Source organism: Rutidosis leptorrhynchoides, chromosome 4, assembly GCF_046630445.1.
Source record: "Rutidosis leptorrhynchoides isolate AG116_Rl617_1_P2 chromosome 4, CSIRO_AGI_Rlap_v1, whole genome shotgun sequence".
NCBI lineage: Eukaryota > Viridiplantae > Streptophyta > Magnoliopsida > Asterales > Asteraceae > Rutidosis > Rutidosis leptorrhynchoides.
The window spans coordinates 164,544,662-164,616,750 of record NC_092336.1 but is presented as its reverse complement, the minus strand read 5'-3'; the positions used below and the strand labels follow the sequence as shown (position 1 = coordinate 164,616,750).

At 34.5% G+C, this 72,089-nt stretch overlaps 2 protein-coding genes, 1 non-coding gene and 1 pseudogene across 4 annotated transcripts; 3 read left to right on the top strand and 1 right to left on the bottom strand.

Annotated features, from left to right (window-relative positions):
- The first annotated feature begins 30,499 nt into the window (after nt 1–30,499).
- On the top strand, nt 30,500–30,606 carry LOC139846012 (small nucleolar RNA R71). The gene has a single exon (XR_011758760.1). It is a non-coding gene; the product is annotated as a small nucleolar RNA R71 (small nucleolar RNA).
- Nucleotides 30,607–41,625: 11,019 nt separating this feature from the next.
- Nucleotides 41,626–51,384, top strand: LOC139841181 (putative disease resistance RPP13-like protein 1; annotated as a pseudogene).
- Nucleotides 51,385–54,834: 3,450 nt separating this feature from the next.
- Nucleotides 54,835–65,415, top strand: LOC139840350 (uncharacterized). Of its 2 annotated transcripts, none has more exons than XM_071830617.1 (2): nt 54,835–56,996; nt 65,323–65,415. In XM_071830617.1, exon 1 carries the CDS (start codon nt 55,309–55,311, stop codon nt 56,767–56,769), a length of 1,461 nt encoding a protein of 486 aa, XP_071686718.1. In that variant the 5' UTR covers nt 54,835–55,308; the 3' UTR covers nt 56,770–56,996; nt 65,323–65,415. The 2 variants fall into 2 exon arrangements, with proteins under 2 accessions (XP_071686718.1, XP_071686717.1); XM_071830616.1 differs by lacking the exon at nt 65,323–65,415 and adding an exon at nt 58,845–59,146.
- On the bottom strand, nt 57,386–66,225 carry LOC139840349 (beta-fructofuranosidase, insoluble isoenzyme 3-like). Its single transcript, XM_071830614.1, has 6 exons — nt 66,039–66,225; nt 65,123–65,131; nt 64,149–65,011; nt 63,891–64,049; nt 58,135–58,400; nt 57,386–57,656 (listed from the first exon to the last, which is right to left on the bottom strand). Exons 1-6 carry the CDS (start codon nt 66,223–66,225, stop codon nt 57,386–57,388), a joined length of 1,755 nt encoding a protein of 584 aa, XP_071686715.1.
- Nucleotides 66,226–72,089: the final 5,864 nt, after the last annotated feature.

Here is a 72,089-nt window from a genome sequence, read left to right as displayed (position 1 = left end):
ATATTAATTGCAGATTCAAAAGCAATTCCAATTAACGTCAATCATAATTCAGTTGACTATATCTTTTAATTCGTTCATCGAAATTACGCGATTTCTAAATGAAAAGTTATTGATTTTTCGCTAGGTTTCCAAAAACATGTATATCATATACCTTTTACCAGTAATATATGTATTTAATTTGTGATTCATTATAAACTGTTTAACGACAAAATTTAGCATACAAGCATGCATAAATATATATACTCGAGCACTAGACATGGATACACAATTAATATATAAAAGATAAGAGATGAATGCTCACGTATCAATATTGTGATACAATATTGTAGGAAAGTACGTAGACGCAACAAAGATGATAAACACTAGGTTTGACCTTTGACTCTAGTCATAACCCCCAAGCAATACCCATAACCTTCATAGCTATAACCCATAGTTTTCTTAGCTCTATCCCGCTCGAAAACCCATTTCAAAAGTGACCCGCTCATGGTCTCGTTGTAGTATTTTATGTATAATACTACTAATAATAATAAGATTTATAATAATAATAATAATAATAATAATAATAATAATAATAATAATAATAATAATAATAATAATAATAATAATAATAATAATAATAATAATAATAATAATAATAATAATAATAATAATAAACTAAATACAGAGGAAGTAATATAGATTGAGAGAGATATGTGTTTTACAAAACAGAATTCGATCAAATTTATAGATGTGGTCAGACCAGGTCTGCCATGCGATCGCATGGCTCCCAAGGCCTTTTCCCATGCGATCGCATGGGGATGTTTTACAGCTCACATTTGTTTAACGTGTACCTTATCGACATATTATTATATAATATATTTCATTTATATAATTATTTATATATTATATTAAATTCTCATGCATAGTTAACCTGTAATTTTTGTTCCGATAAGTCGTACGTATCACTCGACTTATGTCCCGTTCCGGTTTTTCGAATGTCCATTCGTACGCTGAGAAAACTGGCTCTTTACATTTCGTGACTCGTACCTTTGTTAAAATATAGTCTTAAATTATCAATAAACTATATCTCTCAAAGTGTATCTTAAACTTTCGAGTGTTTTGGTCATTTACTTATATAAATCATCGTCTCGTAGTATATATATATACACACATATACATTTTTATTTTGAAATAGTTTTTACTGTAGCAAAGTTACTGTAGCAAAGTTTTTTTCTGTAGCAAATAGTGATTTTCAAAAACACTGTAGCTTTTCGGGTACTGTAGAAATTCGAAAATACTGTAGCAAATTAGTGTTTTACTGGTTCATCTTAAACGTTTTAGTTAACTTATCTAAATATCAATCGAATCAATAATCGAATGTTACTATCGTTTACTAAATAACTTGAAATCATATATATATATATATATATATATATATATATATATATATATATATATATATATATATATATATATATATATATATATATATATATATATATATGCACATTAAGTTATATATATATTGTTCGTGAATCTTCGAGAATAGTCAAAGAGAATAATTGATTACATGAATATAGTTCCAAAACTTTCGTGACTCAACATTACAGGCTTTGCTTATCGTATCGAAAACATTAAATCATTTAAAGATAAAGTTTAAATTTGGTCAAAAATTTCCGGGTTGTCACAGTACCTACCCGTTAAAGAAATTTCGTCCCGAAATTTGGTTGGGATGGTCATGGATGACAATAAGTATGTTTTCATGACTCATACGAGTTGAAAATTAGAGTTTTATCATCATTGAGTAATATGAATAAAACAATTTGTTTATGTGAAGTGTACGAGTGAAGTAATCACAAAAGAGTGAAATGAGAAAAAGTATGTTTTGTCATATCTTTTGACGTAGATGGGTTGATTTTCGGAGTTCAAGAGATTTGGAGAAAATCTTCATAATAAGATTTGATTCTTCGGTAATTAAGGAAATTATGATTGTTTTCGATTTAATGCGATGATCTGTCTCGATTTTCCTGTCTGACATTATACTATAAATCTACCCCCTTCGTTTCCTTATTTTCCACAGCTCATACCTTTTATTCTTTCTCCCTCAATTCTTATTTTAAAGCATTCATCAATATGCTCTATCCAGTTCTGATTCTTGATATACTTCTAACCTTCATATCCGTCATTCTTCTTTTCCATCTGTCGCCAGAAGAATCTATTCACTTCTACTATACTCTTGGTTTTATAGTGTTTTTGTCCTCCCTTGTCTCTATATTGCTATACTCATCTATATATACGGTTTATAATTTCTGGGTGATTGTTGGGTTTTATATCTTCCCTTATATTTCGATGTCTCTGCTTCTGTCTTTCCATAATCATTGACATCCACAGTTAATACTCTCTCCAATTTACTGTGATTTATATATACTCCCATTGATATTTTGAAGCTTCATGCTTTTGTTTTATCTTCTCGACTTTAAATCAAGTGTATAATGGTCCATAATTCGTAGGTATGAATTTCAGAATGAACATAATTAATGTTCTAAGAAAGAAATGGTAATAGCACAATCTGACTTGTCAAATTACCAGAATACCTCGAAAAAAGACCGAATCATTAAGAAAATATTTTCTTGATAGTTTAGAGGTTAAATAGAATGAAAGATTTATGTAACATAGTTCATAATGAGGGTATGATCTGTGAACCTTTATCACGTTCCATTAGAAACTCAGCATGACTTACTGTAATATAATCACGTTAATCAAGTGTCATTATATTATACTAACTCATGCTTCAGTTCCCAACACTGCTTCAAAATATTCATAATTTAAACTCGAAGGTTTACAGAATATAGAAATTAAACAGTTTCCTTTATGATGTAATATAGATAACGCGAGGAGATAAATGATTTAAGATAAGGATAGTTATGAAAATATCTTCAGAAATATCGAGGATATTTATAATGAAATATACGATGATATCTTAAAATTTCTAATATCGAAAGATGATGAAGAAGACTTGTCCGTAAAAGTTTAGAGTCAGGAGCAAGGTATTCGTTAATATCTTCAGCAGATACTGAATCATTTGGATTCTTTGAAGGCAGGTTTAGTCTTTGTGATTTTTCCACAGCCTCCTTCATGTTTTGCTCAATCCGTTTTTCAGTTCCAAACCTTCTCTTTTTCTGAGCTTTGCCAACACACAATTCTTTATCATCAAACTTTTGGCTGTTAAAGTCGTTTACAGTTTTTGCTGCTTCATCAGCTTTTTCAACATTCAGGGTATTGATTCGTAGACTGGTTGCTTTTTAGAATTTTAGAATGAATGCTCATAATTCTAAGAGATGAATGTTATATGTATACATATGATGTTCTAGTACAGTTTTGAATTCAAAGTATGGCATTTGAAAGATGTAAGAATCTAAGAGTGATGTTTTCTGTTAAATCTTGACTTGGATTCTGATTTTTTTCAAAATCAGAATATGTAATCAAATTTGAATACGAATGGTTGTTTTGATTTCTAGGAAAGAATGTATATCGTTGTGAAAGTAGTGAGTATAGTTGATGATTTGTTGAATCATAATCGAAGAATGTAACATATTATTTGTGAATTTATATATCTTTTGGGTATTACTTACCAGTTAAAAGTTTCACAAATAATATTTTGTACAAGAGAATTTTATTACAATTTTTATGAAAATATTAGTATGTATATTTTCTTCAAATGTAATACAGATTTAATGAGTTAATATCATATTAAGCTCATTTGATTTTCAGCTGGAACTAGAAATGAATAATCTCTAAAACTTTAGAAATTTCGTAATCTTCGTGGATTATCTCTTCAACGTAAATGAAATTATGAATCAATACTTCGTTATTCATTTTTATGGATATTTCCTCGGCGAATGATATTAGTGCTCGTGGAATTCTTATGAACTTCATAAGATAAATGATGTTTTCTAGAAAGTTTCGAGTACATCGAAGATAAAAGTGTAAAATCAAACATGTAGTTGATTATTACACTAAGTTTATTATGAAATAGAATTCATTGAGTTGAAACAGAGATTGTAGTTAACGATGGTTAACTCGTTAACGAAGGATGTACATCATAGCATATTAGTAATATGAATTAACCGAGTAGTATCTACTAGTTAAGATTCACACGTAATAGCTTAGTACGAAAAGATTTATTTTGATTTCAAATTTCACATATATATATATATAAAATATACATATAATTTCTTCAGAGGAAATGAGTTAATACTTCATAACTCGTTGATACAATATATGCGTTGTTGATTTGTGATGATGTTGGTAATTATGGAACTGGTGGAAATCGTGATGTTATAGGTGCTGCTAGTGCTGAAGATACTGATAGTACTGACGTGCTGGTGATGCTGACGGTATTGTTGATGCTTCTTGTATAACAAGTCTAGCTTGTAAATCGCGCACTATTCCTGTCAGAGTTTCACTTTATTATTTCTATCCGTCCACTACTAATTTACAATATATAACCTCTAAAACTTTTAGAAATTACATATTCTCTGCAGAATATTTCTTCGATGAAGTTATGAATCAATACTTCATCGTTTGTTGTTGTTGATATTCCTTTGTATCTATAGGGCGTATGACGTTGATGCTCGTGGGACAGATTGTGAAGTTGAGGTTTGCGGTGCGGTTGTTGTTGGTGGTGGTAATGGTATTGTTGGTGTTGTTGTCGGTGGTATTGATGATGCCGGTGATGCTGCTGGTGCTTGTAACCTTTGTACCATATTCTCCAAAGCCACTACCCGAGTGCGAAGCTCGTTGACTTCTTCTATTACACCGGGATGATTGTTAGTTCGGACGAGTGGATGAATAAGATTCAGAATTTGAGATAGTATATTATCGTGACGAGATACTCTGGAAATGAGAGAGAAAATGGTGTCTCGAACAGGTTCGCCGGTAAGTGCTTCAGGTTCTTCGCCAAGAGGGGAATGTGGTGGATGGAAGGGATCACCTTCTTCTTGTCTCCAATGACTAAGCAGGCTACCAACCCATCCCCAATTCATCTAGAATAGGTGATGGCTGATTGGTTGATCCATTTCGGTTACACTGTCTTCGGAGTTCAGGTGAATATCCATATCGGAATAGCTGTCGGAGTTTAAGGAATTTGAACTAGATACGGGATCCATCTTGTATAATTAGAGAGATGATTTTTAATATGAAATAGATTATATAATTTAGATTGGTACTCTTCAATACATAATTTACATATGTATATATAATACCAAAATTCTATAAATCACTGAGGAATTTTCGGAAGATGTCAGGAAAAGTTTACAGTAACAGATACGCTAAGATATGAATTTTTGTTTATACACTATTTATGCAATAAATACAGGAAAATGTGTCTAGACTTAAGAATGATAAGCATGTAATTTCCGACAAGAAATGATAAGCAAAACTTTTAACATGCAGACACGGTCGAAGTCCAGACTTACTAATGCATCTTAACAACTATCAGTTAGACACACTCATGCAAGACCTGGTTCACTAGGACCAATGCTCTGATACCAACTGTGACGATCGCTCCAAATCCATATGGACGAACACGTCATTCATCTATTTCATTGCGAGGTATTTGACCTCTATATGATACATTTTGTAAATATTGCATTCTTTTAAAAAGGCACACCATAAATGAATATTTAAATCAAAGGTTTTCGACATCTGATGATTTCTACATATAGACAATCACCGTAATATAATAGTTTACAATAGTACTTCCACTAACAATGCAGTCAAAATAAGATACATGGTGATGATTTGGTGAATGCAATGTTTCCTTGAAAAATATGCCATGTAAGACTCCATGCACATAGCTTGTCTAACATATAAGCAAACAGCGGAAGACTTCTAGGGAACCTGAGAATAAACATGCTAACAAGTGTCAACACAAAGGTTGGTGAGTTCATAGTTTTAATGTTTTGCATAATCTGTACATAAAGGTGGATCACAAGATTTCAGTTGTTTCATCCAGAAACGTTTATCAAAATATTCTACAAGATTGAGCACCCTGGTAACTAAGCTTTAACGTTATAATAAGTACCCATGTTTTAACATACATACAACCAACATGTACAATACACGCAAACCAACATGTACTAAACTTCAAATAGCATACGTCTGTTTTATAGTTCAGGCTAGGGTTTCTATACCTGAAACCGACGGGGATGTCAAGCCCTATGGATCCATATATAACTACTCGCGCCTACCAGTTCTTATAACCGGCAGTTACTAGTTACCAAAGCTAAGGGATTTTTTGTTCAAACTCGGTGTAGAATTTAGTATGTACTTTTATCCATTGCGTTTAAAATAAAGTGCATGTATTTTCAGCCCAAAATATAGATTGCAAAAGCAATTAAAAAGGGAGCAAATGAAACTCACCTTAGCAGCATATAAAGTCGTTCACCAAAATTTAACCGAAACTCGGATTACCAAATAACCGTAGATCTCAACCTAGAGAACATATGTTGGTCAATAAATGTCTATCAAACTAGGTCTGGTCATAGTGTATCACAATCCTAATGCTCGAGATCGACATACAAAAGTTATCCATAGTCGTTTCAAAAAATCAATTTTGACAATAGTTCAACAAAACGAGACGTGCCTTATATAAGGATTCATTTACTCGGTTGGTAATATTCAAAAATCCAATTTATCAATCTTACAAACAAGTTATTTAAATATTAATTGCAGATTCAAAAGTAATTCCAATTAACGTCAATCATAATTCAGTTGACCATATCTTTTAATTCGTTCATCGAAATTACGCGATTTCTAGATGAAAAGTTATTGATTTTTCGCCAGCTTTCCAAAAACATGTATATCATATACCTTTTACCAGTAATATATGTATTTAATTCGTGATTCATTATAAACTATTTAACTACGAAATTTTGCATACAAGCATGCATAAATATATATACTCGAGCACTAGACATGGATACACAATTAATATATAAAAGATAAGATATGAATGCTCACGTATAAATATTGTGATTCAATATTGTAGGAAAGTACGTAGACGCAATAGAGTTGATAAACACTAGGTTTGACCTTTGACTCTAGTCATAACCCCCAAGCAATACCCATAACCTTCATAGCTATCACCTATAGTTTTCTTAGCTCTATCCCGCTCGAAAACCCATTTCAAAAGTGACCCGCTCATGGCCTCGTTGTAGTATTTTATGTATAATACTACTAATAATAATAAGATTTATAATAATAATTATAATAATAATAATAATAATAATAATAATAATAATAATAATAATAATAATAATAATAATAATAATAATAATAATAATATAATAATAATAATAATAATATAAATAAAATAAATACAGAGGAAGTAATATAGATTGAGAGAGATATGTGTTTTACAAAACAGAATTCGATCAAATTTATAGATGTGGTCAGGCCAGGTCTGCCATGCAATCGCATGGCTCCCAAGGCCTTTTCCCATGCGATCGAATGGGGATGTTTTACAGCTCACATTTGTTTAACGTGTACCTTGTCGACATATTATTATATAATATATATAATATATTTAATTTATATAATTATTTATATATTATATTAAATTCTCATGCATAGTTAACCTGTAATTTTTGTTCCGATAAGTCGTACGTCATCACTCGACTTATGTCCCGGTTACGGTTTTTCGAATGTCCATTCGTACGCTGAGAAAACTGGCTCTTTACGTTTCGTGACTCGTACCTTTGTTAAAATATAGTCTTAAATTATCAATAAACTATATCACTCAAAGTGTATCTTAAACTTTCGAGTGTTTTGGTCATTTACTTATATAAATCATCGTCTCGTAGTATATATACATACACATATATGCATTTTTATTTTGAAATAGTGTTTTACTGTAGCAAAGTTACTGTAGCAAAGTTTTTTACTGTAGCAAATAGTGATTTTCAAAAATACTGTAGCTTTTCGGGTACTGTAGCAATTCGAAAAAACTGTAGCAAATTAGTGTTTTACTGGTTCATCTTAAACGTTTTAGTTAACTTATCTAAATATCAATCGAATCAATAATCGAATGTTACTATCATTTACTAAATAACTTGAAATCATATATATATATATATATATATATATATATATATATATATATATATATATATATATATATATATATATATATATATATATATATATATATATATATATATATATATATATATATATATGCACATTAAGTTATATATATATATATATATATATATTGTTCGTGAATCTTCGAGAACAGTTAAAGAATAATTGATTACATGAATATAGTTCCAAAACTTTCGTGACTCAACATTACAGACTTTACTTATCGTGTCGAAAACATTAAATCATTTAAAGATAAAGTTTAAATTTGGTCAAAAATTTCCGGGTTGTCACAGAAAGGAGAAAGGTTGAGGTGGTGGATGATGCTCATGAAAGTTGGTGATTTTTATGTAAAATATGACAGACAATTTGAGTAGTAATATAATCACAAGTGGGTTTCTATATCCATCATGTATATGAATGAGTACATATATATGATATAGATTAGTTAGTTAGAATAAAATAAAAACACTAATCATCCGTGAATCGCTTGCCAACAGTAATAATATAATATAATTTAGAATTTAAAACGTGTGAAATGATTACACAATTAACCAGCCTGAATTTTGTATGCACTCTACCGACAGTTTCCACAGACTGTGCTATATCGCGAAATCAGTGGCGGATAAAAGTGTTCAGAAAAATCCCATATTTTTAAATTAACTATATTTATTTATTTTGGTCATTATGATATAAAATTTAATCATTAATTTAATAAATAAAAATTACCTCACTTGTCCCTCTCATTTAAAGGTAAAATATAAAAAGTGTTAAAATTAATTAATTAGATCCTAAATATACTTTTAATAAGCCTATAACTTATATATCTCATTTTCGGATCACCTTTTATTTTAAAATTACATAAATTTGAATTTAACTTGCTTAATATCAATCGAAACATCAAAAGAGTATTATAATCATTTAATATTTATTTTTAATATATTTTATTTATATTTAGAGATATATTTTAAATAATAATAATTATAATATCCTATTTTTTATTTTATTTATTTTTAATAACAACAACATATAATACTTCAATTTATATTTCGAATTATTATTTATATACATACACACATATCTATTTACACTTAATTGTTCGTGAACCGCCGAGAGCAGTCGAAGGTCAATTGAATATATGAAACAGTTCAAATTTTTTTGAAACTCATCATTACAGACTTTGCTTATCATGTCGAAATCATATAAAGATTAAGTTTAAATTTGGTCAGAAATTCCCGGGTCGTCACAGTACCTACCCGTTAAAGAAATTTCGTCCCGAAATTTGAGTGAGGTGGTCATGGCTAACAATAAAAATGTTTTCATGACGAATATGAGTTGATAAGTAGAGTTTTATCATTATTGAGTAATATGGATAAAACAATTCGATTATTCGAAGAGTACGAGTGAAGCTATCACTAAAGAGTGAAATGAGTATTTGTATGTTCGTCTTACCCGGTGATGTAGTCACGGTTGATTTTCGGAATTCAATGGATTTAAAGGAAATCTTTGAAATCTAAAAGATTTGATTCTTCGGCGAATAAGGAAGTTAAAATCTGTATAATTAAATACGGTGATCTGCCTCGATTTCTCTGTCTGATATTTCCATTATAAATTAAACTTTTTTCGTCCCATTATTTTCCACCACTCCTATACTTTCTTTCTTAGTTCATACATTCAAAAGATTGTGAAATACTTAATCCAGTTCTATTCCTTGATATTTTTCTAATTATCACTTCTGTCATCCTTCTTTTCAATCTTCCACCAGAAAAATCTGTTTACTTCTACTATTACCTTGGGGTGATATTATTCTTAATTCTACCATGTCTTTATATTGCTATTCGTATTAATATCCACGGTTTGTAACCTCTGTGTTGTTATTGGGCTTTATATTTTCTCTTATATTTTGGAGCTCTTTGCTTTTTTATTATCCTCCCGACCTCTAGTAAAGCGAGTAACGGTCCAGAATTTGTAAGTATGGAATTTCGGATAAACATCAAGTTCTAAACAAAAAAGAATGTATTAGCACGATCTTGATAGGTTATATTACCAGAATTAAGGAGAAAAGATATAACTATCAAGAAAATATGTTCTTGATATGTTTATAGATTAGGTAGAATGTAAGAGTTGTGTAACATGGCACATGATGACGTTATGATCTGTGAATCATCACGTTCCATTAGAAACTCAGCATGACTTACTGTAATATAATCACGTTGATCAAGTATCATTATATTATACTAACTCATCCATCAGTTCCCAACACTACTTCAAAAGCATTCAGAGTATTCTCAGAAATATCGAAGATATTTATGATGATACTTTGGAATTTCTAAGATCAAAGGTTGATGATGAAAAATTTTCCGCAAAGATTTTAACATGACTTTGGAGCAAGATATTCTCTAAAGATTTCAACGGATCCAGAATTACCTGGATTCTTTGATTATAGGGTTTGGTCCTTGTATTTGTCATCAGTCTCCTTCATGGTTAGCTCAATCCGTTTTCCAGTTTCAATTTTTCTGAGCTTTTCCAACATACTATTTTTTATCATCAAACTTCCGACAATTAAGGTCGTTTACAGTTGTCTACAGTTTCTGCTGCTTCATTCAGTTTTTTTTCAAAGTTCAATGCTTTGATTCGTAGGCTGGGTGCTTTTTAAAATTTCATAATGGAATATCATAATTCTAAGAGATAAATGTTATATGTATACATATGACTGTTGATGTAGAAATGCTGCGAAATTCAAAATAGTGATTGCTAATTCTCGATCATTGGTATGGCAATTATCGTTACAAGATGCGGATAAGGTTTCGATAATTATAATGATTTTTTGGAAAGTTAAAGTTCAATGAAGTTGTTGGTAAGTTTACTACTAATGTGGTGGAATATAAACGGTCCCCCGGTAATGATAAAAGAGCACGCATATATATCAAGGTTATAATAAGGTTGTTTCGAACAAAAAGTCGAAGTTGACTTGCTAGAGCTGTGACAAAATTGACTAATTTTGGACAGGAATTGCAAAGTTATTTTCGGTAATAACAATGCCAAAAGAATTAACACATATACGTTTTTAACGTTTACTCAGGTTCTGAGTGTTTTCAGGTGCATAACTATATGCATTAATCTTTTCTTTCGTAGTTGAAGTGCGGTTGATTCATTCTCTGGATTGAGGTGTTTTCAAGAATCATAAAAGGTTTGTACGCAGATTGTAATCGTCAAGATACAATTGAGGTTTAAGATGAAATCAAGTGGCAAACTTGAAGAATTGTTTAGTTTCATATGTTATAATCAATATTTTAATTCATTTTAATTGTCCAATATTGGTAGTCCACAGTTAGCAATTCAATAATTCATATATAATATTCGAATTAATTAATACGTATCGTGACCCGTGTACATGTCTCAGACTCGATCACAACTCAAAGTATATATATTATTTAATAATCAACCTCAACCCTGTATAGTGAACTCGATCATTACAGCATATAGAGTGTCTATGGTTATTCCAAATAATATATATAGATGCGTCGATATGATATGTCAAAACCTTGTATACGTGTCCCGATATTTAAAGTGCGTAAAATAAATAACAGAAATTAAACGACGATAAATAAAATTGCGAGAATATAAATTACGATAAATAAATTGCACTAAATAAAATTTAATCAGTTAGCTAGGAACAGTTAGCGTGGATTCTTAACAAAATTTTTCTCATAGTTAATTTGTTTGTTTCTAAAAAATTTTATTTTGTCCAATGTTTTCTTCATTATGCCACTTGTTGGATTCTGATAGGTCAAAATCCAAATATGAAATTTGAATGAAAATGGTTATTCTGTGGTGAATGAATACGTATGTCTGTGGATGTAAGTAGGATAGTAAATGATCATTGAATCAGATTCAAAGAATGTACATTGTAACTTATTAATGTGGAATCTAAATATTCCTCGGGTATTACCTACCCGTTAAAATATTTTCACCATTAACAGTTTATACAATAAAACTTTTAATTACAATCTTTATGAAAACATATATACATATATATTTTCTTCAGACGTAATTATGGATTTAATGAGTCAATGTGATATTAAACTCATCAGATTTACGGCTAGAACTAGAGTACATAATCTCTAAAACATTAGAGATTACATAATCGCCATGAAGGACGAAGATAGTTTATGTAGAACGATTCGTAGAATGATGATTAGGCTTGAGGTATAGATTGCGAGGTTGAGACGTGTCATGATGTTTTTGTTGTTGTTGTTGGTACTGGTTATGCTGTTGGTGCTGCTGATGGTGGTACTGTTGCTGTCGGTGCTACAAGTGTTGTTGGTGCTGAGGTTGGTGATGATGTTAGTGTAGTAAGTATAGCTTGTAGATCACGCACCATTCTTGTCAGGGTTTCTATCCTACCCTCTATCATTTCTATCCATCTACTCATCTGATTCGATAGACCTTTATTATCAATTCGAAGTTCCCTAACTTCTTCTAATATTCCCCTTCGATTGGTATTCGGAAGTAGAGGTTGAATATTTTCTGAGATTGCAGTAATGCGACCTTCGAGGAGGAAAACTTTAGCAAGAAGGGTGAATACAGTGTTGCGCATAGGTTCACCGGTGAGTACATCATTTTCTTCGATGTTAGGAGGTAAGTTTGGTTCGCGGTAGGGCTCGCCTTCTTCATTTCTCCATCGAGTGAGTAAGTCTTGGACCCACCCCCATCTCCTCCAGAAATAAAAATAGCTAAACGGTGGAGACACTTCGGGTTCATTGACTTCGGAGTCTACTTCAATACGCATCTCGAAATTGTTTCCGGAACTAATGGAATCCAAGGTAGGTGTAGGATCCATCTCTTATGATCAGTTAGAGGATTTTCGATATGAAATGATTTTCGGTTATCGGATAATATTCTAATTATATAGAATATCTAATATAGTACAGAAGATCCCGTCGATTACTGAGGAAATTAAGGAAACGTGTCAGATAAAGTCTACAGTAATAGATACGCTAAGATATGGATTTGTCTATACACTATTCATGCAATCAATGTAGTAAGATGTGTCTAGACTAGGAATGATAAGCAGGTAATTTCCTAAGGATGATAAGTAGGTAATTTTCGACACGAAATGATAAGCAAAACTTTTGACATGCAGACACGGTCGAAGTCCAGACTCATTAATGCATCCTAACAACTAATAGTTAGACACACTAATGCAAGACCTGGTTCACTAAGACCACCGCTCTGATACCACATGTAAATACCCGTCCTAATCCATAAGAACGAATACAATAACATTTGGTTACATCGCGAGGTACTTGACCTCTATATGATACATTTTACAAACATTGCATTCGTTTTTAAAAGACAAACTTTCATTTACATCGAATGTTGACGGCATGCATACCATTTCATAATATATTCAACTATAATTGACTTAATAATAATCTTGATGAACTCAACGACTCGAATGCAACGTCTTTCAAAATATGTCATGAATGACTCCAAGTAATATCTCTAAAATGAGTAAATGCACAGCGGAAGATTTCTTTCATACCTGAGAATAAACATGCTTTAAAGTGTCAACCAAAAGGTTGGTGAGTTCATTAGTTTAACATAAATAATCATTTCCATCATTTTAATAGACCACAAGAATTTCATTTCCAGTTCTCATAAATATACGTCCCATGCATAGAGACAAAAATCATTCATATGGATTGAACACCTGGTAACCGACATTAACAAGATGCATATAAGAATATCCCCTATCATTCCGGGACATCCATCGGACATGATAAAACAACATCAAAGCATCCGCTACAACGGATGGGGTTCGTTAGGCCCAATAGATCTATCTTTAGGATTCGCGTCAATTAGTAGACTGGTTTACTAATTCTTAGGTTACCAAGCAAAAGGGGCATATTCGGCTTCGATCATTCAACCATATAATGTAGTTTTGATTACTTGTGTCTATTTCGTAAAATAGTTATAAAAGCGCATGTATTCTCAGTCCCAAAAAATATATATTGCAAAAACATTTAAAAATGGAGTAATGAAACTCACAATACTGTATTTTGTAGTAAAAATACATATGACGACATTGAACAATGCAAGGTTGACCTCGGATTCACGAACCTATATCATTTGTATATATATTAATACATTATAATATAAATCAATTAAGTTTATATAGGTTGTTATGTATTAATTAATATCTTTATGTATAATTATTTTAATACCTATAATAGGTTGTATTATATAAGGTATATAATTTAATTAATGTTATAATAATAATATATTAGTTACGATATAAGAGCATAGTAACTTTTAGTATTAGTTATGCTATTATAAATAATATCTATTGTAATGAACATAATAATACTATTAGTAACTCTAGTAATAACCAATAATGACAATAATAATATTAGTGTTAAATTTAATAATAATAATAATTAATAATAATAATAATAATAATAATAATAATAATAATAATAATAATAATAATAATAATAATAATAATAATAATAATAATAATGTTAATAGATATAATGATAATAAAAATATATGTACATCATGTTAATGATAATAATAATAATAATGTTAAAAATAAAAGTAATATTAATACTAATAATAATAATAATAATAATGATACTTTTAATAATAATTTTTAAAATAACAGATAAGTTTAATAATAATAATACTATTAGTAATAATGATAATAATAATAATAAAAAAAATTAGAATACAACCTTTGAAGAAACAAGCTTCTAAAAATAAAACGCCACTGCCCGGACTCGAACCCGCGACCTCTCGGTTTAACACAACCTCCCTAACCAACTGCTCTGCTATGCTTTTGTGATTTAATACCCAACCTAAATCTATATATTCATAAACTGATTCGGTTATCATCATCCATCATTTAACATCTAAACCATCGATCCTTATCATTCTTATAATCTCATCGTCTTAATCATCTATATTATCATCTTTTTATTTTACCATCATAAACATGTACCATATCATCATCATCTTTATTCTTATCAATGCCATCACCATCCATTCGTTTTTAGCAGCAAGAACAAACTGGGTCTCGGCCCACTAACAGATTTAACGAGCCCCACCTGGAAAATAGTCCATAAGCCCACTAAACAATCCCTATATTATTTAAAGCCTAGTTGAAATGGGAAGCCCAAAAAGAATTATGAGATTATCGTTGCTAAAAAATGGGAATTCGAATAGCAGTAAAAGAATATAACCCGTTTATCTTGTATCAAAAGTTTACGGCACTATGTCTATTCACAGCAAATATCACGGCTCCTTTTAAATAACCATGCATTCAATAGACCCTACTCTTAATCATATATCCCACTAAATCATAATTATTATATGCTCCACTTAAATAAAAAAAAATATTACGTCCCAAATGTCCATTTTGGTCGGCTACTTGCAACTAGTCCACTTGGATACTTTTCTCAAGAATCGAATAATAATGTATATTAATATAGCAGTTTATTCTCCCTCTTCGAACAGAAGCGTAAATAAAAAAAAACAATTGTGGCAGTGGTGTTGGTTGTTGAAGTGGTTTAATGGAGGTCGATAGTGGTTTTGGGGTTTGGTCTCGACTGCAACAATAAGAAGGTATCAGCAATAATGCAATCGTGTAGCATAAAAAAAATGATCGAGTGGGGGTTTGAGTCGTGAGTTTACAAAGAAAGAAAAGGTGGTTTACAGTCAGTTACACGAAGAAGATGGTGGTGACTGTAGGTTCAAGGTGATAATTTATGGTGGTTGTTGGGTGGTGATATGGTTACGGGTTCACGAAGGTGGCGTGTTAGATGATGGTCTCGATTAGTATATGAAGTAGAAAGTAGAAACAATGGTGATGGGTTTCAATCTAGGGTGCAGGTAGCGTAAGTGTTCAATGGGGGTTTTAAAATATTAGTCTTGAAGAGTAGCAACAAGTATGGTTTGAGTGGTGGTACTAGACAACAGAAGTAATCAGAGGATAACCGAATATATTGGTGATAGTTATGGCGGTGGGTTGTATGGTGGTAAAGTGAGATGGTTATACGTGATTAAGGATGGTGGCGGTGTAGTTTGAAAGGAGAAAGGTTGAGGTGGTGGATGATGCTCATGAAAGTTGGTGATTTTTATGTAAAATATGACAGACAATTTGAGTAGTAATATAATCATAAGTGGGTTTCTATATCCATCATGTATATGAATGTGTACATATATATGATATAGATTAGTTAGTTAGAATCCAATAAAAACAATAATCATCCGTGAATCGCTTGCTAACAGTAATAATATAATATAATATAATCTAGAATTTAAAACGTGTGAAATGATTACACAATTAAGCAGCCTGAATTTTGTATGCACTCTACCGACAGTTTCCACAGACTGCTATATCGCGAAATCAGTGGCGGATAAAAGTGTTCAGAAAAATCCCATATTTTTAAATTAACTATATTTATTTATTTTGGTCATTATGATATAAAATTCAGTCATTAATTTAATAAATAAAAATTACCTCAACTGTCCCTCTCATTTAAAGGTAAAATATAAAAAGTGTTAAAATTAAATAATTAGATCCTAAATATACTTTTAATAAGCCTATAACTTATATATCTCATTTTCGGACCACCTTTTATTTTAAAATTACATAAATTTGAATTTAACTTGCTTAATATCAATCGAAACATCAAACGAGTATTATAATCATTTAATATTTATTTTTAATATATTTTATTTATATATAGAGATATATTTTAAATAATAATAATTATAATATCCTATTTTTTATTTTATTTATTTTTAATAACAACAACATATAATACTTCAATTTATATTTCGAATTATTATTTATATACATACACACATATCTATTTACACTTAATTGTTCGTGAACCGCCGAGAGCAGTCGAAGGTCAATTGAATATATGAAACAGTTCAAATTTTTTTGAAACTCATCATTACAGACTTTGCTTATCGTGTCGAAATCATATAAAGATTAAGTTTAAATTTGGTCAGAAATTCTCGGGTCGTCACAACGTGTCAATCAAATTAAACAACGTGGGATTAAGATGGAATATAAGTTAGATATGAATAGAAGAGTTCGATTATAAATGCACAAGTAGTCAAGTAATTCCTACTTCAAGTCTATATGTCGGTTGTAGTCTAGACTCACTAATGTACCCTACGACTCGGGGTTAACACCAATGAACTCTAAATCCCTACAACCAATGCTCTGATACCATCTGTAGCAACCCAACAAAATCGTCATTGACGGCGCCGACTACTTAGGTCCCGTTACGTGGTCATAAGTCTTTAAAATGACGTTTGGCCAAAAATATGTCGCATTCATTTCAAATGTAAAAGTGTTTCAAGTTTACAAAGGTAGTTCCACGAATAGTTACATTACATTGTTTAACATACAAATGAAACCTATGCGACACAATTTTGAAAGTAATCCAAAAGATGCTCCATGTATGCATATATACTCGACATCCAAGCAAGTATCAAAAAGAGTGCGGAAGCATGTATCACATAGCGTTTAAGGACCTGAGAAAACATATAGAAAACTGTCAACGAAAAACGTTGGTGAAATCATAGGTGTATTAGTAACGTTTATTTTTGAACCACAAGATTTAATATAGTTGATTATCCAAATCGTTTTTATTCCAAAAGTATGTTCGCGAGCACCCAATTATCAAGACTTAACTGTTTTGTACCCTGTTACGTAGTGTTATAACATACACTATACTCGAAAATATATTTCATCCGCTAACGGTAGCGAACCGTCCGAATGAGGCTCGTCAAGCCCATGTGATCACATAATATAAGTTCTCATTTACACCCTGCAAGTGTAACTAATGATAATTGAATTGAGGATTTTTGTTCAAACTCGCACGTGGAATGTTTGTTTTTGTACTTGTGTTCAAAGCATAAAAGTATGATACGTATATGTTTCTCATCCCATAGTTTAAAGTAAAAGTTGTTGAAAAGGTGGGACTATGATCTCACCTTGAGTGCAAGCGTATAAAAGTACTTCACAAGTAAACGTGTACAAGAACGAATGCTAGTCTTGACCTAAACAAGTAGGTCGTATCAATAACGGTAAACACGATAGGTCAAAGTGTTCAATTAGTCCTATGGCTCGTTACGACTCGATTATTATAGCATGTGAATCAAATTGTCAAGTTTCATGCAAGGTACAAGTATAAAAGCATGTTAGAATGATTGCATAAGTATTTGGTTAAGTTTGGACAAAAGTCAACTTTGGTCAAGTCAAAGTCAACGAAAAAGTCAACAAGTTCGGGTCGGGTCCAGAACTATTTTTCTGAGGTTTTTAATCATATATAAGCATGTTAGAACAAGTTACATGTGAATCGGAGGTGCGTAGCATAGCAAACATTTTTTGAAATTTGACCATGTAGGTCAGTCCCTGAATGCGGCTTATGTCGCGCCGCGACCAAGGATTGCCGCGCCGCGGCAATCAACGTGAACTGGTGCCTAGTCTGTTTCAATTGTCCAAGTCCCAAACCAAATTTTTATTTAAACACAAAACACAAACCGTAAACTCTTACGACATGTATCTTATATCGTTAGAAAGGTAATTTGACAAGGAACACAACCAAACACGTTTCATCAATCAAAGACATCATTTGCAATAATCAAATTTTCCAAATTAAATAACCAATTAATGATCATCATTAATTCTTCAATTTCATAAATGCACAATTATGATTCGGGAATTAAATGTACACATATGATACGCTGTTTCGTAGATAGTTATGCATACAATGCAACTAAACATTTACAATTAAAATTGCAAAGCATTCAATGCATCAAAGATCACATTTAAGGCCACCAAACCCTAACTAACAATCACAAATTTAACAATTTTGTTTATGAAGCTAATCCATGCCAACCTACATACCAAATTGAAGCTAGTGATGCTAGTAATACATTTAATACATGCACTTTTAACATCTAACAACATTTAAGCAACCAAAACTCAAGATCAAACACACCTATTTCAAGTGTAAGCTAGTTACATCCAAATGACAAGAACAAGCATATAAATCATATATTTATGTTAGACTTGAGCCATAGACACTAATTTAACACTTTTATAAGTTAAAAATATCAAGAACAAAGAATCTAGTAATTTTAGAAAGTTACCCAAACTTGATGTAATCGGTATGGAATCGAAGAGGAAGTTGCAAGGATCCCAAATATGTAATTTGTTTTGCAAAACACTTGCTAGATTGGATTTAGATGATGAATCTTTGAATTGGAGTTTGAGAGAAAAAGATGAAAGTATTAAGAAAAATGGAAAAAGAAAAATGGATAATGAGTGGAGGAGGTGAAGTGTTGACTAGTTGACCTAGTCAAAAGTTTGGTCTTTTGGCAAGTTTAGTCCCCCAAGTTCGAAGCGGGTGCGTGAATTACCTAAACAAATTATTTTTAAAACGCGTATTAACGAAAGATGTTATAATTTTATAACGAACTTTAAAATAATTAACGGAAAGTAAACGGAAAAAGGCGGGATGTTACAGTTGATTTGTAATTTTAGCTCCGTTGAGTCGTACGTTGATAGTTGGTTCATATCTCGGTTTCGAATTTTTGAACGCCTTTTTGTATAATTTAATATCTTGTACTTTGCTTTTTGTGGCTTGTACTCTTGTAATTGTTAAACGTTTCTCATCAATAATTTGAACTACTTGGATTGTACTTTGTACTTTTTAGCGTTTTGGTCATTTGCGTCTTCAAATCGTCGAATCTGTCTTTTGTCTTCACCTTTTATTATTTAAACAAATATCAATTGGAATTAGAACAATTGCAACTAAAAGCTTGTCTTTCTTGAGGGATAATTCTATGAAATATGTGTTCGTTTTTAGCATTATCAAATATTTCCACACTTAAACGTTGCTTGTCCTCTAGCAATATAGAACTTGAAATAAAAACATACTTGAATCACTTCTTTATTTTTCACACTTTGTACATAAGTGATTTTGATACGGCGGTATGAAAAATGATAGTAACGATGTGGTTTACAGTCCCACATGACTATGAAAATTTAGATCCTTTAGGAAATTGGATCTTTATAAAAATATTTGATCTTTTGAAAATTCAATCTAGCTTTTACCCTAGATAAGTTTTCCGGAATAACCCTTCACCGGTGTTTGCAAAATGATTTTGTGGGTTTCAGACTTGAAAATTTTAGCTCAAAACTTATGGTTTTGTGTCACCCACTTGCTAACCTTGTATTAGGAAAGCAACGCGTCCAGTTTACTTGCTCTATATATTACCTTTCGGTAAACTACCGTCCGGTTGTAAAGGAAAGCGTTGAACAAGCAACTGTTAAGGCAATGTCTAATGACATGCAGATGTTCATGGTCCACAACGTGTCAGATGCAATTACTATCCTTTGTAGGAGCAATAGTAAAGATCACCCTATAGTTTTTTGGTCTGGCACAAGGTCCTGTCTTCGACCATGCTATGCAACCACCATTCTTACGGTTGACACCCGATTTGGTTCAGGTGACCTAATGAATTCCGGTGAATTCTTAGGATTTTACGTTCAATGGTAATGAACGCATTGAAAATGGGTTTTCAGAAAACAAATCGGTTTTAATTTTGATCAAAATATTTTCTCGTTCAAGCTCGAGTTTAGATATCATCGAATTCCATGAGTTTGTAATTCTCAATCTTTAAAGTCAATCTCAAGGATTGAGTAATATCATGCTTAAATGCTGATTTTTAATTTTTTAAGGAGATTATCCTTTCTGGGGATCTGATTCATTAGTCTTATAAGCTAATTTGCACAGTGCCCCCCATTGTACGAGACAGATCCTCTCATGGTTAGGATAAGTCTGACCACTTGGCGACCCTGTTTGATGCTGAGGTCCGTGGATTTCCTGCTGATTTTAGAGATGACTTCTCTAGATTTTTCGTCAACCTTCAGCTGGTCTGGACGACAACATCTTGACCTAAATCAAGAAGCGCGTGTATTTTTCGGAAGACTTTACTTCCTTTTAATGATGGAATTGATTCATCGTGTAGATCCATCTTTTTTCAAATATATTACAGTAAATCAGGTAAAACTGATTAGTTTAGTCCAAAACAAAAGTACCTGCAATAATCTTGTACAAATATATGTGATATATGTTAAAGAACTTGGTGCATTCTTCCCACACTTAGCTTTTATTTTATTTCTTTCTTTGCCTTTTTATTCTCCTTTTTTCCATTTTAAATGAATTTTTGCATTTTGGGTTGTTTCTCAATTTATGTCCTTTCCGAGGTAACAATAATTTCAGTATTAACACCTAGTTTTATCGTTCATAAATATGTATAAACATGATTTTGAGTTCATTTATTTGAAAATTTTAAAAATTTTACTAGAAGTGGGTAGTCAGTATATAAGACTAGGGTTGTTCTTTATTATCAGAGAGCACTAGATTCTAATACAACTACTGCTTTACTAGTAAAATTTAACGGTGGCTATTAAACTAAGTGTATAAGTCAAATTTTTAAAACCGAAAGAATTTAATCCCTTCCCACACTTAAGATCTTGCAATGCCCTCATTTGCAAGAAATCAGTAACAATTTAAATTATTGATAGTGATTAGCATAGAAATATGATTAAAATTTTACCAAAGTTTCCAAACATATTGTTGTTTGTTTGAATGATAAATGGTGCACTTCATTTGTTCATTCCTGCAGTTGTTATTTCACATATATTTTGCATCTTGTCTCAAAATTAATAGCTTTTGCTGAACTTAATGCCAGTCTTTGAAAGTGCGCTGTTTTACCCTATTTTGTACATAAGATAAACTACAAACATATATATATATATATATATATATATATATATATATATATATATATATATATATATATATATATATATATATATATATATATATATATATATTTGAAGTTGGGTATATCACCCCACGTTCAAAAATTTATAAAATCTAATATTTAAAACGTTAGAAAACTATAAAAACTATTACAATACCAAAATAAATATTAAAAGTAGTAACATTACAAATAATAAAATAAATAAGTCTAAGAAAATTAGGGTTGATTCTGATTGTACCAGAAGGGGTTCCAAGGTTCGTAGTATATGTTTTGATACGCTTGGAATGGGTCATATGTAGGAAAAGGTGGTCGTGTATGATCGGTCCATGGAGGAAAATAGGCCGGTTCCGTAGGAACGTAGTTCCTACATTGGGAGGCTAAATAGGCTTTGATTTATTCTTGATGATATTGCCAAGCCTGAAACTCACATTGCATAGCCTGATTGTATGCACTTTGGGCCATTATTCTTTCTATATCTGTCATTGGGTTTCCTCCACCCGCATTACCTTGCTCCTGATCTCGTTCTACCTATGGATGTGCGCCATCATATGGTACTGCAGCGTTATGTCATTTCTTTAAAACCTTTGCACCATGATACACGCGTAAATCAATTCTATCACGGGGTTCTGGTACTGCAACTAATAATCCCCCCTGACTTCTATCCACATTGAGATACTCAGCAATTAAAGTAATGAAAATTCCACCTCCTATTATACTATTATTTCGCATACCCCTTACCATTACCGATAAGTAATAACCCACACAATAAGGTATGTTAACAATGCTCTGTGGGTCTCGAATACACATGAGGTAAAATAGATCATTTCATTCACCTTTTCTTTATTCCTACCTCACTGTGTAATCGAGTTTGCTAAATACCTATGGATCACTCTAAGCTCAGCTCTATTAATATTGGTATAAGAGTAAGAGCCCCCATGAAATCGGTTATGGCTAGTCATTCTACTCCATATTCCATTCATATCAAAATTTTCCTCAACCCTTCTACCATTAATTATCAACTTTTGACCATCATTAGATACTAATTCCTCAGGCGTATATATACACAAAGCCTGAGCCATATCTAATAGAGACATATGGCGCATCACACCTCCTAACAAAAATCTAATAAAACTCCGATCGGTTAAGCTAGCTACCCGATCATTTATTTCAACACTACATAATAATTCCACACACCATTCCCTATATACAGGCCTACGTATAGTAAATAAACGTTCTCAATCATTAAAAGTAGAATTACCATACATTTGGTAAAGTAATTCCCTGATTGGTTCGGCCAATCCCACTGTTTCTAACGGTTCCCAATCTATCACCCTGGGCACTTCAACATCCTTAGACTGAAGAATGTGTAAGTTCCTATGATATTTTGGATATTATGTCCAATATCTATCAAATATAAATTAGGGTGTAAATCTACCTCATGTATATTTGAATATGAAATGACTTGATGAGGAAGATTTTGTCTGTACTGATCGTTAATCTCCTATTCGTCAGCATTCTCAGGAAGAGCATTGTGAGCCTGGGAAGCGGATGAAGATTCACCCTTTTCAGTCTCCAAAACACATTAAGCACAATTTTTTTTTTGTGCATCCAAATATGCATTAGTGTTAGCATAATCATAAATCAAAACAATCATAATGATATGTTTAAACAATATTAAACTTATACACAATTTCATAAAATTAACAATTCTACACTTTTACAAATAAACATATATGAAAATGTATACAATGTTCATAAGTATTCTACTCAAATAACATGTCAAAATAACCATTACTAGCAATTAAACAAGATTCAAATGGCCTTCATATCAATTAAATCAAGTTCATGTATTTTTGACTTAAAAAGTCCACTTTAATGCTCAAAAATCATGTTTAGGATCAAAGTTTTGATCATTTAGCAACCTAAACATGTTACACTACTTAATTAAGCATGAATTAACAATAAAATTCGGCCATAACCCGTTTATATCAAAAAGCCCCAATTTTGTTCAAGAACACAAACCTTAGATTACTCAAAATTTTGAAGTTTAAGGCTTCTAATCATGTTAAATAGCATCAATCTAGGTTATACAAGCATAATATACAAACAATTTAAGCACAATTAGGCTAAAATTCATCAAAATCAAATTAGGTTAAAATATGCTCAAGAACACTTAAAATCCGAATTAAAGAGTGTTTGTGTATAGAAATTACCGATCTCCTTGAAAAACTTCTTGGTAGGATTCTTCTCAACATGTTTTTAATAAGAAATTTGATGATTAACGGTGAAAAATTGCGAATTTGGGAGTGTTTTGTGTGCGTTTTTCGCAAAAAAAATGAGATTGGGGATAGACTGGTCTGCTGTCGACCAGTATAATCTGGCCTGGAATTTTCAACCTCCGCGACTGCGAATGTATGTTCCCCAAAAAGCTCCGCGACTACGGATGTGTATTTATTTAATTTTTTTGGCATACTTTAGATCAATAAAATTAAAAATAATGATAATAAAATTTCGCGTCCCGTCCTCGGGTAAAGCAATTTCGGTTCAACGACTTAGTCTTCAACTCACGACGAATTTTAGAAATCATATTTTTAACTTAATGAAATAAAGTACAATTTTGTTTTTAAATTCACACAAAACTTAAATTTAAAATGCATATTAATAAAATTTCATATAAATATTATTAATATTTATATACATTACTTTTATAAAATTATATTAAATTATATTTATAGTTATATATTAACTTCGAAAACAAAATAACAAAATAGAAATAAAATTTTTTTTGGTCTTTATCCCACTTTAATCAATCAAATATTAACAAAAATATACGTCCCTCTTTTGGGTAAAATAATTTCGGCTATATTACCTATTTTTACTCCTGACGAATTTCTAAAATATTTTTATTTGATTGATTAAAGATATTTATACCTTATGAATAAACGGTAAATTTCGCAGTGATGAATTAAATTTTTGTATGATATCAATAATTTCAGTTTATTATACCTAATTTTATTGAATATCAATTTAATACTTTATAGCGAATGATTCAGCGTTTATTAATAAAAGGTTCAAAGCAATAAAAAAAATAAAAATAAAAACTGTACATACTTACCTGTGAGATAGGATTCTCAGAGACCTGCTTTAGTTGACTCATAGGAGAGTCGTTCGATTTCATTTTCCATAGCTACATAAGCGTAACCTCGATTTTTCAAAAACTTTTCTTCTAAACATATGAACGGTCCTTCTCTGTATAAAGTAACGAACCCGGTATTGGAATGTGTTTGATTGTTCGAACATTTCTCTTCATGTGACAATTTTCCGCATTTATGACATCTTTCAAGGTGTCGTGCTCTTCTTTTTGCTGCGGATTTTGATTTTCCTTTACTAAAATGTGTCTTATTATGATTGTTCCTGAGTTCTTTTCTTACTTCGTCCATTTTGCCTCTTATGAATGATACCACTTCACTCGGGAAGGTGTTATTATTACGTTTAGTAATCATAGCGTGTAGTAGTAAACCATGGTTCAGATCAAAGGAATTCTTCATCTCATAAAACCTAAAAGAAATAAAAATTTAGAATGGAGGGAGAAGACTAGTTCTTTAGGGTCTGCTAGGGAAAGACCATTCGGATTCCATTCTTGAGAACTACACGAAAACAGAAAATATAACCCTAGACAGCATTATATTATCCTTTAAAACATTTGAATCTCCCCACACTTCGTTAGCTGTGGTGTCGAAATTGTGATTAACTTCATTATCAACTTCCATCGGATCATGTATGTAATGTTTAACTCTGTGACCATTAACTTTAAATTCAATCCCATTTGAATTTATTAACTCTATTGTTCCGTATGGGAAAACTCTTTTGACTATAAATGGTCCAGACCATCTTGATTTCAATTTTCTAGGAAATAGCTTGAATCTCGAAATGAAAAGAAGGACTATGTCTCCTTCCTTAAATTCTTTTGAACTTCTGATTCTTTTATCATGCCATTTCTTAGTTCTTTCCTTATAGATTAACGAATTTTCATTTGCATCATGTCTTAATTCTTCTAATTCGTTTAGTTGACTTAATCGTAAATGACCAACTTCATGCAAATCAAGATTACATGTCTTTAAATCCCAAAATGCTGTGTGCTCAATTTCTACTGGAAGGTGACATGCTTTTTCGTAAACAAGTTTAAAAGGTGTGGTGCCAATTGGAGTTTTGTAGGCTGTTCTAAAAGCCCAAAGTACATCCTCCAATTTCATGGACCATTCCTTTGGATTCGATCCTACGGTTTTCTCTAGAATACGTTTTAAAGCTTGGTTGGTATTTTTAACTTGTCCATTTGTTTGTGGATGATAAGCGGTTGAGATTTTATGAGTTACTCCATATCTTTTGAGAACTTTCTCAAGTTGATTATTACAGAAATGAGTACCCCGATCACTTATTAAAGCTTTCGGTGTTCCGAACCTTATAAAAAGACGTTTTAAGAAGTTGACTACAACTCGTGCGTCATTAGTTGGAAGAGTTTGTGCTTCCGCCCATTTAGATACATAATCAATGGCAACGAGAATGTAGAGATTATTATGAGATTTTGGAAATGGACCCATAAAGTCAATACCCCAAACGTCAAATACTTTACATACTTAAATAACATTTTGTGGCATTTCATCACGTTGACTTATTTTTCCGGCCCTTTGACATGCATCACAGGATTTACAAAGAAGGTGTGCATCTTTGAAAATTGTAGGCCAACAGAATCCAGCATCGTAAACTTTTCTTGCTGTGAGTTGAGGCCCATAATGCCCTCCTGTTGGTCCTGTGTGACAATGGTTTAAGATTTGACTAGCTTCATCCCCGAATATGCATCGGCGTATTATTCCATCGGGACAACTTTTGAATAAATGTGGATCTTCCCAAAAATAGTGTTTTATATCACTAAAGAATTTCTTTCGTTTTTGGTACGACAACCCTTTTTCAAGGAATCCACATACTAAGTAGTTTGCATAGTCTGCAAACCATGGAATTTCACCATAATCAATCTTCAATAGATATTCATCAGGAAAGTTATCTTGTATGGCCGATTCATTTAGAACTTCTAATTCAGGATTTTCAAGACGAGAAAGATGATCAGCGGCGAGATTTTCTGCTCCCTTTTTATCTCGGATTTCAATATCGAACTCTTGTAAGAGTAAGATCCAACGGATTAATCTTGATTTGGCATCTTGTTTTGAAAATAGGTATCTAAGAGCATAATGGTCGGTATAGACCACCGTTTTTGCTAGAACGAGATATGAACGAAATTTGTCAAAAGCAAAGACAATAGCAAGGAGTTCTTTTTCAGTAGTTGTGTAATTCGTTTGTGCTCCTTGTAACGTTTTACTAGCGTAATAGATAGGTTGAAATCATTTTTCAATCCTTTGACCTAAAACGGCTCCCATTGCAAAATCACTTGCATCGCACATGAGTTCAAATGGTAGATTCCAATTTGGAGTTATCATGATCGGCGCATTAGTGAGTTTCTCTTTAAGAATATTAAAATATTTGATGCATTCATCCGAAAAGATGAATGGAGCATCTTTTTCTAGGAGTTTATTCATAGTAGTGGCAATTTTAGAAAAAATATTTTATGAAACGTCGGTAAAAACCGGCATGCCCTAGAAAAATCCTAACTCCTCTAACATTGGTGGGATGTGGAAGTTTAGCAATTACATCTACTTTAGCTCTATCCACTTCAATTCCTTCCTTTGAAATTTTATGACCAAGAACGATGCCTTCTTTAACCATGAAATGGCATTTCTCCCAATTAAGAACTAGATTTGATTGCTCGCATCTAATAAGCATTCGTTCAAGATTAACTAGACATGTTTCAAAAGTATCACCGAAGACTGAAAAGTCATCCATGAAAACTTCCATGCATTCTTCTATCATGTCGTGAAAAATCGCCATCATGCACCTTTGAAAGGTTGCAGGGGCGTTGCAAAGTCCAAATGGCATGCATTTGTAAGCAAAAGTACCATAAGGGCATGTGAATGTAGTTTTCTCTTGGTCCTCGGGTGCGATTGGAATTTGAATGTATCCGGAGAAACCGTCAACAAAACAATAGTAACTATTCCCAGCTAACCTTTCCAACATTTGATCAATGAAAGGTAAGGGGAAGTGATCTTTTCTGGTGGTGTCATTTAATTTTCTATAATCGATACAAACACGCCATCCTGTTACAGTCCTAGTGGGAATAAGCTCATCTTTTTCATTTATGATGACAGTCATGCCACCCTTCTTAGGTACACATTGAACTGGGCTTACCCATGGACTATCAGAAATTGGATAAATTAAACCTGCATCGAGCAGTTTAATAATTTCTTTCTTAACAACATCTTGCATACTAGGATTTAGTCTTCGTTGGCGTTGCACATATGTTTTATGACCTTCTTCCATAAGGATTTTATGTGTGCAATACGAAGGACTTATACCTTTAATGTCATGAATCTTCCATGCAATAGCTGGTTTATGAGCTTTTAGTACAGAAATGAGTTAAGATTTTTCATTTTTCGTAAGAGAAGACGATATTATTACAGGTAATTCAGATTCACCATGTAAATAAGCATATTCCAAATGGTTTGGAAGTGGCCTTAACTCTAATATCAGTGGTTCTTCTATCGATGATTTGTATCGATATCTGTCTTCCTCTTTTAGCATTTGAAGTTCTTCTATTGTTGGTTCGTATTCATTAGCCATAAGTGTGGCTAACATTTTAGCTTCATCAATTGGTTCAGTTCCTTCTCCTAAAGAACATTCTCCTGTTCCTTGTAATTCTGGAAATTCTTGTAACAATTCTGCTTGTGAATCTATAGTTTGAATATAATAACATGTATCATCTTCAGTTTGCGGTTGTTGCATGGCTCTATCAACAGAAAAGGTAACACTCTCGTCCTCTATACTTAGGGTCAATTTCTTACCGAACACGTCTATTATTGCTTTAGCTGTGTTTAAGAATGGCCTTCCTAATATGAGAGGAACTCGAGAATCTTCTTCCATGTCCAGAATAACAAAGTCTACTGGAAATACTAACGTACCAACTTTAACTAGCATGTTCTCCATTATCCCTCTAGGATATTTTACTGATCGATCGGCTAGTTGTATGCTTATTCGTATTGGTTTCAATTCTCCGAGATCTAGTTTAGCGTATAGTGAATACGGCTAAAAATTTATACTAGCACCTAAGTCTGCCAATGCTTCTATTGAACTAAGACTACCCAGAAAACATGAAATTGTGAAACTTCCTGGATCTGATAATTTTTCTGGTATCTTATTTAACAGCACTGCAGAACAATTAACATTCATTGTAACAGCCAAGAGTTCTTCCATTTTCTTTCTATTTGTGATTAGATCTTTTAGGAATTTAGCATATCTTGGCATTCCTGAAATCACATCAATGAAAGGAAGATTTACATTTATTTGTTTAAACATATCCAAGAATTTGGATTGCTCGGCTTCAAGTCTTTCTTTTCTCATTTTACTCGAGTAAGGAAGCGGTGGTTGGTATGGTTTAACAAAAGGTTCAGCCTTAACTGTGTTATCTTCATTAATCTTTTCAACTACCGGTTCTGATTCCTTCTCTTGCTCAGGCTGTGGTGCCTGTGTAGTAGGAATAGAATCATCAGAAATTACAGGTATTTCAGGTGGTTTAAATGTAATACCACTTCTTGTGGTAATGGCTTTAGCTGTTTCATTCCAGGGGTTAGCATTTGTGTCTCTAGGTAGACTCCCTGGTTTTCTTTTACCTATCAACCTTGCTAGGTTACTTAATTCTTGTTCCAGATTTTGGATCGAAGCCTGTTGATTTCTAAATGCTTGAGCATTTTGTTCATTAGTTTGTTTCTAAGATGTGAAAAATTGAGTTTGAGATTCAACTAGCTTCGACATCATATCTTCTAAATTTGGCTTTTTATCATCGGTTTGTGGTGGTTTATTTGGAAAAATAGGTCTTTGCTGATTGTAAGTATTATTGGATACTTGTTGATTGCTAGGACCTTGTTGGTTGTTGTATGGAACATTTCGGTTATAATTCTGATTATGATTGTAGTTTGGTCTTGGCGGTTGATAATTATTCTGATAATTATTTCTAGGCCTTTGGTTCATGTATGAAACATTCTCTCTTTGTTCCATTGTTTGTTCAATATTGAGACAATCTTTTGTCAAATGTGGTCCTCCACACTGCTCACAACTAATTCGTATTGCGTGGATATCCTTAGTCATCTTTTCCATTCGTCTCTCGAAAGCATCTAGCTTTGCGGAAATGGAATTAAAGTCATGGCTAGAATCAGCTCTAGCCGCTTTAGATGAACGGAAGATATCTTTTTCCTGATGCCACTAATGTGAGTGGGAGGCTGTGTTATCAATAATTTTGTGAGCTTCTGTTGCGGTTTTCTTCATAATGGAACCACCAGCTGCTGTGTCGATGTCTTTTCGTGTAGCAACATCGCATCTTTGGTAGAATATTTGCACTATTTGATAAGTGTCTAAACTATGTTGAGGACATCCTCTCAACAATTTTCTGAATCTTGTCCAGGCCTCATATAGAGTTTCATTTGGCTTTTGCGTGAACATAACAATTTCTCCTTGAAGTCTCGCGGCTTTAGATGCCGGAAAGAATCTTTTAAGAAATTTTTCAACTAAGACATCCCATGTATCAATCGCCCCTTCAGGTAACGATTCTAACCAATATTTGGCTTCTCCCTTTAAAGTCCAGGGAAACAACATGAGATAGATATGTTCATCCTCAACTTCTCTGATTTTAAATAAAGTACAGATCCTATTAAAGGTTCGAAGATGTTCGTTTGGATCTTCCTTTGGCGTACCACTGAATTGGCATTGATTAGTTACCATGTGTAGGATTTGTCCTTTGATTTCATAATCTGGCGCATTGATGTCTGGTTAAGTAATTGCATGACCTTGGCCAGTGCGTGTAGCTCTCATTCGATCTTCCATACTTAGAGGTTCCTGATTTTCCATGATTGAATTTGTTGAATCTGAATCACTAGAGGATTCTGATTTAATGGTTTCTTCCTCGACAATATCTGGTTGTATGATTTGTGGTTCAGGAGGAATGATTAGTGGTTCAGGATCTCTGAATTTTCCTTGAATATCCTCCGGGTTCTCAATTGTGAGGTCGGATTCAAAAAATGGATTATCGAAAATTTGAATTGGAGTACTTGGTCGACTAGATGATGATTCTAAAGAAAAATTAACGGCGACAATATTGGCTAAATGTCTTGATCGAGTTACAGGTGGTGAACGTATGAAAGGTGGTGAACGTTTTGCTCGGTGCATTCACTGAATATCCTATTAGTTATAAAGATAAAAATTATTAAAGTTATCAAATTAATAGACTTTTCTGATTTTGCCCACGTTTCGAATAGCCAATAGATGCAGCAGGTAGCCAGGACCCTTTAAATCGGAAGCCCACAACTCGCCACTAACAAATCCAACTATTACTACGAATCAGAAAATTTTGGATGTCTATCAATCTAACCGCTTAAAATAATTTTTCGTTGAAATTTAAAGAAAATATAGAAAATTCTAGGTCCTAAAAACTAGAGCGTAGAAATGAAAAAGAAAAAGCGCGTCGAGAAATAAGAGGTCGAAAAATAAGAAAATAAAGCGTCGAAACTTAAAAGTTCTAAAAACTAAAAATTAAAACCTGCGTCTAAAGGTATTAAAGCTTAAAAGGAATTCTATATCCAAAACGGCAATAACTTAATTAGGCACTAAAATAAATAAATGGCGTCACAAAATTCTAAAGCGTCTAAATCTTAATCTAAAGGAAAAGCACTTAAGAATTTTACGGCAAAGTCTAAAAATCTAGAAATAAAAATAACTACGGCAAAAACTAAGTTTAAAACTAATTACAAATGACAAATAAACAAATTACGAATTATATGATTAAAATATACAATTTATAACAAGAAATGATAAAATTACTTATTTTATATAAAAATATTATTTTTATATTATTTTATAAAAGTATTAATTTTATATATTTAATAATAATTAATAAACTTAATATTACTAAATAAAACTAAAACTAAAACTAAATACTAATTAAATAAATCAAAACCTAATTAGGTTAATAATAATAACTAATTTATTAAAACCCTAATCAGTAATTAGTGCATACAAGGTTCAGCCTGTGACGGCTCCGCGACTGCGGAGTTTGTAAACTCAGATTTCGTGCAGGCCAAAATTCGTGCAGGTTCAAATATATATATTTTTTTTAAATTTTCTGATTTTAATCATATAAAAATAAAATTTAAATAAAACTTATATTTAAAAAAAATACATATTAGTTTTTATAACTTTTAACAAAAGTAATAAAAAAATATATACTTTTTAATTTAAACACTTAAAAATATAGATATTTATATTTTTTTTATGTTTTAATATTTTAAAACTTATATAAAATTATATTTTTACAAAAATAGCTTAAAAACTAATATTTTTTTATAGCGTTTCGCTTCGGCGTGATTTATTCCCCGGCAGCGGCGCCAAAAATACTTGATGTGTGCGAGGTGTAGTACGAAATAGATTATATTTTACTACGGAATAATATTAAATACGATACAATTTACACAAGTTATTTATTTATTTATTTATTGAATGGATATACCTAAACCTTGCTACAACACTTATAAGCAGTGTACCTAATCGTAGAGTAGTGTAGTTTTTAGTAAGTCCGGTTCGTTCCACAGGGAGCTGGCTAAGTTTAACGCTATATTTATTTTAAACACTATATTTGTATATATATATATATATATATATATATATATATATATATATATATATATATATATATATATATATATATATATATATATATATATATATATATATATATATAAGTAGTATTATTATTATTATAAAAGGGGGGTTTTACCGTTTAATGACCGATTTGTCGATTTTAAAACTTAAGTCACAATTAAAACCTAATGTAAAATATTAAATATAAATACAACTTAATTTAAAGCGTAAAGTAAATGAGAAATAAAAATGTGATAATTTAAAAGTACGATAATTAAAGTGCAATAAAATAAAAGTACGATAAATAAAATGATAAATAAAAGTGCGATGAGATATAAAATAAAGGAATTATGCTTATTTAAACTTCCGTAATCATGATGTTTGACGTGTTGATTTTAATTTATTACCATGGGTTAATTGCCCTTTGTCCTGGATTATTCGATATGTCCATCTGGTTTTGTCCATAATAGTCCATCGGTCATAATTATAAAGTGCGAAGGTCTTCGTCAAATTACCCTTATATCCGAAGTCAAATATTCCAACTAATTGGGGACTTAAACTGTAATAAGGTCTTAATACTTTGTTAATGATTACACCAGGTTATCGACTGCATGTATTTCAAGGTTTTAATACTTTGTTAACAATTACACCAATTACCCTTGAATGTAATCCACCCCTGTTTTAATGAGTCCAGTGACTATTAATCCATCCCCGTGTCCGGTCAAATGAACAATTATTCGTATTTATAAATATCCCGCCCACCGTACCCAGTTAAGCGTAAATGGTTATATATAGATACGTCAAATTGTAAATCTCTATATTAAATTAACGAGATATCATTTAGTTAATATAAAGCCCATTAGTAGCCCATAGTCCAATTTCCACAAGTGTCGATCTTTTGTCCAAACCCCAATTATGGTCCAAAGCCCAATAACCCCGTCTTTAATATTTAGTCTAACATCACAATTACTTTGGCTTAAATAAGCATAATAATAATTTAGCTACGAGACATTAATTTAAAAAGGTTGAACATAACTTACAATGAGTATTAATCGCGTAGTGTTACACTGACAGAGTTTCGACTTACAAACCTTAAAACATTCGCTAAAATAACCTTATTATTATTATTAACTTAATATTAAAATTATAAATATAAATATAGATTGAGAGATTGAAGTAGAAAAAGGTGTGTTGAGTTCGGCAGAATGCGCAGCTTTTTATAGGCCCATTTTCCACTGTACATCTCCGCGATTGCGGTGCTTTTCTTCCTCACAGCTCCGCGATTGCGGAGCTTTGGATTCCAGCTCACCAAAATGAATTAAACGTGGGATGCTGATAAATATAATATATAATATTATATATAATTAATTATATATTATATTATATTCTTGTGCATAGTTGATTTGTAATTTTAGCTCCGTTGAGTCGTACGTTGATAGTTGGTTCATGTCTCGGTTCCGGATTTTCGAACGCCTTTTTGTATAATTTAATATCTTGTACTTTGCTTTTTGCGGCTTGTACTCTTGTAATTTTTAAACGTTTCTCATCAATAATTTGAACCACTTGGATTGTACTTTGTACTTTTTAGCATTTTGGTCATTTACGTCTTCAAATCGTCAAATCTGTCTTTTGTCTTCACCTTTTATTATTTAAACAAATATCACTTGGAATTAGAACAATTGCAACTAAAAGCTTGTCTTTCATGAAGGATAATGCTATGAAATATGTGTTCGTTTTTAGCATTATCATTTTAGCATCACTTTGACCAAGTTTCAACCATCAACACACAATGTCAAGACTAAGAATAAATACAACTCACTTAAGAGTTTTAGAAGGATGATGAACCAATGTTGCATCATGTTCTTAGTCTTAACACAAATACAAGTTCTATTCAAGATTAAAGCTACAAACTTTGATTCAAATCAAGCAAGAGCTTAAGTCACATAACTTAGATCAAACAAAGTAATGAAACCCTAAGCTAGAAAGCTTGGAACCCTTAACAATAATTATGAGATTTCAAACCTAGAAAGCTTGAACCTTTTATTTCCTTGAAGATCTTTAAAGCAACAAGCTATATCTTCAAGTTTCATGAAGGTCATAAACACAAGTTTTGATCTTTTAGCAAAAACAAAGTGATCTTAAGCTATAAAGCATAGATGCATCAAAGTAATGAAGATCCAAAGCTAGAAAGCTTGAATCTTTTATGTTCTAGAAGATCTTTAAAGTAAAAGGTTAGATCTTCAAGTTTCATGAAGATCATAAACATAAGTTTTGATCTTTTAACAAAAATAAAGAGATCATAAGATAGAAAACTTAGATCCAACAAAGTAATGAAGATTCAAAGCTAGAAAGCTTGAATCTTTCATGTTCTTGAAGGATTCAAATCAAAGTTTGAATCTTCAAGATTTAACAAGATCAAAAAGCTAAAAAGCTTGATCTTATGATGATGAAGATGATATCATGATTAAGAAGAGAAGAAGAAGAAGAAGAAGAAGAAGAAGAAGAAGAAGAAGAAGAAGAAGAAGAAGAAGAAGAAGAAGAAGAAGAAGAAGAAGAAGAAGAAGAAGAAGAAGAAGAAGAAGAAGAAGAAGAAGAAGAAGAAGAAGAAGAAGAAGAAGAAGAAAATTTAAAAACTTACAATTTTTGTGTGAGAAAGACTAGAGAGAAAATTAGAGAGTAGTGTGTGTAAAAATGAGAATGAGATCAAGTGTGAAATGGGTGAAATAGGCTTGATATTTATAGTGGTGGTAGGTTGGTATGGCCGACGGCCTAAGGGGGACAAAGGGGGGACACACTTTGCTTTTTGCATGGTGGTGGTCTAAATGTGGTGCTTATTGTTGGGATCCCATGCAACATTTGTAGTAATGGTTAACAAAAATGCTAGTATGTTGGCTCATCTTAATGGGGTTTTTTCCTACTTCTTAATGGGTCATAAATCCATTAAAGTTGGGCTAATTCAATGGTCCATTAGCTAGAGTAGGGTGGGCTTAAGTCCATTAAGATAAAAAGTCCAATAAGACTAACTAGTGTGCATTAGTAAATTACTAAGCGCAATTAAGCAACCAATAAGCCAAGTAATTGTCATTAGCAAATAACAATTAGTTTTACGTAGCCATAATATTCTAATTATGATAAAAGTTAAACGTGTACAAAGTACGTAGCTCGTTTTAAACGACAAGTGACACTAACGGTCATAAAAGCATTCGGGGATCAAGTTAAGTGATTAAGCACTTACTAACACGTTTTAAAATATAAACGAAGGTAATCAACATGAATTAAGATCCCAGAATATAATATAGTTCAGTACGCACAAATACACAGTTTCGCAAAAGTAATAAGCACAAATATAAGTCGAAAAAGTCGGGTCGTTACACAAAACATCTTGGAGAATAAGAAAAACATAAATTTGGAAACTTCTCGCCAGACGAAGTCGCACCGCGCCCAGACGAGCCACGTCGCGCCTCAAAGGCATATTTCCGGATAGTAGGTTTCCCAAATTTGATGCTCTGATCACACGCTAGCCGCGTCGCGCCTTCCAAGGCCGCGGCGCGCCTCCCCTGTTCGTCCGAATCCTTTGTTTTGATATCCTTCACATCGATCACATAAAGTCTTATTTGTTATAAAAAAAATGTCTACTTTGACTTGACCCACTAAAATTTTATCAACCCATTTGATGGCACATTTTATCCCATCAACTCTCTCTTAAACCAATACCAAAAAAAAAAACTATCTTTCCCGTTTCCAATGGCTATTGCAGAAATCTTTTAACTGCATTCATTACTGTTCTATTTGATAAACTGGCTCCAACTAACTTTGTAACGACCCGGCTTTTTCGACTTGCTTTTGTGCTTTGTGCTTTCACGAAACTGCGTATATGTGCGTACTGAGCTAGTTTATGCTCTGGGATCTTATTTAATGATTAATTACTTTCATTAATACCTTACAACGTGCTATTAAGTGTGTAATCACTTAACTTGATCCCTGAATGCTTTTACGACCGTTGGTGTCACTTGACGTTTGAAACGAGCTATGTACTTGGTACGCGTTTAAGTTTGGTCATAATCAGAATATTATGACTACTTAATACTAATTGTTATTTTATAATAACAATTACTTGGGTTTTTGGATGCTTAATTACACTTAGTAATTTACTAGAACGCACAAGTTAGTTTTGTTGGACTTTCTACCTTGTTGGACCTTAACCCACCCTACACTAGCTAGTGGACTATTTAATTAGCCCAATTTTAATAAGTTAGTGACCCAAAATAATGAAAGACAAATGCCCATTTATTAGAGGGAACATACTAGCATTTTTGTTAAGCATTATCCTTAATGTTGCATGGGATCCTAACATAAGCACCAACTTTAGACAACCATTAACTAAAAAGCAAAAGTTGGTCCCCCTTGTCCCCTCCCAAAGGCTACGGTTTTGGAGCCTCCCCACCACCCCCATTTCCTATAAATACCAAGCTATTTCCTCACATTTCACACTTGCTCTCATTTACAAATTACACACACTTACTCTCTAATTCTCTCTCTAGTCTTTCTTACTCTAAAAAGTGTAAGTTTTAAATTTTCTTCTTCTTCTTTTCTTCTTCATAAAGTTGACATCATCATCATCATATTATGGATCTAGCTTTTAGCTTTTGATCTTGTTATATCTTATAGATTCAAACTTGGGTTTGAATCCTTCAAGAACATGAAAGATTCAAGCTTTCTAGCTTTGAATCTTTATTTAATTGTTAGATCTAGCTTGTGATTTCTTTATTTTTGTTATAAAGATCAAAACTTGTGTTTATGATCTTCATGTATCTTAAAGATCCAAGCTTTACGCTTTAAGATCTTCAAGAACACTAAAGATCCAAGCTTTCTAACTTAGGGTTTCATTATTATGTTAAAGATCTTAGATTTTTAGCTTATGGTCTCATTACTTTGTTAAAGATCTTAGCTTTCTAGCTTATGGTCTCATTAATCTTGTAAAGATCCAAGCTTTCTAGCTTAAGGTTTTTTTAATACTTGAGATCTAAGTTATTATTGTAGATCTCACTTACTTGGAACCTTTTTGTGTTTGTTGTGATTATAAAGATCAAGTCTTCATCATCACATATGATGGAGATGCATAAACTTGTGTAAAATGGACAAAGGTTGAAGCTTTATTGGATTTATGCAATAAAGAGGCAATCTTGATGTTCAAAACTTGTAGAATGATAGATTTTACTCTTAGTTGTGTGTTGATGGTTGAATCTTGGTCAAAGTGATACTAAAACATCAAAGAGTTGTACACTTGAAGCTTACAAGCATCAAGGATGAGAACCGTGATGAGCATCAAGCACCAAGAACCTCACTGAGCACTTGTTTGCTGATTTATGGGGTCTTATCGGACTCTTAGGCTTCTGTAAAATTGATTTTCAGATAGTTCGTTTCGAGTAGATTAGGCCTCGACTTAATCCAATATACGGTTTAGGATTTATAGCCTTCCGAACGTCACTATGCCTTTGTATCGTTGTGCTGAAATTTCTGACCTACTCGTACTTAAACCGTCGCCACGGTCAAACAAAGAAGATTTAGGTTCTGAAAATTGGTCACCGGTTAGAGGACTCACATACGGAATCATGGCCACTGACTACGTGTCTTTTCGATTTGTATAGAGGTCGTAACAGCTGTCTGAAATCAGCCTTTTGTTTCGATCTCTATTCTTGTTAAACTTACCTTAGTGTCGATCTCGTAACAGCTGTCCGAAATCAGCCTTTTGTTAATGATGATGTTGATGATGACACTTAAACTTAATGTATTCACTTTTACACTTATTGGGACAACATACTGACCTAGTGACCTTTGACTTAGGTTGACGACCTTTCGGACCGACTTACTACCTGCATACGTTTCATATCGACTTTTACTGCTCATTCACTGTGAGTTATAGCTTCCCTTTTTTACTTTAACTATTTTTGGGACTGAGAATACATGTGCTTTTTATGTTTTACTTACTTGACACGAGTACTTAAACTTTACATATGTGTGGGTTATATAACGGCATAAACATTCCCCTTAGCACGGTAACGTTTAATCATTGATTTTGAACCGGCGAACGTGAATATTAGATATGGATCCATAGGGTTTGACATCCCCACTCGGGCTAGTCGCGCTAGCATTTAACGGGTGTTTGATACTTCGAGGACATACGCACTCGCCAAGTGTACTTTTAGGGGGTATTATTATTACATTAAGTTAGTTACCGGGTGCCCACGGATAAGCATATACTTTATCATACTGTTTTGAAATGCTGTTTGAAGCACTGAAATCTCGTGGTCTACATTACGTTACTGATTACAAACAAACTATAGCTCACCAACATTCGTGTTGACTTTTTAAGCATGTATTTCTCAGGTGCTTAGACGTTGTTGCTTTCGCTATTAGACTTGCTGTTACGGACCTGCTGTGTTAGATTTCCGCTGCATTACTTAGAGATGTCTCAATCATGGAACTTTTCTTTTGCATTCGTAACTTACGTTATTTTCAAACAATGGCTTTGTAATGACCTTTGGGTCACATACTTATGTTAACGCTTCTATTCATAAGAAGCACATTATCTTTTGTAAAACGCTATCTTTTTATGAATGCAAAACTGGTTTTCAAACCGCATATAGTGTTTGACCTTGTAATGATCCTGTTGTTGATGAACCGTACACGATGGTTTTGTACGGGGCGTCACATTTGGTATCAGAGCATTGGTTGTAGGGAATTAGGTTGCATTAGTGAGTCTAGACAGGACCGAGTAGGATTCACTAATAGAACTAATATATAACTTGCTCGTTTACTTGTTTCTGCTGAACCTGCTGCATGCTACTGTGTTATATTACTGCATGTTACTGCTTACTACTGCTGCATGTTACTGCTTACTTATACTGCCGTATGAACTTGCTGCATGCTACCGTTTCCTTTTACCGCTATGTAAACTCGTTGTATGTTTTGCTTATTCTCGCTACTGCATGCTACTATCTGCTTTTGATTGCATGCTCAATACTGTTATTACTGCCATGCTATGTACTGCTGTAGACGAACTAGACTGCTGTAGTTATTATGCCTGATTACGTGCTTGCTACCCATTTGCTTTTCGTTGTACCGACTTGGAGAACTTATCCTTCCTAGTTCAGATGTTTTTTTGAACACTTTCCCACTCATCTAACCCTAAGGATTAGTATTGTAATCCAACTGTTACTACCGTTCCACCGTTTCAGAGATCGGAACATTACTTCACGCAATCTAGGAGGAGTACCCCTCGGAATACACGCCCACTAAGGTTGATCCTCGGAGGAGGAGATATGCGAGGACTTGTCAGAGTAACCGTACCCCGAGCTCACCCTAATTAGCCACGTACAACGTATGAACATTAGAATGATGCTCAGTTTCTGCAAGATGACTCTCATCCCGTACACTTTTATGACCGTCACTTATCTCTTCCATTCTCCACCACTACTCGACGATCTAATGACACTTCTGGACTTAGGTCCCTAACAATCATAAGGAATTGGAGAAGTCAGGAAGACATCTCCTTTCACAAGGTTAGAGTGTCATCTACTGATGCCCAGCCATACCTGATGACTTGGGAGTCACCTCAAGACATATCGTATTACTACTTGCTACACGTACAGTTCGACACAAGACCCAGATGGAATTTCTAGAAAGGAACCTAACGACGTTACCTGAACCCGAACATTTTGAAGAAATTTTGGGACCTTTAGGCATTAATGCATGACCTACGGAACCTACGCACCCACACCGAGAAACCATGAGATTAATTATGTAGAATTTGTTTTGAGATAGCATAGATAAAGCACCGTTAGATGAAATTGAGTAGAACTGGAAGTGATCACGTTACATAGACCATATAGAGTGATATTTGAATGAACGTACGATTTATTACAATATAATGATGCCAGGCCAGCGTGATTATATTGAAGTAAATCATGCAGAAGTCCCAATGTTACTATATAAGGAATATGAAGTGATTCAGAGAATATTTTGGTAGGAACGACTTGAGTATACACATTATGGTCTATTAGAGGTAGGGAAAGAATAACCGCGTAGCCCAGGTACTGTACAAGAAGGGCCTTGATTGCAGAATTGATAACCCAAAAATCTGTTAATGATATAGACACCCTGGACACTTAAGGAAAAGTTCTCAAATAGGAAAAACGTTGGACTTACTTGCGATAGAGCAATCGTTATCTCAGCTATGGAGACCCGCATGGATCCTGATTTTAGTTAGGGTACGTTTTGTCATAACATTTTATTGTCTCGGAGTTGTTTAGTACTAGAGCAATAGAAACCTTATATCTAAGGACCTTAGTGTTATGACTAATAATCCGTTAACAACCATGAGAGTTAAGTATTCTCTAGGACAAGCTAATGGTAAGCTGGCAGAGATAGAGGAATGATTTAAGGTAGTACCTTAAAATTAACAGGTGGGTCATTTGGAGATGACCGCATGCCAATAAAATTTGGAAATTTTAATGAAGTAGTTGGAAAGGATTAGTTACCTATGCACAAACAAATGTTATTTGAGAAGGTTGATAGAATTTTTCGCGATAGTATAATAAGATTTGGTTGGAATGAACCTTAAGATTAACATAATACTCATCAAGTTAGGAAGCTTTGATGAAATAGTTAGAACGGACTGGCTTTCAGGGATGAAAGCGAAAGTTATTTATAGTGAGAAGGTCATTCGTATACCTCGCAAGCATGGTGAGCCATTAATAGTTTACGGGGAGAGAAGTAGCCCGAAGTTGAACCCTATTAGTTGCATGACAACAACCCGAAATCCCACAATGGAAATGGGAAGGAATAACAATGGATTTCATTACAAAGCTACCAAAAACTGTAGGCGGCTAGGACACTATCTGGGTAATTGTTGACCATCTCACCAAATCTGCTTAGCCATGAAAGGAACCTATACAATGGACCAACCTGCACAACGATACATAGAGGAAATTGTATCCCGTCACTTCAGCGATTTGAATTCTATATTAAGGACTACCCAAGAATCTCATTTGATACTCATTCTTACGCGACTCTGAATCCTAACTTATTCCGAGAGAATACTTAATCGATGATAATCACACCATCATCCTTATTACTTCGATATTAGTCATACCAGTTCGAAATATTCCAAAATCAATGGGTGGTTAATTCTCATCCTCATACTCTCCCTTTCGTATCTCACTTATAAGCAACAAATTTACAATAAAGCATTTTTGGTCAAAAGACTTATGCCCTACCAATAGTCATCAACCACATTTAAACTCAATGGTTTTTAGTACCTCAAAGATCACCCGAAATTTTCAAAATCTTTTGCTCAATCCTCATCAATCTTTTTCCAACTTGTAACCTCCGAAATATGAAAATTTTGTTTGCCAAAATTTTTCACACACTATTTTATGGTATGATCCTCTCAAGGTTTTATAAAAGTAAATTTATTTTATTTACCATTCGTGCAAATTTTTGAAATCGTATATGTTATATAAAATAAAGTAAATGATTACTTATTTTTGACAAATAAATATGAAATTTTACTTTCACTTTTACAAATCAAATCTTCTATTCAAAAGATATCTTACTTTGAATGGTACGTGTTGTACATAACCCTAGTTTACTAAGAACTTCGTTTCTTTTCTTACGTTGTCACCTTAAACGATTTCTATAAAATTTTCGTTGCTTATTATATAAAATTTTTTGTTGCTTATTCGTATCCAAGTCATCATGAAGAATGACAACCGTCGAAATTGAGAAATTCATGTGTGTGTGTGTGTATATGATGAAGGCACTTATTACCACGTCATGCAGAGCCTTCGGGCATCCACTAACACTTAAACCATTCAAAGCTATTACGTTACCCCAAGGATCTTATTTGTCACGCCTGTTGGAATGATGCTCTTTCTTACATAACTCGAGGTCCTGACTTATACCAGGAGATTCTCATCTAGCAATATTAACACCATCAGTATTCCGACTTTAGTATTAGTCATAACCTGTTTGGTATTTTGCAAAGTCAAGAAGCGATTAACCTCTCATCCTCATGCTCTATCCTTCATATCTCACTTTTCAGCAACGGCTGCACACGCGAACATTTTTGGCCCAAAGACTTGTGTCCTGATAATTATCAAAACTACATTTAATTTATTAGTTTTCATTACCTAGTAACATGTCACCTGATGATTCAAAGATTTTTCACTCAATCTTTTTCAATTCGTAACCTCTAAAATGCGAAAATTTATGTTTATCAAAATTTTTATACGTTGATTTTTACACGTTGTTTATTTGGGTCCTCACGAGATTTATGGACAAATGAAAGTCATAAAATTTTTCTGTCACTAATACGATTTATAAAATCATATATGTATGTATATGATTATGTTAATAAATTCACCTTTACTTATTTTGATTAGTACATACTAAGTTATACCTTTAAATTATTTAAAAATCGCTCCTTTATTGAGCTGTTTAACTTAAGTCAAATAGTTTTGTGCAAAATGGTACACGTTGTACATACTTCTAAATTGCTAGGGACTTCGTTCCGTTTATGTTGTCACAACAAACGTTTAAAGGATATTCAAAACTTCTTTTGTTGATTTTATTAAAGGTTTTCGTATTAGACTACACCATGTATGGATCACACTTTTTCTCGCCCTCCGTTAGGGATGAAGCTTACTATTAAGATCTTTGTTAAAAACTCTTGAGCCACTTTGGATGACAGATTTATAAAACTTGTTAGGAAGTCTTTGCGCTCGTAAAATGTTCCTTTTAAGGTTAGACTTGGCAAAAACGCGAGACGATAAATTAGTTTTCTGGGAAACACTCAGTGGTCACCCTATCGTAGAAGAGGCACTAGACGGGTTTCTACTCTCAATATTTCACGACTAAATGCAACACCCTCGTAAACATCATCTCTATGAATCAGTAGGTTGAGATACAAGGAATCATTTTTGAGATTCTTTTCACTTGGAGTAAACCATTCTTTAGAACCAAAAGTTCACATATCTTCTCATCCGCGCATCCCCTTAAGTATAAGGATAAATTCAGAACAAACCGCTCGAAGAGTTCACCCTAGTTCAAAGGTCACACCTTTCGTGCGATCTTCTTTCGAACTTGTAGTGTAAAATACTTTAGGAATCCATGAATCTTGTTATCCTCTTGGAAGGAGACTGCTTAAAACATCTACGACACTGATGTGGTTACTCTACATATTCATTCCTTCGATGGTTACAACTATATGTTGTTCTAGTTAATCTTAACCCTAACTTCAACATGTAACTAAAAGGATAAAGTTACATTATAGAACTGTGCTTTCATTCCATCTAAGGATGAGTTCACCTGCAGTATGGCAAACTGGGTGATATCCTTCATTGTTCGTTCAGACCGTCCTGAAGACACTATAATTAATTATGGCTTGCATTGCATATGAGTCCGATTAGTCACTTTCAGCTAAAATTTCAATTCATTTAGTCAAATGAAACGTTCTTAAATATCGGGTTCTTTATGCCTATGGTCTCTTTCCGAAATCAAGGGGTTAGTAAAATCCGTGGCTGACACTATCCAGACATCAAATCGCATGGTTGTGATCACCATGTTTTCCATTCTACCTGTCAGCTTTGTATTGCGACATAAGCGCTCAATGTTTTAGATGAGTTTAGTAACATTCATGATGTATTTCATGCATCCAACTTACTGAAGATGCCTGTAGGGCTAAAAACATCATTTTTCCTTTTGTGGGTATATATTCGGTTGACACATTTCGTGTTAGCAAGAAACGAAATAAAAATTTGTTGATCTCTTAGGACAAAAGACTTAATTAATGGCATATACCTATTCTTACGCCCAAGTACCTTTCAAGGTAAATAACTCACTTCTGAGCCCACGTGTCTCACGGAACTTTGATACGCTCCTTCTTATTCAAAAATGGTACCATTGTTGGTCACTCCTCAAAATTTCAGGACGAAATTTTCTTTAATAGGTGGGTAATGTAACGACCCGGCTTTTTCGACTTGCTTTTGTTCTTTATGCTTTCACGAAACTGCGTATATGTGCGTACTGAGCTAGTTTATGCTCTGGGATCTTATTTAATGATTAATTACTTTTATTAATACCTTACAACGTGCTATTAAGTGTGTAATCACTTAACTTGATCCCCGAATGCTTTTACGACCGTTGGTGTCACTTGACGTTTGAAACGAGCTATGTACTTGGTACGCGTTTAATATTGGTCATAATCAGAATTTTATGACAACGTAATACTAATTGTTATTTTATAATAACAATTACTTGGATTTTTGGATGCTTAATTACGCTTAGTAATTTACTAGAACGCACTAGTTAGTCTTGTTGGACTTTCTACCTTGTTGGACCTTAGCCCACCCTACACTAGCTAGTGGACTATTTAATTAGCCCAATTTTAATAAGTTAGTAACCCAAAATAATGAAAGACAAATGCCCATTTATTAGAGGGAACATACTAGCATTTTTGTTAAGCATTATCCTTAATGTTGCATGAGATCCTAACATAAGCACAAACTTTAGACAACCATTAACCAAAAAGCAAAAGTTGGTCCCCCTTGTCCCCTCCCAAAGGCTACGGTTTTGGAGCCTCCCCACCACCCCCATTTCCTATAAATACCAAGCTATTTCCTCACACTTCACACTTGCTCTCATTTACAAATTACACACACTTACTCTCTAATTCTCTCTCTAGTCTTTCTCACTCTAAAAAGTGTAAGTTTTAAATTTTCTTCTTCTTCTTTTCTTCTTCATAAAGTTGACATCATCATCATCATATTATGGATCTAGCTTTTAGCTATTGATCTTGTTATATCTTATAGATTCAAACTTGGGTTTGAATCCTTCAAGAACATGAAAGATTCAAGCTTTCTAGCTCTGAATCTTTATTTAATTGTTAGATCTAGCTTGTGATTTCTTTATTTTTGTTATAAAGATCAAAACTTGTGTTTATGATCTTCATGTATCTTAAAGATCCAAGCTTTATGCTTTAAGATCTTCAAGAACACTAAAGATCCAAGCTTTCTAGCTTAGGGTTTCATTATTATATTAAAGATCTTAGCTTTTTAGCATATGGTCTCATTACTTTCATTACTTTGTTAAAGATCTTAGCTTTCTAGCTTATGGTCTCATTAATCTTGTAAAGATCCAAGCTTTCTAGCTTAGGGTTTTTCTAATACTTGAGATCTAAGTTATTATTGTTGATTTCACTTACTTGGAACCTTTTTGTGTTTGTTGTGATGATAAATATTAAGTCTTCATCATCACATATGATGGAGATGCATAAACTTGTGTAAAATGGACAAAGGTTGAAGCTTTATTGGATTTATGCAATAAAGAGGCAATCATGATGTTCAAAACTTGTAGAATGATAGATTTTACTCTTAGTTGTGTGTTGATGGTTGAACCTTGGTCAAAGTGATGCTAAAACATCAAAGAGTTGTACACTTGAAGCTTACAAGCATCAAGGATGAGAACCGTGATGAGCATCAAGCACCAAGAACCTCACCGGAGCACTTGTTTGCTGATTTTCGGGGTCTTATCTGACTCCTGGTCTTCTGTAAAATTGATTTTCAGATAGTTTGTTTCGAGTAGATGACTTTTCGTTTAGGCCTCAACTTAATCCGATATACGGTTTAGGATTTATAGCCTTCCGAAAGTCACTACGCCTTTGTAACGTTGTGCTGAAATTTCTGACCTACTCGCACTTAAACCATCGCCACGGTCAAACGAAGACGAATTAGGTTCTGAAAATTGATCAGCTGTTAGAGGACTCACATACGGAGCTATAGCCACTGACTACGCGTCTTTTCGATTTGTATATAGGTCGTAACAGCTGTCCGAAGTCAGCCTTTTGTTTCGATCTCTATTCTTGTTAAACTTACCTTAGTGTTGATGAATGATGATGATAATAATGATGTTGATGATGACACTTAAACTTAATTTATTCACTTTTACACTTATTGGGACAACATACTGAGCTAGTGACCTCTGACTTAGGTTGACGACCTTTCGGACCGACTTACTACCTGCATACGTTTCATATTGACTTTTACTGCTCATTCACTGTGAGTTATAGCTTCCCTTTTTACTTTAACTATTTTTGAGACTGAGAATACATGCGCTTTTTATGTTTTACTTACTTGACACGAGTACTTAAACTTTACATATGTGTGGGTTATATAACGGCATAAACATTCCCCTTAGCACGGTAACGTTTAATCATTGATTTTGAACCGACGAACGTGAATATTAGATATGGATCCATAGGGTTTGACATCCCCACTCGGGCTAGTCGCGCTAGCATTTAACGGGTGTTTGATACTTCGAGGACATACGCACTCGCCAAGTGTACTTTTAGGGGGTATTATTATTACATTAAGTTAGTTACCGGGTGCCCACGGATAAGCATATACTTTATCATACTGTTTTGAAATGCTGTTTGAAGCACTGAAATCTCGTGGTCTACATTACGTTACTGATTACAAACAAACTATAGCTCACCAACATTCGTGTTGACTTTTTAAGCATGTATTTCTCAGGTGCTTAGACGTTGTTGCTTCCGCTGTTAGACTTGATGTTACGGACCTGCTGTGTTAGATTTCCGCTGCATTACTTAGAGATGTCTCAATCATGGAACTTTTCTTTTGCATTCGTAACTTACGTTATTTTCAAACAATGGCTTTGTAATGACCTTTGGGTCACATACTTATGTTAACGCTTCTATTCATAAGAAGCACATTATCTTTTGTAAAACGCTATCTTTTTATGAATGCAAAACTGGTTTTCAAACCGCATATAGTGTTTGACCTTGTAATGATCATGTTGTTGATGAACCGTACACGATGGTTTTGTACAGGGCATCACAAACTTGATCCGGCTGGCTTGATCTGCCGGTATCTATTCAAAGCTCATCAAATGGACCAACATCTTGACCCAGATACAAGCTGTTCTTGTTGATACGGGATACAAACAAATAAGAGACAAATCTGTTCATTTGTGGCTTAGCTTATGATATAGACGACGTACTCGAAGATTTGGCCACCGAAGCTATGCAACGCCGGTTAAATAAAGAATCTTGTGCCAGTATCAACACTAGTAAGGTATTGAATATTATCCCCACCAAATTTCATGACCTTAAGTATGGTTACAAGATGAGTTATACACTAGATCAGACTACAACCAATTTACGTGATCTACTTGAGCAAAAAAATCTTTTGGGTTTCATGAATAATGTTGAAAGGTTAAATAGATTAACTAAACGGTTGGATGAAACTTCTCTTGTCGATGAAACAAACATTATAGGTCGCGAAGTTGAAAAAGAAGCGTTAATGGTTGTGTTGTTGGACAAGGAAACGTGTTGTAAGAATGTTAACGTTGTGTCTATAGCTGGTCTGGGTGGGATCGGCAAAACGACTCTTGCACAATTTTTGTATAATGAAACGAAAGTGAATGATCACTTTGAGCTCATGGCATAGGTTTGTGTATCCGAAGAGTTTGATGTTTTTAACATTAGTAAGGCGATTTTTCAAGAAATCGGTAGGGGTAATCAAGAATTTGCTAATCTAAATTTGATCCAAGTGGTATTAGCCGAAAAGCTGTCAAACAAAAGGTTCCTACTTGTTTTAGACGATGTTTGGAACAAAAACTACACCGAATGGGAACTTCTTCAACGCCCTTTTATTGTTGGAGCACCTGGAAGTAAAATTATCATTACTACAAGGAAGAATGCGGTAGCATTGGTCATGGAATCCGTTATATCTTACGATCTAGAGCTTTTGTCCGATGAAGAAGCTTTATCTTTGCTATGTCAACATGCGTTAGATAAACAAAATTTTGATTCACATCCAACATTTAAAATGTACGGTGTAGGTATCATGATGAAATGTAACGGACTGCCTCTAGCATTGAAGACTATCGGGAGGGTGTTAGAGAACAAAAACTAGCGAAGAAGAATAGGCGGAGTTGTTAGATAGTGAAATATGGAATTTACATAATGAAATAAAGATTTTTTCGGCTTTATGATTAAGATACTACAATCTCCCTCCACATTTGAAGCATATGTCTGCGTATTGTTATTTATTCCCGAAAGGCTACACTTTTCACAAAGACGAACTAGTCTTATTGTGGATAGTATAAGGCTTTTTGTACGAGTCGCTTGGGCGCAAGTCAATGGAAAAATTAGGTCACGAGTGTTTTAACGAGCTCGTGTCGAGGTCACTTTTTCAACCTTCGAATAATGACAAATCACGATATACAATGCACGATCTTGTACAGGACTTGGCAACGAGTGTTGCAGGAGAGTTCTTCTTTATGTTGGGTGATAAAATGGATCTTACCCTCAGAAATGAAGCTTTGGAGAAGTTGCACCACTTTTCATTTATTCGTCAAAAATATAATCTACACCGAAAGTTGAAGACATTAGAAAGAGCTAAACGCTTGCGAACATTATTGGCAGTATCAACAAGGAATGTGAATTGTTATATATCGAACAAGATTCATTTAGAACTCGTCCCTCGGTTAACATTCTTAAGGGTGCTAAGCCTATCAAACTTTAATATAACGAAAGTACCAGAATTCGTTGGTGATTTCAAACATTTACGGTACCTTTACAATTTACAGAGCTTGTTAGTCTCCGGCTGTCGTGATTTATCTAGCTTGCCACACAGTCTCGTAAAGTTAATTAACTTGCGACATCTTGACATTAGTGATACTCCAAAGTTGAACGAGATGCCGATAGGTATTGGTGGGTTAAAGTGTCTACAAACCTGGTGCATCTTCAAGGTAAACTTTCAATTAAAGGACTTCGTAAAGTTACAAACACGACACACGCAAAGGAAGCAAATTTACATGAAAAGAAAGGTCTTGTTAATTTGGAGCTTGATTGAAGTGGCAATGTGTTGATGATACCTCGAATGAACAAGTCGAGTATGAAGTACTTGAAGGGCTAAGGCTCGATTATAAGTTGAGAAGCCTCGAGATTTTGTACTATCGAGGAACGAAACTTCCTAGTTGGGTCGGGGATTCCTCGTTTGTTGGGTTAACCCAACTTACATTACGAGGTTGTCAACGATGTATATGTTTACCGACACTTGGTGAGCTACCATCACTTTAAAAGTTGTTCTTGGAAAGTATGAATGGGTTGAAAAGATTACTCGAACCTGCAAATGGTATTGCGTTTCGAGCACTTGAAGTTTTGGGCTTCAGAGATATGGAGGGATGGGAAGAATGGTCAATCATTAGTGTTGAGAACAATCGAACCATTGTATCGTTTCCTTGTCTTCGTGAGATTTCTATAGTAAGTTGTCCGAAACTGAATGTAGTGGCAATTGGTTTGATACCATCGCTTCGATTTTTGCACATAGATGGATCTTCTGTAGTGATTTTACGAAACATTGTTAGTGTGTCTTCATCAGTCATTAGGTTAAAAGTGGGAAATATTAGAGGACTTACTTTTCTGCATAGAGAACTTTTATACCATCTTACGGCACTCGAGTATTTAACTATTTCAAGATGCTATGAACTCACATATTTGTGGGGATCAGAAGCAGAGGCGTACGATATTGTTGTGAGTTTACAGAAATTGGAAGTAAGTAAGGAAGTTGTGATGTGGTCTAGCGGTTGGTGGCCTGCCTCTTTTAGAGGAGGTCAGGAGTTCGACCCCCGTTGGCTACAAATTAAAAACACAATTTCATCTCTGCCATGAAGTATCCACCCATGGCACCTTTCCTATATCGTTTGGGGGGGGGGGGTAAAGGGGAGGGGGTTATACTTGGTCGTGCCCTTGGATCGGTTTCAAGGTTTCCTCCCGGGCAGCGATGGGGGCGGGGTTATTATCGCTGAATCGGCATAGTCGAAACGGGAGATGATCGCAACGGGTGATTTAGTCCCCCTCTGGTGATCCCAATCGCTGTTCAATAAAAAAGAAATTGAAAGTAAGCGGGTGTGATAATCTGGTGTCATTAGCAGAGACAAAGGTGAATTCGATGATTATTATGAGATCTACTGATCCGTTACGAAAAGAGATGAACACGACGCTCTTCGTAAGGATGTACAATTGTTTGAAGAATTATTATGAGTAACAGAAATATAAGAAGCAATGCAAATAAGGGGAATAATATTTTATTATTATTTCTCTCTAAATTACATACAACGAAATACAGTAAAGTTAGAGGCCTAAAACCCCTTCTCTCTCTAGTTCACATGTATATGAAAATATGAACTAAAGGCTATCTTGATTCTCTCTAGTATTACATACTTGTACCTAAAATACTAGAGGCTATGTTGTTTTTCTCTCTCTCTAATATTGCATATACAAAGAATGAAGAAATTAGAGACCTAGTCTCTTTCTTTTACAATTGCCTATATATATATATATATATATATATATATATATATATATATATATATATATATATAATAGTGTAAAGTTAGCATCATGATTCTCCATGTTTACCATCCCCCACGTGCATGTATAACATGGTAAACATGGGCTCATGGGTGTAGCATTACTCCCATGTTTTAAGTGGAGAAAATCAAGGAAAAACCACTCTATCTTGACTCTTCCACGCCTTGACTTCTCCGATCCGGGTCGGGTAATATTCATCTGGATCACTCCTCTTCTCCGAATAGAATTAGGGGTATGCAGCGTCTGATACCATGTTGGAACGTATTATTGAGTGAAATATTATTATTGCTTGATTGTGTAAAGAGTACATAGATTAAGCATATATAGAGCGTAAACCTAAATTAACATGAAGTAAGAGGCCCATTGGGCTCAACATGATAATCGGCTAACAAAAATATCAGCATCCATGCATCTATGTATCTTCGTAAATAATAGATATACAAATCTCTGTGTATCCACTGATTCAACAAAAAATCAATCAAACAACAAAATATACTAGCTATAATCTAAAATTCTAGACCAATAACAAAAAATCAAATTGAACTCTAATCGAAATCTTATACCCATAACTTGATAACATATAATTATCATTCAAACTCATCTGATGCTGAAAAATACACATAAAACACCTACATACTTCTTATAATTTTAGCCATTCAGATATAATAATAAAACAAAAATAAAAAGTTGGTAGTGTAAACGAACAAAATCGGGGATCTTAAACTAAAATCAAACTCTAACTGAACATTATTAAAATCCACAACTTAATAATAATCAATCAAACCTGAGCAACAGTAATTCCTTTAATTTCCATGGTATCTCCTTTGTTTAGCTTTACATTACTTATTACAATCTTCTTCTTACTCCTTAAGGTCTCTAGTTCTTGAATTAGCCATTGTAGCAATTGTTTCCCACTAGCATCTAATCAAACAATGCGTGGTATCGACTACAAAAGTTTAAGATCACATGAGATTTAATAATACATTTGGTTCAAAAACAGTTTAGATTCGGTTTGGGTCCATATGATTCAAACGAAAACGGATAAATTCGATACGTGAATTACTAACCATCCCTTTGAAGCATCTTCTTTACTTGTGCTTTACTAGATAGTCCAACCCCACAAAATCCTTCATCTCTTTACAGGGTCGAAAATTTCTAATCGTCAAAGCCCGAGCTAGAATTTTAAGTCCCGGGAGGCTCGACTTATTTTTAAAGAACAACCATGAATATTTATATTGTATGTTATAATATAATTACGAAGTCTTTCTTTCTAATCCGTTTTTTTAAACGAAGAATATATCAAAAAAATATTGTTAATTACCAATCATTTCATTTTGTTTTCCTTTCATTTCCTTACTATTTACTTTAATTTCCTTTTGTTTTCCTTTAATTTCTTTTTAAAAAAGAATTACAAGTATAATGCATTTTTTATTTATTTTTTTCCTTATATTTCATAACTACTAATTTACTCTTTACTCTTTGTTAGAAACCAACACTCTAGAAATAGTTAGAATCATTATTATGGCATAACAGTTGATCACACAGAGATTATTTATTTGTTTATTAAAAATCATTGATTTATCGTCACTGCGATTTACCTAAAATGGAGGTACAAAAGAGAGTTATATCACTACGTAATAACAGAAACACCTGACAGTAGATCAGAGTCGAAGCTAAAAATTTTAGTCATGGCAGGCTCGACTTACTCTTGAAGAATACCCATAAATATTTACATTGTATGTTTATGATAAAATAACTCTTTCGTTTCAATCCGCTTATTTATAGATGTAAGCATCACAAATAAAAAACATTGATAATTTTCATTCATTTCATTTTGTTTTATTTCCCTACTATTTACTTTCATTTCTTTTCTTTTATTTCTTTTTCAGGAAGACTTAAAAATTAAAAACATTTTTATTTTACTTATTTTTCTTGTATTTTACTGCTGCTATTATACTTTTACCTAGCAATCAACTCACTTAATTCATCTCAACATCATCCATAGAGCCTAGATAAACATAATCAGATTTAGCCAACAAACATAATATGGATTGAACACACACAAATAAATAAAGCTCAAACAACTAAATTCATCAGAAGACGACATCTAGTATATTAGTAAAATTGTTGTACTTTTTATTTAAGTGTTATTTTTTTGGATGTTGTAGTTTAATCATTTTTTTTCTATTTTTAATTACTTTTTATCGAAGAATTTAGTAGTTTGTAACTTTTTATTTTTATTTTAATGAAAATTGAATAATTAGTTTTCATTAAATAATGTATTACTTTTATTTTATATAATACACTTTAAAAAAAATTGATATGTGAACCGTACAATTATTTGACACAAAAGTTTAACATTTTAAGTTAATAAAGGTCAACTGTTAACACTTGCATGCAATTTTCACATTTTAGTCAAATAGCACACTATTTATCTGTAATGTCATACGCATATTAATAATAGTTTTAAAATAATCAATTGATTCGTTTCCTCTCCTATTTATCAAAACTCATGGATAATTTACTTTTTATCTTTTTTCTCTCTTGAATTGAAAAGTGGATAAGGCTATAAATAAACTTTATTTCATTTTTGTTCCAATATACGCTATATATTTAAAAAATACCAATATAGATTAGATGCTTTCAGAAACTGTGCTAATTAAATAAATGGTGACCGGTTACCCGCTGAACCAGTAAAATATAATTATTTAACATTAGTTTGGGTTTTATATCACTACAAATAGTTCATATATTTTTTATTTTGTTCTGATGTAGGTTGTATAAAAAAATAATTTATTTCGATGTATCACTAACTTTATTTTTTACAAATATGCCACGTCAGCTAGTTTTTTTTTTATGGTTAATAGTAAGTTTTTGATACATTTTTTAAAAATATATAACTCCATTTCAATTTTTTTTTTTTTTTTGGTATACGGGTACAAAGTAAAATTACAAGAACTATTAAAAACTCTCGGCTTAGGTTACAGCGTTTAGCTTACCTTTATATCCATCTTTAGTTCTTTACTATGATCGCAAAAAGACCCGTACCCGATAGATTAACCCGAAACCCGATACTTTTGGACCGAGTTCGGGGCCAGTTATTCGGATTGTGGTCCGGGTATGGGGATGGTTTTAGTTTTTTTCGGGTTCGGGTATAGAGATGGGTTTAGATACAAACCTGCATACCCGACCCGTATACTCGATCCGAAAAGGATTTCAATTTCATTAATAAAGTTTAATATAGTAATATAAGCTACAATGTGTTATTTTACTGTTGTATGATATTTATATTTTTTATATATATAATAATTTCGATTTAGTACTCATCTTAATAGCATTATGGAAACAAAAAATTGAATAGACCAATGGTGAACGAAAATGACTAACAACAGAGATATTCGATAACTGCGAGAAAATTTCATAACCCGAGAGTTGGTAACTAAATTGGGATCCCCGTTTACTCGCGGTGAAACCCGATAACCTGACAGTTAGTAAGTAGATGGAAACTCGACGAGTATGAGTTCGGGTTTGAAACAAGGTTTCTTAATCGAGTTCGGCTTTGGGATTAAGATACCTAACCCAAACCTGATCCGATTGACATCCGTATTTACCTTCTCACTTTCTCAGTCTTTCACGACTCCTTTTCTCATCAGGCCACTTCATCGTAAAACATCCCACTGCCTCTTTTTTCATCTATCTGTTATTCATCACCTTATGTTTAATCGGACCTGCAGCGTTTCAGTTCGATTGTCTTAGGTGTCAGTAGAAAATTGGTGCCAAAACCAGCAGTAGTTTTGCTTAATTTCTGGAATTAGTTCACACTTAGCTGCCGGCAATGTTGTTTAGGATTTAAAACCCTAAAACCCTCACAACACAAGTCCGATCGCCGATCACCTCCGTCGTCCGCCGTCTAGACCGTCACCGGTCTGGTTATCCCGATTTTACCAGCGGTTTCTTTTCTACATCCCCGCTATTTAACACATGGTAAACACATTAATTTATCTTACAATTTCACAATCATTTTAAATTTTAATTAAATTAAATAATACTTAAATTTTTTAATTTTATTCACCCATATGACATCTAGTCTGATTCACAAACCCCCTCACGAATCCGACAAACCATTTGCTACATCTTTATACGAATCTTTTCAACTCCTAAAACCCCAATTAAAACCCCCATTTTCACTAGCGATTTTAACACAACCCCAATACCTAAATCTCAATTCTGCTTTATTATATGCTATTCTAACGTGCGAACCGCATCATGTTAAAATTCATTTGAAACACTTACATGGAATTGTAACTGATGGATATAGTTTATTCACTTCTCTAGTTACTAAATTAGTCAATGAACTGTATCAAAACCTAGTTGAAAATGTGAAACTTCAGTTGATATGGGTTGTTTCGGAACTAATCGATGTGAATGCGGTTGGGGTTGAGGGTTTGTTGGTGGCGTTGTTGCGGCAAACACGTGGTGGTGATTTTAGTGATGGGAATTTATGGTTGTGTTCGGAGTTAGTTGGGATTTTTTTAGTTAAATGGGAGTGTTTGGTTGAAAACGAGGCGTTTGTGGTATCTTGCGGGTTGTTTGTTTTTCTTAGGTTGTTAGGTGATCATTGTAGAGTTAGTTTGAATACGAAAGTTGAGGCCTTGAAGCGAAAAGAAATTGAGTTTTGTGTTCGTGTTTTTAAGGAGGAGTTTCGTTTGTGTTTGAAATTCGGGCGGGATTTGGTTAGGTTGTTGCAAGATTTAGCTCATGTCCCCGAGTTTCGAGATATATGGAAAGATCTTTTATTGCATCCAAATCGCTTTAAAACGTTTGGTTTTTATGATATTTTGCAATTGTACCAATTGAGGACATCTAGTCGATATTTCTTACTTCGTATTAGTCCCGAGATGGAAACTCACTTGCGGTTTTTGCTTACACATGTCAAACTAGGAAGTCAAATGCGGTACCAAATATGGTTTAGGAAGAAGTTTATTAACGAGAACGAGAGTGTATTGATTGATATTGTGCGGTTTGTTTGTTGTGCACATCACCCGTCTAACAAAGTGATCTTATCGAATGTGACTCCTAGATGGGCGGTTATTGGTTGGTTACTTAAATGTTGTAGTAAGAATCATGTTGAAGCTAATGTGAAGCTAGCCTTGTTTTACGATTGGTTATTTTTTAATAAGGAAGTTGATAACGTGATGAATATCGAGCCTGGTATTTTATTGATGATAAACTCTGTACCTAAATATGCTGATATGACTAATAATCTTTTGGAGTTTTTATTCTTGTTGATGGATCATTATGACATTGAGAAGAAAGATTTGATTTTTAAGGGTGTATCATCGGCTCTTGATGTGGTTGAAAGAAAAGGGGTTGTTCAGTCATTTGACGCTTTGACTAATTGTGGTGTGATTTATCCTTTTCTTAAGGAGAGATTTGCTAAAATGTTGCCAAACAAGAATGTGAGCAAGTTGCCGACCAAAACGGGTGATTTAGTTGCTTGCACCTTGACCCGGAGTCTGCAAAATTCAGTTAATTAAGCGGTTATGAATGATCCGGAAAGTTTAGTTAAGGAAATTGATGTGAAACGGGTCAAAAAAATGACGGAAGATGGTAAAATTCCAGGTGGGATGATTCCTAAAGTAAAATGTTGTGTGAAATCGTTGTCACAAGGGGTTAAAACTGCGAGTATTATCGTTGGGCGGTTGGAGTATTCGTTGTTTCTCGAGGTTCTTACTGATGAAGGGGCTGGAACTATGATTACCGGGTCAGATTTCATTTTATATTTGGCTTGCATCTTTATATAACTTTCTTTTTTTTGGAGTTAGGAAATTAGTTTTGTATGGGTTTAGCTATGAAGTGCTGTGACAGTTTGGAAAACTAATAAAGTTAAAATCTTTGCTATAACTTAGTTGTTATTATGTAGTTTTGTGTCTTGAAGATTCACTGGTTGCAGATAATAGTTGATTGTATGTGAAATCTCGTTTAATCATAGGTGATAATTAGTCCTTAAACAATATGGCAAATCATAATGTATTGAATTGAATACTACCCTGTATAACATACATTCACAACTTTTTTAAATGTACATGGTTACATCCGATTTTCAGACCACTTCAAGTTTAGGTTAATGAATGTCCCATTGAAATATTTACTTTAGTTCATTCTAGGCTCCTTCATAGACCACGCATCAAGTTTCTCAACGGTGACTGCCTCAGTACCGTTGTTAAATACATGCAGATGTACTTTGTCACCAACCGCCAATGTGGGATAAACCCTGGATGTTATTACCGTTTTACCCTCTGCCCCAAAGCTTTCCACAACTGAATGATCAATCAAACTCCTAAGTGAAATCTTGTTTTCAGATAAATCTACATCCACAAAACCTCCAAATGATGGCCGGTATTCTTCGTGGTTCAATGTTGACCTTTGATAAAAAAGAAAAACGGACGTTTGTTAGGATTTTATTAATCATCCCTACCCATTGTTGGTTATAAATCCAAGTGAGCACAAAACGCTACTCTAGGAGTACTGGATCGGAACTCTTTAGGGAGTACTCGGCAGAGTACTCAGGTATGTTGACCAAGTTTGACTTTGACTGAGTTTGATCGAGTTTTGACCAAGTTTTGACAGATTGTTTGAGTAAATGTGAATTTTGACAGATATTCCTACTTTTGGCCGAGATTGACCAAGTTTTGGCCGAGTTTTACCAAGATTGACCAAGTTTGACCGAGTATTTTTCGAGTAGTTCCCCGAGTTTCAAAAACCGAGTACTCTCTGCTGAGTAATTCCGAGTTGTACAACAATGGACCACATTATAAGAGAAAAGATTAGAGAGAGAGAGAGAGAGAGAGAGAGAGAGAGAGAGAGAGAGAGAGAGCGAGAGAGAGAGAGAGAGAGATTACGGAAAGGCATCGGAGCACATAAGAACTTTATGCTTAGTATTATCTTGAGTGTTGAAAACTCTAAAAAAGACAGGAGTGTATTCTTCAAAATCTTTCGAGGTCAATGTTAAAAGACCAAATGGCCCTAATCCGCCTTGTTTGGTTGTACCCATCATGTGACAGATACTTTTCGCAAGAGTTTCAGGTGGGAATAATTTATCCCATTTGGTATCATACTCTTCGGCTTTATCCAGGCCTCGAAACCTAAATACCACATCCACATCCGCCTGTACTTCAATCACAATAAAACTCATAATCAGATTCATACGGGTATAAATTATGCCTGGCAATTAAGACCCGTTCTCTCAAATTTGAGTCAAATGGGTCAAGCTTTCCGGTCAATTGGGTTTTGAAAAAAATTAGACCCGACAATGTAAACCAAAACTTAAAAAAAAAGTTCCATTGAGTTTTTCTTCAACCTATTGAGTCTTATACAAACCATAAAAGAACGGTTCAAACGGGTATCAAATCCTAAGTTCAATAAATAGAGAACAGGTCTAATGGGTTTTGTAAATGGGTCAAATGGGTCGAGTATAACAAGATTCACCCGTCAATAATTTATGAAAGCATTAATGGTTATATCAATTATTATGTATATATATATATATATATATATATATATATATATATATATATATATATATATAACGTTATTTTCTCTCGCCTCTCAGTGGTCGTGCCCTGCGTCCATTGTGGAACAATGGTGAAGAAAAAGAAAAATCCAGACACGGAAACTAGGGTTTTAAGAAGTCGTAGTATCAGTATTGTTAATCCTGGTGAGTGTGAGCGTAAGGATGGTGACTCTGAGGAATCATCTGATTCGGAACACTCGGTTAATCAGGACTGTCTATCCCGGTTGGGATCGCCTGATAAACATCCTACTATTAATGACAATAAGGAGATGAAGGATAAGATGAGCGGTGCTAAGAGTGCACCTAATGATACGGCTGCAGAAGAACTGATTGAGGTTAATGTTCAGAATGGTACGCCTATTATTGTGCCTAATGTAGTGGTCCAGGATGAAGGGGTTAGTTTGCCGAAACCTAAGGGATCATATGTACAGGTGATATCTGGATCCCGGAAGAAGCAACCGGTTAACTTCAGATACGTTAACCAGGAAGATGCAATTGAAGGTGAGTTTGATGTGGTTCTTCCGATTGCGTTTGTCCAAGAAGCAATTGACAAGCATGCCAATACACTTTACGGTTACTTCATTGGAAAAAGGATAGCCTTCCCGGTTGTCCAAAATTATGCAATCAACGCCGGGAAAAAGTTTGGTATTGAGAAAGTTATGATGAACTCTAAAGGGTTCTTCTTTTTCAAGTATTCTACTGAAAAAGGGTTAATGGATGTGTTAGAGCAAGGTCCATGGATAATTCGAACGATTCCTATTTTTCTTAACAAATGGTCGCTTAATGTGTCTTTAACCAAGGAGGAGCTTTCTAATGTCTCATTGATGTTTGATGAATCTACAACGAGTACATCTCGTGTTACTTTAGCTATGCGGGAATTTAAAGAATGTGTTGATGACCTCCTAATGGCGGATATCAATCAGTCGGGGTTTCAATACACTTGGAATCAACGTCCCAATTCATGCTTGGGAACGCTTAAGAAAATTGATAGAATCATGGGCAATGATGCCTTTATTGAAAAGTTTAATGATGCCCATGCAAATATTCAACCATATAGAATATCCGATCATTGTCCAGCGATATTGAAAATTCCTTGCGACCTTTCTATGAAACCGAAGTCGTTTAAATTTAATTATGTTACTAAACATGTTTCTTTCCTAGCTACAGTCACTGCAGGTTGGAGCACTTTTGTCCAGGGGCATGCAATGTTCTCGGTTGTCAAACGATTACGTATGTTGAAGAAGCCTTTGCGTAAGTTTATGTGGGAAAAATGCAACCTGCATAAACTAGTTATTGACTTGCGGCAAAAGCTTGATCTAGCTCAAAAATACCTTGATGAAAATCCTCACTCTGTTGCGGCTAGGATAGCAGAAAGTGACATGTTAAAGCAATATCATGAAGCTATTTTAGAGGAGGAGAGTTCCTTAAGATAAAAGGCGAAAATAGAATGGTTAAAGGTGGGGGACCAAAACTCTAGCTACTTTCACAAGGTTATCAAAAGCAAGAATAATCGGAGCCGTATTCATTCTATTCTAAATGCAAATGGTGATCTTGTTGAGGGCAATCAGATTGCCGAGACCTTTGTAAATCATTATAAGGAGTTTTTGGGTATTCTTGTGAGGAGATTGATCAACCGGGCACTCTTTTCACGAAAAGAATTTCACATCATAAAGTGTCTGATATGGTTCGTCCTATTACTTCTCAAGAGGTTAAAGATGCGCTATTTGATATTGGGGATTCCCAAGCCCCGGGTCCTGATGGGTACTCCGCTGTGTTCTTTAAAAGTGTGTGCGGTATAGTTGGGTCGGATATCACAAATGCGGTTAAGATATTTTTCTGTAGTGGTCAAATGTTATCAGAACTCAACACTACAATTATCTCATTGATCCCGAAGGTTCTTACGCCTAGTAAAGTTACAGATCATCGCCCGATTTCTTGCTGTAATGTGATATACAAGTGTGTGAGCAAGATTATAACTAACAGAATTGTTTCAAGTTTGGACGATATTGTTAGTGTTGATCAATCTGCCTTTGTGCCTGGCCGAAGGATTTCGGATAACATCCTTTTGACGCAAGAAATTATGAAGAACTATCACCTGAATCGTGGGGTGTCTAGATGTGCTTTTTTAAAGTTGATATACAGAAAGCCTATCATACGGTTGATTGGAACTTTTTGGAGGTTACACTTGTTTTGGGTTCCCGAGGAAGATGGTTAGATGGATCATGAAGTGCGTTTCTACACCCTCGTATTCGATTTGCATCAATGGGGATCTTCATGGTTATTTTAAAGGAAAGCGAGGTCTTCGTGATCCTATGTCCTGATATCTATTTACTCGCGTGATGGAGGTTCTTAATTTGATGATAAACCGAAACATTCAGAGAGATGGACAGTTCATTTTTCACCCTCGATGTGAGCAAATGCGGATCACAAACTTATGTTTTGCTGATGATCTCTTCATATATACGCATGGTGATGTTGGATCGGTTACTGTTATCCGCGATTCGCTTGAAGAGTTTAAGCGGTGCTCGGGTTTGGTCCCTAGTCTTCCAAAGAGTAATGCCTTCTTCTCGAATGTTACTTTGGTTGTCAAGAACCAGATCCTTGCTATATTACCTTTCGATGAAGTTACTCTACCAGTAAGGTATCTTGGTGTCCCACTGGTTTCCTCTCGGTTAATGTACAGTGATTGCAAAGTTTTGGTGGAGCGGGTTAGGAACAAAGTGGATGATTGGAAAAACAAATTTCTTTCCTTTGTCGGGCGTGTTCAGCTCGTTGCTTCTGTGCTCACATCGATGCAAGTGTATTGGTCGTCGGTTTTTATTCTTCCGGATGCCATTATTAAAGATATTGAAAACGTTTTAAGGGGGTTCCTTTGGTGCCAAGGAGATATGAAAAAAGGAAAGGCTAAAGTTAAATGGGATGACTTATGTCTTCCTAAAGATGAGGGCGGCCTTGGTTTGAAACGTCTTAAATATTGGAATGTGTCTCTGATGTCCACTCATATTTTTATTAATGAGGAATCTCTATGGGTAAAATGGATCCACATTTATAAACTTAAAGGTAAGAGTTTTGGGGAAGTGCCTATTACAGCGGATGCGGGATGGAGTTGGTGAAAAATCTTGAGAATTCGACCTTTAGTTCGAAACTTCATTAAACACCAGGTAGGGGATGGCCGCTCAACGCATGCATGGTCTGAACTGGAACACTTGCTGTCCTCTCGATTCTTTTATCACTAACATAGATATTCATGGCATAGGCTCAAATAAGAATGCGTTTGTTCGCGACATTATTTGTGACAACCGGTTCATTTGGCCTGCTGCTTGGCTCATTAAATACCCTTTGTTACAAGGGATTGTTCCTCCTGTTCTTAGCTATACGGATGATACCATAAAGTGGATTAATAATGGTAGCTTGCACAAGTTCACTTGCTGTCCTCTCGATTCTTTTATCACCAACATAGATATTCATGGCATAGGCTCAAATAAGAATGCGTTTGTTCGCGACATTATTTGTGACAACCGGTTCATTTGGCCTGCTGCTTGGCTCATTAAATACCCTTTGTTACAAGGGATTGTTCCTCCTGTTCTTAGCTATACGGATGATACCATAAAGTGGATTAATAATGGTAGCTTGCACAAGTTCTCGGTTGGCATCACCTGGGAGTCAATCAGGCCGAGATCGATGCAAATTAACTGGTTCCGCGTGATTTGGTTCTCTCAATCGATTCCGCGACATGCTTTCCTGATGTGGCTTCTTATGAGGGAAAAGCTAAAGTCGCAAGATAGATTAAAATCGTGGGAGGTCACGCGCGGTACTACTCTACTTTGTCCGTTGTGTAAATCAACTCAGGACTCCAGGACCACTTATTTTTTGAATACAATTTCTCCTCAAAGGTTTGGAGTAATGTTTTAAAACTGGTTGACATCCCGATTGCTAGTTCGAATTGGAAAGGTATTCGAGACTCTTTGATTCTTGTGGCGTCTAAGAACTCTTCTCGTGTGATTGTTGCAAAGCTTTGTTTTGCCGCATGGGTGTATCATATTTGGCTTGAAAGGAATTACAGGTTGTTCAAGTCTAAAGCTCAATCGGAAGATCAGGTATACCAAGCGATATATAGCAATGTCCGGTTGAAGCTCATGTCCTTATGGTTCAAAGACACTAAGGATGTTGAGGATATGAAAACGACTTGGCAGTTTATCTAGGTTGTTTTTCTTTTGGTTTTCTTTGGTTGTGTGATGTCAGGTCTTTCTTGTCATTGCGTGTGGTTGTTTGTGGCTACAAGACGCACTTGTAGCGTTTGAACTCTATTGTATCATTCTTTTATTATTTTTTAATAATATTCATCCGGTAATCCCATTTATTTACATATATACTAACCACCACCCCAATTCCCGTCGTTTAGCCCCAAACACCAAACAAAAATTCTAAAAACGACACCCCAAAAAAAAAAACAAACACCCCTCCAACTTTGAACAATTTCCAAGTTCAACCCTCAAAACAGGGGTGCAAAATGTAAACTTATTATTTAAATTAAAAAATCTTAAACACATTTCACCTACATTTTCAACGGGCGATATCTTTCCGCTCGACTCGCGTCAAATTTTTTTGAACCCACCGTTCAACTCAAAAAAATGTTACGATCACAACGGGACTAACTATACCCGAAACGGACACTTCTAAAAAAAACGCTCAATACCTCGGACTATATTCAACACATATACACACCTACAATACGTTCCGTTAACTATGAATACGCAACCAAAACTCCACGCGGCAACGCGCGGGCCCACTTTACTAGTTACCCAAAAATAATAATAATAAATATTAATAATAACTAAAACAATATAATAAATGTAAAAATATCAAACGTAAAAGTATATGACCCGTTACCCGTTTCGACCTGTTACCCAAACCTACCCAACCTGACCCGTTTGGACCCTTTTAAAATGTTTACCCGTTTGACCCATGACCCACTTCAACCCAAAACCGTTTTGACCCATTATCCAAACCGACCCAACCTCACCCGTTTGTTAGGTATAGGTACAATAACGTCGTAGTACAATAAATGCAGCACGAATTACAAACCTGTGCAGCAGTGATTCCCCTAACTTCAATCTTATCTCCTTGTTCGAGTACCTCATTGATAAGTTTCACATGCTTTCCTCTTAGGGTTTCTAATTCAGTAACAGGCCATTGTAGCAGTTGTTTTCCAGACGGGTCCAACCAAACAGTTCTTGGAATTAACTACATTATTTACAAAATTTTAAAATACAAATATCAATAGCTGTTAGAACAAATTTGACTAAGATAAAGGTATCAAATAACTGTTAGAACAAAACACACCTGGATTCCTGCCCATCCTTTTCTGACACTTTCTGTTTTAGTGCTAGATTCGTTAGCCCAACCCCAAATGATCCTCCGATGCTTTGACGGGTCAAAAAATGATTTAGAGGCATAAAAGTTCCCCCAATCGTATCTTAAACTCGCCCAACTATCGATCATTCCTTCATCAGGGATGTATCTATCATTCTTCGTATCATACTTCCCGATTGTATACGTATCGTATCTAGTACTATCAAGGCTCACCTTAAAAACATGTTTGATATCACCCTCTGTTACAGTAGTATCCAAACCCTTGTCTCCTTTAACCGATACAGGATAAAAATCGGGACATTCCCACATGCCTACGTTTTCTTTTTGGTGCAACGGGTGGTCAACCAAAGTCCACTTGATAAAATCGGGGCTTCGGTACAAATACGATACGCCTACCATATCGACTTTACTACCAAGAGTCATTTCCCATTGACCGTTGACTTTCCAGGCTGTTGTGGGGTCACGAAACGCTGACACGTTTTCTTTTGTTGGTTTGATTATGGGATTGTTTTTGGGTTTGACCCAATCTTGAAGATATGGGTCTGAGTAATTAGCTGGTATAGCGTAATTCTGGACTTGGTAACCTGGTTCGGGCTTTGGGTTTACCACTCCAGTATATAGTATGAGTGGTTTGTCTCCCGGGAGAATTGTGGCTGACCCGGACCAACACCCGTACTTGTCAAACCATTCTGATGGTACCATTGCGGGTTTTAACGGAATCCAGTTGATCATGTCCTTTGAGACTGAGTGGGCCCACACAATGTTGCCCCATACTGCTCCTTTCGGGTTGTACTGATAAAACAGATGGTAAAATCCTTTGTAATACATTGGTGCTGTCATGCAACAGAAAACCAAACACTTGTCAGTTTTATGCATCCATTATGATGTTAGTAGTATTATAAAATTAACTGATGCAACAATAAAAACAGTTATGAGAAACTTACCATTTGGGTCTACGAGAGTTTATCGTATAGGAGCCGCACACAAATCATGCAAATAAGTCGAAAGAGTAAACGTATTAGTTGATTTTACATGAAAATTATAGAATTAACTGTATAAAATCATGAATTAATTACATTTTGTCTTCATTCTCAGACTTACCATTTGAGAATTCTACTGACTTTGTTCAGTTGTTGGAATACAGGAAACATAATTGTGACACATATTGTGACCTGACATTAACAAATTTGTAAAAGAATTCGACTACTTTGGAAACTTTTCAAAAGGTTGCAATTGTTCTTTCATATTCCTTATTCTCAAGGTCTCAGACCCTTCCTCCTTAGATGATTTTCGCCTAATCGGATGTCTCTACAAGATTATATCTAAGTTTTGGCAAACAGATTGAAAAAGATGATTCATAAGCTAATCGGATTGAAAAAGGAGAAAGAATTCGAGTTTCATTCGAAGACTATAGATAGAAGAAATCCAAGGCGATTGGCAATTTCTGAAGTAGAAATCATATGAGCCCACGTGTCTTTATTTGCTCAAGTCTTTTGAGCCCACGTGTATTTGGCAGCCCAATCCCTTGGTGTTATTAATAAAAATATTTATTGCTTTCCGAAAAGGAAAAAAAAAAAACATTTAACAATAATAAAATTAACTAATACTAATAATGTCAAAACGTACATATAAAACATGCATGTAATTACATTCTGTTAACACAAATGATGTAATTACATTTTGTTAACACAAATCAAAACATTTTGCATGCTAGTTTTTGTAATTACATTTTGATCATGCAATTGATGTAACTAATTACATTTTGTTAACACAAATTAAAACATGCACATGATTGTGCATGCTAGTTTTTGTGTTTATAAGAAAAATTTCAATGACAATAAGAAGAAGAAGAAAGAATACCGTTGATCCAGTTTTGTTTAGGTTGAAAATGGTAAACAGGCTTATGAGAGTGATTGACTTTAACAGCAGTTAATGACTGGTATTCAGGATAAATATTATGGAAACCCATAACTCCACCATCAAAATGAATGAAGATTACTGGGAACCAACACACCAAAACCTTAAACACTATTCGGCAAATCTCCATTGATCTGTGAGAACAGGCCGGCCCCTTATAGCTCAAATATAAATTGAGTATTAACAAAATTATAAAGGCTGCAGTATATTTGGTATGAAAGATAAACGTGTGACTATGTTCTTGTTAAGGCTAGAACCTGCCTTCTATCAGAGTAGAACCCTAATCGATTAACAATCACAAACAAGCAAGCCGAATAATAAACACAAAATAAAAACAACACGAGAATTATAGTGGTTCGGTTTCTAGGTGAAACCTACATCCACTTTGGAACTAGAGAGTATTATTATTAATTTGGAGGTTATAATTTACAAGTACAATGAGAGACTATATATAGACTAAGAAAGAACAATAAAAGTCGGCCCAACCAATTAGGGTTGGCCAGACCCTGACTTGGTCACCAAGTAATCTCCAGGCCGGTTCTTATTGGGCTTAAATACCGAAGCCTACACCTCAACAATCTCCCACTTGGAGGCTTCGAATAACATCGATCTGCACTCTTGTACTTCTGTAATGCAAGACTCAGCGCATCTCTTCTCTCTCTAGTTCCTGCCTTCTCTTCAATGTTCCTGAAGGCCAGTTGAAGCTATGCACAGCTTCAACTTATCCAGCGAACTGGTTTGGTGAACATATCTGCCAGATTCTTTGAACCTGGAATGCTTTCCAGATTAAATGTTCCATTGCTTATCCGTTCTCTGATAAAGTGATACTTCATGCCAATGTGCTTCGTCTTAGCATGATAGACTGGATTCTTTGCTAACTTGATTGCGCTCTCATTATCACAATATAAGACAAATTTTGTCTGTTTGCTGCCCAGTTCTTTCATGAATGTCTTCAATCACACTAGTTCTTTACTGGCTTCAGTCAATGTCATGTATTCTGCTTCAGTAGTAGATAGAGCCACGCTCTTTTGAAGCTAGACATCCAACTCACTGCTGTTCCTCCTATAGTGAATACATACCCGGTGGTGCTCTTGAAGGTATTATTGCATCTACCCAAATCTGCATCAGAATAACCCCTGAGAGTAGTATCCCTGCCCTTGAAACATAACCCAACTTTAGGAGTACCCTTTAAATACCGCAGTATCCACTTCACTGCTTCCCAATGTTCTTTCCCCGGAGCTGACATAAAGTGACTAACCATCCCAACTGCATGTGCTATATCAGGTCTTGTACACACCATAGCGTACATTAGACTACCCACTGCGGATGCATAAGGAACCTTAGCCATTTCTGCTTTTTCTACTTCAGTTTTAGGAGACTGATGTTTAGAAAGCTTTAGATGACTTCCCAACGGTGTGTTTCTTGGCTTTGTAGACTCACCATTCATTCTGAATTCAAGAACCTCCCGAATATACTTTTCTTGAGATAAAGAAACTGACCCATCTTTATTCCTGCATATACTCATACCGAGAATCTGCTTAGCTGGCCCGAGATCCTTCATTTCAAATTCTCTAGATAATTGCTTCTTCAAATTGCGTATTTCAACCATATCAGAACCTGCAATTAACATATCATCGACATAAAGAAGCAATATAATATAGGAGCTCTTGAACTTCTTCAAATAACAGCAATGATCTGTAGAACTTCTCACGAATCCTGTCTTCTCCATGAAATTATCAAATTTCAAGTACCACTGTCTGGGAGCTTGTTTCAAACCATACAAGCTTCTCTTTAGATTACACACAAGACTCTCCTTTCCTTTGACACTAAACCCCTCTGGTTGAGACATGTAAATGTCTTCTTCAATGTCGCCATGCAGGAAGGCTGTTTTAACATCCAACTATTCTAAGTGTAACTTCTCGGTTGCAACCATAATTAGAACCAATCTGATAGTCGTCATCTTCACTACTGGAGAAAAGATTTCAGCATAGTCGACTCCTTTCTTTTGTTGAAATCCTTTGACAACTAATCTTGCTTTGTATCGTTTAGAACCATCCGCTTCATCTTTGACTCTGAAAATCCATTTATTCTGTAAGACTCTTTTTCCTGGTGGTAACCTGGTTAACCTCCAAGTTTGATTTTTCAATAAAGATTCCATCTCGCTTTTCATAGCCTGCTCCCACTGGAACGAATCTTTCACCTTCATTGCCTCAGAATAACTTTCTGGTTCCCCATTTTCTGTCAAAAGAAGATAGTTAACTGTTGGACTAAACCTTTCTGGCTGTCTTGTAACTCGTGTAGATCTCCTGACCCAATTGGACTGGTCAGATTGTGATGGGGGCTGTGGGGTCTGCTCATCATCAGAGTCTGAGATCCCACTATCTGAAGTCTGCTCGTGATCAGACTCCGAGCTTTCACTGTTAGGAACTCCCACTGGAACTTCAGTTTCATCCTCTGGAGTTTCTCTTTCATCTTCTCTAGTCGTCTCTGTGTCAACCTCAAATTCAACTGATTCTTTTTCTTTTGGTGTTGAGTTGAAATCCTTGTACAATTCTGCTTCATTGAAGGTGGTGGCATGTTTACTTCTGATAACATGTTTTCCCTTGTTATCCCATAACCTGTAACCCATGTCATCTCCCCCATAACCAATGAACACGTACTTCTTTGCTTTTGCATCAAGTTTGTCACCATCTTTATTAATATCATATGCACTGCACCCAAAAATTTTTAGATGCTCATAACTGATTGCTTTACCTCTCCATTCTTCTTCGGGTATTTTGAAATCAAGCGGAGTTGATGGAGAACGGTTCATCAAATAAGCGGCAGTGCTTACTGCATCAGCCCATAGAGTCTTTGGTAGCCCACAATTAAGTCTCATGCTACGTGCTCTCTCATTTAAAGTGCGATTCATTCTTTCTGCAACTCCGTTTTGTTGTGGAGTACCTGGAACCGTCTTGATCATCCGAATGCCATGAACAGCACAATAGTTAACAAATTCGGTGCTGATGTATTCTCCTCCATTATCCGACTTCAAGCATTTTACCTTCAAATCACAAGATAATTCAACAGCAGATTTCCATTTCTTAAAAGCTTCAAATACATCAGATTTATTTTTAAGAAAGTAAACCCATACCTTGCGTGTTGAATCATCGATGGAAGTAACATAATAGCGTCCTCCTCCCAATGAAGAAACAGGAGTAGGCCCGAACACATCCATGTGTACTAGCTCCAACTTTTGAGCCTTTAATGTTCTGCCTGCTTTTGCAAAGGTGACCTTCTTCTTCTTTCCTAGAACACATGACTCGCAAAAGTCCGATTCAACTCTCTTTAGACCAGGAATTTTACCATTAGACACTAGCATTTTCATTCCTTTGTCACTCATGTGACCTAAACGTTGGTGCCACTGACTGGTTAAGCTACGATCATTGGAAACTGTATTTACTTCATTAGCTGGAACTTCTACCATATAAAGAGTGCCTTTCTTCTTACCCTTGGCTATTACTAAGTTCCCCTTTATTACTTTCCACTGACCTTCACCAAATAGCACACTATATCCTTGATCATCAAGCTGTCCAACAGAGATTAGTTTCTTCTTTAGGCCAGGAATAACTCGGACATTTTCCAAGGTCCAATTAGTACCCAAAGAGGTCTTCAGCTCTAAGTCTCCAATCCCTGTAATGTCAAGACAATGATCATTAGCCAAACGAACTTTACCAAGATTACCTGTTCGTAGATTCTTCATCAAATGTGGACTTGGAGTAGCATGAAACGATGCTCCTGAATCCATAACCCACGCATCAATTGTATTCTCAATGCAGCAAACAAGGGCGTTATCATAATCATCTGTTGCAACTGCAACATTAACTTCCTTTGGCTTTGATGATGTTACTGGCTTAGTGCACTGGTTTCGGAAGTGTCGAGTCTCCTGACAATTCCAACATTTAATATCATTCCTCGTTCTCGACACACTCCTCCTTCTTGACTTTGACCTACCCCTGGTGGTGTTACTTCTGCCTTTCCTCCTACCCCTCTCTTCTGTGCTCAGCAAGTTTCCTGATGGTTCTCCTGAACTCTTTCTTCTTATATCTTCTCCAAGAATAAAATCACGAATGCTCTCAAACTTTAGCTTTGAGGACTCTGTGGATCCACTAATAGCTGTGACTGAACCTGACCAACTTTCAGGTAACGAAGATAATAATAGAAGAGCTTTGACTTCGTCATCGAACTTGATATCAACTGACAGTAACCGAGAGATAATATTGTTGAAGTTATTAAAATGATTTGTTACTGAAGCACCTTCTTTCAACCTGGTGTTTACCAACTGTCTGATCAAAAACACCTTGTTAGAAGCAGACGGTTTCTCATACATATTTGCTAAGGTCTTCATCAAACCATGTGTCGTGGTTTCATTCACAATATTAAAGGCAACACTTTTTGTCAACGTGAGACTGACAACTGCTAGGGCTTTCCTGTCAAGTGTTTTCCACTCGTCGTCTTTCATTCCTTCTGGTTTATTCTCATTCAAGGCTTCGGTCAGATCCTTCTGACATAACAAATCTTCAACCTGCATCTTCTACCACCCAAAATCTTGCCCATCAAACTTGTCGATTTTGATCCTTCCTTCTTCTGCCATTGTAAAAAAAAAAATTATTGGATCTGAGAACAACATCAATATGATCTGTAACAGTAGAGTCTGGTGGCGGCTAGGGTTGATTAGCAGAGTCTGGTGGCGGCTAGGGTTTAACACCTGCAACCTGATCTGTAAAAACAGCAACAACAGCAGCAGTGACTGGATCTGTAACAGCAACAGCTATGATTGACGGCTAGGGTTGGAACCTGAGCTCTAGATACCAGTTGTTAAGGCTAGAACCTGCCTTCTATCAGAGTAGAACCCTAATCGATTAACAATCACAAACAAGCAAGCCGAATAATAAACACAGAATAAAAACAACACGAGAATTATAGTGGTTCGGTTTCTAGGTGAAACCTACATCCACTTTGGAACTAGAGAGTATTATTATTAATTTGGAGGTTATAATTTACAAGTACAATGAGAGACTATATATAGACTAAGAAAGAACAATAAAAGTCGGCCCAACCAATTAGGGTTGGCCAGACCCTTACTTGGTCACCAAGTAATCTCCAGGCCGGTTCTTATTGGGCTTAAATACTGAAGCCTACACCTCAACAGTTCTCCCCCTCCAGCCGAATCCACGAACATTCCAGTTATGTCTCTGCATAACTCCAACTTCTCTCGAGTCACCACCTTTGTTAACATATCTGCAGGATTCTCCTTTGTATGGATCTTCACTAGTCTCAACAGTTGTCGATCAATTACCTCGCATATCCAATGATAGCGAATATCAATATGTTTTGTACGGGAATGGTACATGGAGTTCTTGCTCAAATCTAGAGCACTTTGACTGTCACAATATACCTTGTACTCCTTTTGCTTGATTCCAAATTCTTGAAGATAACGCTTTAACCACATCATTTCTTTTCCATCTTCTGCGGCAGCAATATACTCTGCTTCAGTTGTGGATAATGCAACACACTCCTGTAGTCTTGACTGCCATGAAACAGCTCCTCCTGCAAAAGTGTAAATGAATCCTGAAGTAGATTTTCTACTGTCAGGATCTCCGGCCATATCTGCATCTGTATAGCCTTCCAAGATTGGATCAGCTCCTCCGTAACAAAGACATAGATTCATTGTACCATTAAGATATCTGAGAATCCATTTTACCGCATTCAAATGCTCTTTCCCGGGGTTCGAGAGAAAACGACTCACTGTTCCCACTGCGTGAGCAATATCGGGCCTTGTACACACCATTGCATACATCAAACTTTCAACTGCTGAAGAATATGGTACTGAAGACATTTCCCCGATCTCTTCCTTGGATGAGGGACAAGAACTCTTGCTTAACTTGAAATGGTTAGCTAATGGAATGCTAACAGGTTTGGCATTGTTCATATTGAAACGTGAAAGCACTCGTT

What these genes read in the sequence shown, in the direction of transcription:
- LOC139840350 (XM_071830617.1), top strand. Translation starts at nt 55,309, where the DNA reads ATGACATCTAGTCTGATTCACAAACCCCCTCACGAATCCGACAAACCA.
- LOC139840349 (XM_071830614.1), bottom strand. Translation starts at nt 66,225, where the DNA reads ATGGAGATTTGCCGAATAGTGTTTAAGGTTTTGGTGTGTTGGTTCCCA. An exon ending in GGGGAATCACTGCTGCACAG is followed by an intron (nt 58,401 to 63,890) that starts GTTTGTAATTCG and finishes ATTGAAGTACAG; the next exon opens with GCGGATGTGGATGTGGTATT. An exon ending in ATGTGCTCCGATGCCTTTCC is followed by an intron (nt 57,657 to 58,134) that starts GTAATCTCTCTC and finishes TTTTTATCAAAG; the next exon opens with GTCAACATTGAACCACGAAG.